The sequence below is a fragment of the Phoenix dactylifera genome, chromosome 8 (genome assembly GCF_009389715.1).
Source record: "Phoenix dactylifera cultivar Barhee BC4 chromosome 8, palm_55x_up_171113_PBpolish2nd_filt_p, whole genome shotgun sequence".
Taxonomy (NCBI): Eukaryota; Viridiplantae; Streptophyta; class Magnoliopsida; order Arecales; family Arecaceae; genus Phoenix; species Phoenix dactylifera.
The window spans coordinates 1,722,270-1,794,358 of NC_052399.1; the positions used below are offsets into that span (position 1 = coordinate 1,722,270).

At 39.3% G+C, this 72,089-nt stretch overlaps 1 protein-coding gene, 1 non-coding gene and 1 pseudogene across 2 annotated transcripts; 1 reads left to right on the plus strand and 2 right to left on the minus strand.

The window, feature by feature from the left end:
• Nucleotides 1–9,919: 9,919 nt before the first annotated feature.
• Nucleotides 9,920–10,028, plus strand: LOC120111803. Its single transcript, XR_005513199.1, has one exon. It is a non-coding gene; the product is annotated as a small nucleolar RNA R71 (small nucleolar RNA).
• Nucleotides 10,029–26,327: 16,299 nt separating this feature from the next.
• LOC120103896 (putative germin-like protein 2-1) lies at nt 26,328–27,352 on the minus strand. The gene is made up of 2 exons (XM_039128614.1): nt 27,160–27,352; nt 26,328–27,019 (listed from the first exon to the last, which is right to left on the minus strand). Exons 1-2 carry the CDS (start codon nt 27,269–27,271, stop codon nt 26,466–26,468), a joined length of 666 nt encoding a protein of 221 aa, XP_038984542.1. The 5' UTR covers nt 27,272–27,352; the 3' UTR covers nt 26,328–26,465.
• A 36,162-nt stretch (nt 27,353–63,514) lies between these two features.
• LOC120111503 lies at nt 63,515–69,285 on the minus strand (annotated as a pseudogene).
• Nucleotides 69,286–72,089: the final 2,804 nt, after the last annotated feature.

Sequence of the window (72,089 nt, forward strand, 5' to 3'; positions counted from 1 at the left end):
CTTTCCAAGTACACTAGGTCATGATTAACCCTTGCGATAGTTGTCGTATTTGTACCATCATATAATCAAGTAATCATATTCTAGATCCAAATTTGAACTAAGCCAATTCTAGTTTTCCTTGACAATTCCATTATACAAGTTAATATTTATTCTAAGCTTTGATAATTAAAAGATTCTAGATTAACTTACTTAGGAGCTTACTCAATCATCCCGAATCTTTTCTTTTAGGCTAAACTTATTTGGGCCTCTCATGAAATCCCACTTGCATTTCTCATATGGTGAGACAAAATCCATAATCAACTCATGGCCTTGATTTATAAATATTTAATTCATAAGAATCTAATAATCTAGTTCAAAGATTTACAAAAAATTTCCACCAAGATATAAGCTCTATGATTTTACATTGAGATCAACTCCTCAAATAAGTAAAATATTTTTATTTTCAGTACTGCAAACATTTGGGGATCTTGTAAATCTACTAGACTTAGAGAATCTACTAATAACACAATGATATCCATATCGATCAAAATCAAAAAAACTATACTTTCCAATGATCTTTTTTTTTATATTTTTTTTTTAACAAGGAAAAGCATCAAGAACTTTTCCAAATCAAACAAGTCCTATTTTCGACCAACCCAAAAACATTTTAATCCACCAATATTCTCAAGATTTACTAATTGACTTTCCATCAAAATATCAATCTTAATTGTTTCAAGTCTCAAGTAGAGCCAAATAAGAACTCTTAAGTCTCATCCCCAAGTATATTTTCCTTCTATATACGAGCTCCATGCATGATCCACATACAGATTTCAATGAATATTTTCTAGTCCGAGCTTTAAACATTTTTTTTTATAGATGAATCTTAATTTGCCACCAAAATAATTAACTTCAACTAGAAGCAATATCCACAGTTCCTGATATCAAGTTAAACTTCCAAAATAATTACATTGCACGATAATATCTCATGATTAATATTCCTTCACTTAATTTAGTCAAAATCTAATTAATCATAACTTGAAATACAAATTGCTCTACCAAGAAAACTATCAGAATAACTTATTCACACTTTGGTTACAACCATAATTAGGTTGCATTCTAATTTTAGCATTTCAAAATTCTGATAAAATAATATAAATTTATCAATAGCAAAAGCAAATAAATATCTTCGTCTAATGGCCTAATGTCCACCCATCTCTCAAACTTTCCGACGAATCCTAAAGATCCTAAACTTAAGCTCCGTCTGACTATTTCAAACACAATCCCTAGGAATCTGAAACCTGAGCTCTGATACCACCAAATCTGTCACGCCCCGAGCCCGAGGCGCGGCAGGCGCCGCACGCCCGTACGGTGGGTACAGGCGTGCAAGGCATCGGATCATATCAAAGCAGATACAAATATTCAAAACTGACATAATTATTTAAATTGTTCAAAAGCGGTTTTACAAAATTTCAAATAACAAATGCTTACGTAAGTCAAATACTTTCATCAATCTAACTAAAGGACTAATAACTGGAGGAATCGTCGGAAAATCTAACGCACTCCCCAATCCCGTGCGATCAAGCCTCTGGATCTGAAAAATGAAGAAAACAGAATAATGAGCTACACTAGCCCAGTAAGCAACAAAATACCCCAGAGTGGGGTCAGAGCATATCAGATCAAAATACAGAATAATATCTGGAATAAATCATAAATAACATCGTTTTGTTGTTTTCAAAACTTATTATCATTTTTCCAAAAACTCTTATACCAGAATCTCAACATAATAGGCTACGGCCACGTAACCCAGTGGCATGGGTTGCACAGAGTGCCAGAAACCACTATTGTTAGTCACCGGTGGAAACGGTGTCCAGAAACCACTATTCTAATCACCGGTGGCGCGGTGTCGAAACCGGTTCCTCACAGATTACAAGTCGACAGGTCCAACGTATAATCCCCATTGGCGGGGCCAGAACAGAACAGAACAGATCATAGCCATGCTGAGAATGCATAAATATAAAAATAGATTTCATAAACTGTACAGGCATGTTTCACGGAATTCAGAGCATATAATAAAATTTTCAAATAAAATTTAATATGCCAGACCCATTTTACTAAACACAAAACATATTTCAAAATTTAATCCAGTAATAAATTACTTTACCAAATAATTTGGAGAAATGCACTTTGAAGCATTAAGTTACTTACCTCTTCTCGCTTAACCCTTACTTCAGATAGGCGGATCAGGTTCACCTGTTTAAATTTAATTAATTCTTTGTTAATTTCAGAGCTAAGCAGAACTAAAAAAAAAAATAATACTATTGTACATGGCCCAACAGGGCCCAGAGTTGGCCCATAATGGGCATGGCCCGATAGGGCCCATATCGGACACGGCCCAATGGGCCCGCATAGACCCGACCAAATAGGGCCCCCAAAGTTGGTCTCTAATGGATTATTTATGTAATAATCTTTCTTATAGGGACCAAACATAAATTATAGAATACCCTTTTGTGAAATAATATACTGTCAAGGGCTTATCTGTAAAATTCCATTTATCGGCCAAATGGATTCGGATTTCGGGTTCTGGGTTTCAAGTTTCGGGTTTCGGGTTTCGGATTTTGGGTCTGAACTGGATTTTGGATTTCGGGTCTGAACTGGGTTTCGGGTTTTGGGTTTCGGATTTTGGATTCGGGTTCGGGTTCCGGGTTCGGGTTCGGATTTCGGGTTCGGGTTTAGAGTTGAACTGGGTTTCGGGTTCGGATTTCGGGTCTGAACTGGGTTTCGGGTTCGGGTTTCGGATATGAACTGGGTTTCGGGTTTTCTTTTTTTTTTTTTTTGTTTCGGGTTTCAAGTTTGAACCGGGTCCAAGTTGGGCCCACGGTGAACAGGGCCCAACGGCCCATCATACTGCTCACGGCCCACATGCAGTGGGCCTTCTTCTTCACCGAGCTCCCCATGAACAGGGGAGATGGGAGAACGGGAGAGGAAGAAGAAGGGGCCGGCTGGGGGGGGGTCAGCCAAGGCGGCCCGGGGGCTGTTGCCCGGCCGACGGCCGGCCGACTGCAGTGGCGGCCGGCAGCTTCTGCGACAACGGGCATCGAGGGAAAACCGAGTGATCTCGGTTTGGGGCCAAAACAAAGGGAGAACACAAGGATGTTTAGCAACGGAATAAAGAGAAAAAGAAGGGGCTTACCTGCGGTCGACGGAGGCGGCAGATCCCGGCCGCAGGTGGCTCGATCCGGCGGCTAGCAGCGGCGACGGTGGCGTTCGAAACCGAGATAATGGATCTCGGAACAGGGGATGGCCGCGATGGGGATCCGGACGGCGCTCGGTCGGGAAGAGGACGCCGGTCACTCGGGAGGCAAGAACAAAGGAAGAAGAGGGAGGAGAGGGAGGAGAGGGAGAGGAGGAGACGGAGGAGAGGGAGGAGGAAAGGGGGGTTTTATAACCCCATTTCAATAGCTCTCCGCCGCGAAAATCGCGGCGGTGGGGCAAAATCAACGGCCGCTCGTGCGGCCGTGGGGTGGCCGCGGAATGACCACGGGGCTGCCGCGTAACGCCCGCGGCGCCCCGCCCTCGCTGCGCCCGAAGAAGCCGGAGGGGATCGCGTCTGCGATCCCCTGCTCTGGCTCCTTCCAAAAAAAGGAAAACGGGGCTGAAGTCGGCTGGGGCTGCCGACTTCAGCCCGTATCTCACATAAATAATAACATGAGAGTACAAAAAGTGTTGGTCAATTCTTTGACTTTTTATTAAAGCTAAAGATATAAAACTAAGATATGTACCCACTTTCGTAGGGCATCACGATTACACTTAGCACGTGCAACAAGCCGTTAAACTCTTAGGTTACCCTAGTGGACGAGTGTTGTCTCGTGAGGATTTTCAGAGATATTACCCACAAACATCATGAATGATATGACATGAGGTCCTCAATTCTAAGCTAATACCCATGTAATTAATATATATTTTCAAGCATGGCAACTATCAAAGCAAGGGGAAATATGAAAGTGTAGTGTGCGTAAAATAGTATGACTTTCTCAGAGTACTAATACCTCCACCACAATATGGTACCGCTTGAATTTTAGGTGTACTACTCAAGTTCACAAGTGTTTACTACAGTTTATTAGAACCTGATCCATCAAATTTTCGGAATATCTCATGTTGTCTAAAATTGTCAAAAATGGTTCGCATAAAAAGAAGGAGCTATCAATCCCAACTAAATATCCAAAGTACACAAAGGTTCAATACAATGGAGTCAAACCAGCCATTACCATATGTCACTAGGTTCAGCCCGACCAACCCTATTCATGCTTATTTTTATTTTTGAACACATATGATGATTACAATAGGCCAACCCCCTTAGGCTCTAGCAAGGTCCATGTAGCGAGTTTTTGACCAATGACTCCTGATCCAGTTGGCTCAAGGCATTAGGTGAAACACCCCTCGGGCTTAATTACTCGAACCAGACTACGCCACGAGGTTAGACTTGTCATCTCCTCATTTTTTTTATTTTTTTTATTTTATTTTTATATATATATTTTTTTTTGCAAAATAGAGAAAGTAAACTGAACCATATAATGTGACTGTATCGTGACTATAGGTCAACCAAGGTCGGAACATAAGACACTTAGATGATCTAGCCGGGGTATTCAACCTCTATCTTTATGTGAAAACCAAATCATGAACCTTATAGTACGGACAAGGATACTCGTACTTCTTTACAGATATGGCTTAATAAAAATGCATTAAACAAATATGAAATCCTGAGACCTTTCTATAATCATTAAGTACATGTGCGGGGATCTAATAATAGATCTCTGATCAGTCATAGTATGCATGTGTTCCTTGCCTTAATAGTTGCACAAACTTAATATGAAAATACATGTGCATTGGTAATAAATCAAATGCAGAAACATTTTTGTTTTTGTTTTCTTTTTTTTTTGCAAAATACTTTCCTCCCCCCAACTTAAACATTGCATTGTCCTCAATGTAATAGATACAAGAAATATTTATATGAGAGACAGTAGAGAAAATAATATTGGAGAGAAGAAAAATACCTTGAGCTGTTGATATCCAGAAAATAAGACCTACAAAACTAGAAAAAATATAATTCTAACTAATATACACATACCTTTGCCTTCATATTCAGTCATAAGAAGGCTCCCCCAAGGAAAAGGAGTCCTCTTCATCTGCAAAATTCTTAAGAAAGTGTTTTAACCTATGTCCATTTACCTTAAAAATTTTACCATCTCGTGAATTCTCAATCTCAACCGCTCCATGTGGAAAAATAGTTTTTATAATATAAGGACCTGTCCATCTCGATCGCAACTTACCAGGAAACAGATGTAAGCGGGAATCATATAAAAGAACTTTTTGCAAAGGTTCAAAAGATTTTTTTAAAATTGATTTATCATGTAAGATTTTCATTCATTCTTTGCAAATTTTAGCATTGTCATAAGCATCTCTGCGAATCTCATTAAGCTCATTCAATTGCAATTTTCTAGTTAGACCGGCATCTTGTAAATCAAAATTTAATTTTCTAATTGCCCAATACGATTTATATTCTATTTCTACAGGCAGATGACACGCTTTTCCGTAGACTAGCCGGTAGGAAGACATGCCAAGAATGGTTTTGTATGCAGTCCGATAGGCCCATAATGCATCTGATAGTTTCAAGGACCAATCTTTTCTTGATGGATTTACCGTTTTTTCTAAAATACGCTTGATCTCCCTATTGGCTAATTCTACTTGGCCACTAGTTTGCGGGTGATATGGGGTAGCAACTCTGTGGGTGACACCATACTTTTTCAATAAGGTCTCGAAAGGCTTATTACAAAAGTGTTTTCCACCGTCACTAATTATAACCTTAGGCATCCCAAATCGTGAAAAAAATATTTTCTTTTAAAAACTTCAGGACAGGTTTGTGATCATTGGTCCTACAAGCAACAGCTTCTACCCATTTGGACATATACTCGACACCGACTAAAATGTACTCATATCTAAAAGACGGTGGGAATGGGCCCATAAAATCGATGCCCCAACAATCGAAAATTTCGATAATAGTAATGGATTGAAGAGGCATCATTTGCCTACGAGTTAGACTTCCAATACATTGACATGGATCACATGTCCTGCAGAACTCGTGGGCATCTTTGAACATAGTAGGCCAATAGAAACCACATTTCAAGACCTTTGCGGCGGTTTTCTTAGAAGCAAAGTGTCCACCACAAGCATCAATATGGCAGAAAGAGAGTACGTTTTGTATATCATGATCCGACATGCATCGTCTAAAGATTTGATCGTTGCAATATTTAAATAAATAGAATTCGTCATAGTAATAATTCTTTACTTCGCGCAAGAAAATTTTTCTATCTGTCGACCCCCAATGTTCTGGCATCTGGCTTGTAACAAGAAAATTTACAATATCTGCATACCATGGCATACTAGAAAGTGCAAACAACTGCTCTTCAGGGAATGAGTCCTTGATGGAAAATTGTGGCACTGAATCATGAAAAACTAGCCTTGATAAATGGTCCGCAACCACATTCTCTACTTCCTTTTTATCTTTAATAGTGATGTCAAATTCTTGGAGTAGAAGTATCCATCGTATTAAGCGTGGTTTGGCCTCTTTCTTATCCAACAAATATTTTAGTGTCGCATGGTCCGTGAAGATAACAATAGGAGCACCAAGGATATAAGAGCGAAATTTATCTAAGGCAAATACTACTGCAAGCAATTTCTTCTCGGTGGTAGTGTAATTCATTTGAGCATCGTTTAAGGTTTTGCTTGCATAGTAAATGACATATGGCTTATTATCCATGCGTTGTCCTAGGACAGCTCCTATCGCATAGTCGCTAGCGTCGCACATAATCTCAAAAGGTAATGACCAATCAGGTGGTCGCACGATGGGTGCAGTGCTAAGCATAGACTTCAACTTTTCGAATGCCTCTTGACAGGTTTCAGTCCAATTGAACGGTGTATCAAGGGATAGGAGGTTACATAATGGTCGAGCTATGACACTAAAGTCCTTGATGAATCTCCTATAAAATCCGACGTGACCCAAAAATGATCGAACATCTCTAACCGTCTTGGGTGCAGGTAGCTTAGCAATTAAATCGATCTTAGCTCTATCTACTTCCATGCCCTTCGATGAAATAATATGTCCTAGGACAATTCCCTTTGGTACCATGAAGTGGCATTTCTCCCAATTCAATATCAAATTCTTTCTATACATCGAACTAAGACTGCTTGTAAATGTGACAAGCAATCATCAAATGAGTCACCAAAAATGGAGAAGTCATCCATGAACACTTCCAAAAACTTCTCGTTCATGTCTTCAAAGATGCTGAGCATGCATCTTTGGAATGTTGCAGGTGCATTACACAACCCGAATGGCATTCGTCGAAAAGCAAATGTGCCAAAAGGACAAGTGAAGGTAGTCTTCTCTTGATCTTCTGGTGAAATATCAATTTGATAATATCCCGAATAGCCATCGAGAAAACAATAGAAATCATGCCCTGCAACTCTCTCCAACACTTGGTCTAGGAAGGGTAGAGGAAAGTGATCCTTTCGTGTGACCAAATTCAGCTTTCGATAGTCAACACACATGCGCCAACTCGTTGGAACACGAGTTGGAACTAGTTCACCTTGTTCATTTTCTACCACCGTCAAACCCGACTTCTTAGGAATGACTTGAGTAGGGCTTACCCACTTGCTGTCAGAAATTGGGTAAATAATACCTACGTCAAGCAACTTGAGGATTTCTGCCTTAACCACATCTCTCATCATAGGATTCAACCTTCGTTGCATTTGCCTTGTAGTTTTGGCATTGTCCTCCAAATATATCTGGTGCATGCAAATTAAGGGGCTAATTCCCTTTAAGTCGGCAATAGACCACCCTAAGGCTCCTTTATGATTCTTTAGAATACCAACTAATTATCTTTCTTGGGTATGACCAAGTCTAGATGAGATGATTACAGAAAAAGTGTCTTCGGGTCCAAGAAAAGCATACTTAAGTTTCTTTGGTAAGGGTTTCAATTCGAGCTTGGGTGCTTGCTCATGGGATGGTACTATTTTCGCCTCTCGAGGCGACAACCTCTCAAATTCTTCTACTTTTGGTCTCCACCTATTGACCATCTTGATATCTAGATTATCCACAATAGGTGTGACTGACAAATCATCATCATCGGTTCCATTAGGACACCAATCAATTAAGCTATCATTGGATGGGTCGTTAATTGCTTTAGCTAACAAATATTCTTCTGCGATGGTTTCAACCCAATCAACCTCCTTACTCTCTTCGGGATCATTGGGTTGTTTGCACACATTAAAAATGTTCAGTTCTAAGGTCATGTTACCAAAAGAAAGCTTCATGACGCCATTCCTACAATTAATCAATGCATTAGAAGTTGCAAGGAATGGACGTCCTAAAATGACCGAAATCTGAGACTGTGAGTTCGAAGCCGGATGTGTGTCCAATACAATAAAATCGATAGAAAAGTAGAACTTGTCTACTTGGACTCATACATCCTCGATAATCTCCCTTGGAATTTTAACTGACCTGTCAGCTAATTGCAAAGTGACGGAGGTTGGCTTCAACTCACCTAAACCAAGTTGCTCATATACAGAATATGGCAACAAATTCACACTCGCCCCTAAATCTAACAATGCTCGCTCTATCCTAAAGTCACCTATGATGCATGAGATGGTTGGGCAACCTGGATCTTTATATTTAGGGAGAATGTTGTGCTGCAAAATAGCACTCACATTTTCAGTTAAAAATGCCTTCTTCTTAACATTTAATCGACGCTTAACAGTACACAAGTCCTTCAAAAATTTGGCATATGAGGGTACTTGTTTGATTGCATCAAGAAGAGGTATGTTGATCTTTACTTGCTTAAAAAGCTCAAGAATTTCAGAATTAGGTTCGAGCTTTTGCAACGGCTTTAACCGTTGTGGAAAAGGTGGAGGAAAAGGACATTCTACTTTCTCGGTAGAAGTTGGGACCTCAATTTTTTCTTTGTCCCTTTCATCGGCTTTGGGAGTATCAGAATTAGAAGTGACCTGCGGTCTCAATGGGACGGTCTGATCAATGACTTTTCCATTACGCAAAGTCATGATGCTCTTTGCATGTTCTGTATGCGAACTAGAAGGAGCCGCATTATTACTACCGTGCACTTGTGGGTTAGGTTGGGGTTGAGCTGGAAGCTTACCCTTCTCTTGGGTACTTAGGACGGTAGTCAACATTGACAATTGGTTCCTTATATCTTCAAAATTTCGAGTATTTTGAGCATTGATATTAGCTTGACCTTGTAGAAAAGTTTGTATGGATTGCAAGGTATCCTCGATATTTGGCTTCTGAGAGGGTGGTGATGCAAAAGTAGGATGTGCAGGTGGAGGAACTGAATGGTATGACTGTTGAGGATGATCATTTCTCCACCTAAAATTTGGATGATTCTTCCAACCAGGGTTATAGGTATTCGAGTATGGATCGTTATAAGGCTTTTGGTAGGAGTTCATAGCATTTGCTTGATCGTGCAAGACTTCTTTGAATGCCGGTATGGTGGGGCAATCTGTAGTGGTATGATCCGACATATCGCAGATACCACAACACTCGTTTCTAAGCTCTATAGTCTTGACAGGCTCAACCTTTCTAAGCTCAATTTCTTCTACTTTTCTAGTGAGGGCTGCCATTTTAGCATGAAGATCATCCTCAGTTTTGAGGTTGTAAAGGCCTCCTTGAACAGAGCTAGTAGGCTTAGGTAAAAACTTGGTGTTTCTATCCCCATTATCCCAAAGTTGGGCAGTCTCAGCAAGGGAATCCAAATATTCCCATGCCTTATCAGGGTGTTTTTCTAAAAATCTATCATTGCACATGGTCTCTACAAACTGTTTCAACTGTGGAGATAAACCTTCATAAAAGAAGTTAATGATTCTCCAAGTTTCGAATCCGTGATGAGGGCATGAGAGAAGAAGGTCTTTAAATCTTTCCCAACATTCATAAAATGTTTCATTATCTTTTTGTTGGAAATTGCTGATATGTCTTTTCAAAAAGTTGGTCCTTTGTGTGGGGAAGAACTTCTTTAAAAATTCTCTCTGCATATCTTGCCAAGTTCTTATTGATCTAGGTCGTAAAGAGTTTAGCCATATTTTGGCCTTATCCTTTAGAGAGAAAGAAAACAATGTCAACTTGAGGACATCCTCGGTGACGTTTGGCACTCTAAATGTAATGCTCAATTCTTCAAAATCCTTTAAATGAAGATACGGACTTTCGGACTCTAACCCATGAAACTTGGGCAGCAATTGGATTACCCCTGGTTTGATGTCAAAATATCCTACATTATCAGGAAAAATTATGCATGAAGGCTGACTAGTCCTAGTCGGTTGTAGGTATTGTCTTAGAGTCATAACATGGGGTTCTCGTTCTCGATTGTGGTGACTCCCCGCATCTTCATTTAAATCAGCCATCTCACAAGGTGTGAGATACTGCGAAGGAATTTCAGGGGTGTGTCCTAAGGGATGATCTAAAGTTGTACGACTTAATCGACCGGTGTCGTCCCTATTCTACTTTAGCATGCAAAATATTTTCTTCTCTTTTTTTTAAAAAAATAAATATAAGTACCAACTAAAGATATCCTAAAACGAAAATCTATTTACAATCAAACATGCAACAAAACATTACACCTCAATTTCTAATATTTTTCTTAAATTTCTAGACAGCTCCTAACTGGTTTGAAGAGGGCACCTAAGCCTCCAATCCGGTCTAATGAACCGAGTTGACCAGGTAAGCTCCCAGGTAAGTGGAGGGGTCACGATGCGTTCGCAAAGGTCCCACTTAAAACCCACTTGCTTCGAACAGATGAATTGTCTCCCTTATAGGGACAAAGCTTGCCTAGACATCAACTAAGCCACAGAGCGAAATTGGTGCAACTTTCGGTGGTCTTCGTCCTATTGAGCTCGAATGTCCTTAGGGGCCAACGTCTAGTTGATTTTAGTTAAGCTTAGGATATTTATGCACTGGGGTGATTTTTGGGCTAAGGACGAGTGATGAAATCCTGACCTTATCTTTTTAAATGGGTTCAGCCCTTAGAATATTTTATGCTGATGCCTTATACTATATGCAACAATCAAGAGATTTTTTTTTTAATGTTTTATGACATGACATTAAATTTCATTGAATAGGTGATCAAGCAAATTATTTATTTTTTTAAAAAATTATATGAGTTGAAGTTTGAAATTTGAATTCTGAAATTTGAAATTTGAAATTTGAAATTTTAGGTTTTTTTCTCTTTTTTTTATTTTTGAATAATCACCCTTGATCTTTTCTTAAAGTTTTTTTTTCTTAAATTTTCAATTAGCAACAAGGGTTAATGAGATATGATAACAATAAAATTCTGATTCTAAAAAAATTAAATGCAGAAAATTCAAAACAGAAAGCAGCAAGGTTTCATATTAAGCTAATGGTCTTAAAAGTCTCATAATATCAATCAGACCGTTTAGATTATTGAAACATATGTCTTGCACCAGCTGACCAAATTTGAGTCCAATCAGACAGCTAATTTCTATGATATCAGAGTTTGATGCAACTGTGCAGGAAATTAAAAATAGTAGTAAAGATTTAATCTAATTTTTTTTTTCAAAAGAAAAATACTAACTACTAAGGTAAAAATTAAATCTAAAATTATACTAATAACACAGCCATTCTCCGGCAACAGCGCCAAAAACTTGATGCAAAAATAAAATTGTTCTCCCAAGTGCAGGAGAATCGCACAAGTAATATAACTCCGGAGTCCGAGGTCGATTTCTCAGGGAACGATCTATAGATTATTAGCGTAATTTTTAGATGTAGTTTTCAGTTAATTTTCAAAAGTTAAAAGCAGAGGATTAATAGATAATTAAACAAAGTTCAAGAATATAGAGAAGGCTAGGGATCCGGAATCCTCCTTGACAATATTACTTCCAATAAATAAACTCGGCGATTCTTGATTAAAGATTAATATGATACAGTAGTTCTAATCATGGAGTATACAATCTGAAAACATGAATTTAACATCTAAGTATTTATCGTGCCGGTTACGTCTACGACAAATCAAACATCGAAACAATCCATGCATCAATATATATATAAACCATAAAAGATCTATCTAATAAATAAATATTCAAGAATTCAAAACATACCAATGGATATAAAATAATTAGAATAAACGTTTAGAGTATACTTGATGAAAGCAACATGACAAGGATTCATCCATCACCCTTTGCCAATGGAATTAGCAAACCATTACAAACATCAACATCCCTCCCTTTCTCACTCTCTATTTTTTTCTTCTTTTTATTTTCGGAAACAGGGCATCCCCTGTTTCCCTTTCTCTTTTTTTTTTTGTTTGAAACCACTGTCGCCCCCCCCCCCCCGACGCCTCTCTTCACGGAGGAGGACGCGGACATCCAGGGCGGTGATAGCGGCTGCTGCGGTGCTTCACAGGCGGAAGGAGAGGGATCTCGAACGTTGATCGCGGAAGATGGATTCGTTGCTGGGGAGCTGCAGAAGGAAGAAACGGGTGCTGCAGAGGCGGAGGGCGTCAATCCGTGGCTGGATTTTGGGCTGGAGGTTGGCACGCGGATGCGGTTGGATGCGGTTCACGGACGCGTGATGCTGGGAGGTGATCACAGGATGATCATGGAAGATTGCTCGCAGGGGAGAAGCTCGGACGCCGTGGATCTGAGACTCCGGACGATCGCTGATGCTTGGAAAATTATGGGCTCGGGCGGACGCCATGGAGGAGGCGGATGGCTGGGCGGTGATCACGGGCGTTGCATTGCTTGATCCGAAAGCTGGGATTACGGGGAAAGAAGATGATGTGGGGTGCTGCTCGCTGGTTCCGCAGGAGAATCAAGAGGAAGAGGATGCGGTGTTTTGGGTGTTTTGGGATGCAGACTGATGCGGAAGGATGGGCTTCGGATGTTTCTGGTGCATTCCATGTGGATGATCACCAAGTGTCGCTCTAATATGGTCAGGCCTGGCTGCTGCCCATAATTGTGAGTTTGATAAATGATGGGTTCGACTAGGATATGGCAAGATTGGGTGCGCACAGCTTGGGTTAAGCATCTTCCTGAACCAAATCTGTACCAAATGTGCATTTTATCTCTGATTTACGATAAGACTATGCGAAACACAAAATACAATTTAACTCGACGATATTATCATCATCTGTTAACAATAAGACTAATTTAAGGGGTATGTAGATCACATTTTTGTGCTCTCATCATTATTTACTAGATTTATTATTTGATATTGAAGGTTCCTTGTCTAGAGAATTCAATCTAATTGTCAGATGGTTTTTTATAATTACACATGTGACTCAAAGAGCTGATGTCGGTATATATTCTGCAATTAGAATTTTTATTTGTTCATTTTTTCCCTAATTTGTTTTATGGTTATCTTAGGGTTGGCTAGTCAGTATAGGATGTTATGGATTACGGAGATACAATGATTATATTATTGGTAATTTGATATCACTATAGAAAAAGATGAAACAAAATTGCAAGGAAAAATATAGTTAATTTTTAAATTTTAAAAATTTTCTATGTATATTCATAAATCTAATTAGTTTGGTGTGTATATATATATATATGTATACGCTAATAATCTTATACTTATGGGAAACGGGAAAAAAGAACTAAATTACAAAATAGCAAAATCATTTGTTGTTTCCTCTTCCTTTTATGAAATCTCTTTTGGGGGATGAGGGTTCTTTAATGCACACTCTTTCATTTAAAATATTAAAATGATCACAAAAGGGGAAAAAGGCGAAAAATGAAAATATAGGGAAGGAAAAAACATATGCAAAATGCCCTATTGGGAACTAGAGAGGATCGAAGGCAATCACCAGAAGACACTTGCCCAAGTGAGAGAACATTTGACGATGCTGAAAATAGTGAGGAAGTGGGGCCATAGAGCAAATAATATTACAGACAACACAACATTAGGAACAAAGATGCAATAGTGAAATAGAGCAACAAACAAAACAAAGTAGAGGACCGAAATTCCAGCCTCTACTACAACCAACAATGTCTAGTGACAGAACTTTAGTAACACTTAGCAAAATCCATCAATATAAATGTTCTCTAGTAATGATTTTAAGAATATCAAAATAGATATATAATTTCACAAAGTTTCATCGTGAGAGTTTGTTGACCCCCTAATGGATTTTGATGAATACAAAACACTAGAGTATAATTCCATTTATCTGAACAATTTACTTGAGGATTTCATGTGTTTAATTAAGAATATTGTTAAGAAATGTCTAGGCAAGTTTCTATAATTTTTATGAATTTATTGAAGAATTTTTGAGATGAAGAAAACAGATCAGGGACAGCCGAGACGTCTCCGGTTTGTTCCAGAGACGTCTCTGTCACAAACAGGAAGAACTGGCATGTTTGGAGACGTCCCCGGCACCTGGCGAGGCGTCTCGCAGGGTCGGAGTCGACTCTCTCAGAAGCGGAGTCGACTCTCTCAGTGGCAGCAGAAAGGCCGATTTCAAGAGATGCGCGCGAGCCGTCTCCACAGTACGCGGAGTCGTCCCCGCAAGTAAAAGCTGAGTTTTCGAGTCGTCCCCAGAGAGTGCGGAGTCGACTCTCTCAGGGTATTCCAGAGGATGTCTTTTTCGGTGATAAGGCAGCGGAGACGTCCCCTGAAAGAGCGGAGTCGACTCTCTCAGAGAATTCCAGAAGACTTGTTTTTCGGAGATATAACGGCGGAGTCGTCCCCAAGGCAGCGGAGTCGTCCCCATGCAAAAAGCGCAAACAAGCCGAGACGTCCCCGTAAAGTGCCAAGGCGACCCTCTCAGAAAAACAGAAAAATAAGGATTCAAACCGTTCATCATCGGAGTCGTCCCCGTAAAGCGCCGAGTCGACCCCAAACAACGTCAAAAGTAAAATCTTACAGTCGAGACGTCTCGCGTTGAAGCGGAGACGTCTCCGAAGCGCCTGGGACGCGACTGACAACTTTTTCAGCTTTGGTTTGAATTTCAAACTCCCTTAACTTTATCTCTAACGGCTATATTTGCTTTTTGGGCTATAAAAGGGAGCTCTTAAGTGCTTTCCAACAACTTCTCACAAACCCAACACAAGATCATTCAAGAGAGAAGAAAGAAAAAGAGGTTCAAGGGAGTTAGTGCATTCAAGTGAAGAAATCAAGTGCCTTCAAGCTTCCCAAGTGATTTCGTGCTCGACTACTCTCTTCCGCTAGGCATTCAAAGCTCACATTCAAGCCAACGCGATCCACATCGGAAGAACCACCATTTCCCACGCTTCCAACGGCTAAAAGGGTTCTTCCGGGTTCTATTATTTCTCACTGTTTTATTTGCTTCTTGAGAGCTTTTAAATCCTTGTAAAACTTTTTCAATATTGTGCTTGTTCCAGTCAAGGGACTTGGAACAAGGGAAAGGCGTCCCAAGCCTAGGTGAAATTGGGGGTTATAGGGTTCGTTGTTAGCCCGATGTAAAACAACGAGTTGGGTAGTGCACTCGCAAAACTACCGGACTGTAATCTTGGATTATAGTGGAAATTCCCAAAGGTGCTTTGGAGAGTGGATGTAGGAGCAGTGGAAGCTCCGAACCACTATAAAACCTTGTGTTTGCGATTGATTGTTCTCATACCTCTATCTTTACTTTAGTTCATACATTTGTGTGTTTTATTTTTAATTAGGCAAAAAGTTTTAAAATACCCAATTCACCCCCCTCTTGGGTGACCATCTCTGGGCAACAAGTGGTATCAGAGCGGGTGCTCTGTGTATTTCTTGAAAGACCTAACCGTCTTAGCCAAAGATCTAGACGGCAACACCCTTTAACAATGTTCCTGCTGAGGGGCAGGCAACCAATAGATCTCCACTCTTCAATGGGATAAATTATACCTGTTGGAAGACTAGAATGAGGATTTTTATTCAAGCACAAGATTATGCCTTATGGAGGGTCATAATCAAGGGACCACACGAACCATCTCACATGGTTAATGGCATTCAAGTTCCCAAACCTGAGGAGGATTGGGATGAGAATGACAGTAAGATGGTTCAACTCAATTCTAGAGCTATGAACTCATTATTCTGTGCTCTAGATGTAAATGAGTTCAATAGAGTCTCCACCTGTAGTTCCGCCAAGGAAATATGGGATAGGCTTGAAGTTACCCACGAGGGTACGAATCAAGTCAAAGAGTCTAAAGTGAACATTCTAGTTCACAAATATGAGTTGTTTAAGATGGAACCCAATGAAACCATCACATGCATGTTTACACGCTTCACCGATATAATTAATGGTCTAAAGAGTTTGGGTAAATCCTATACTAATCCGGAACTTGTGAGTAAAATTCTCAGGTCTTTGCCGAAAGCATGGGAAGCAAAGGTCACGGCGATCATAGAAGCCAAAGATCTCAACACTTTGGGACTAGAACAACTATTGGGCTCATTGATGACGCATGAGCTCACAATGAAGCAACATGAAGAAGAGTTGCCAAAGAAGAAGACAATTGCACTCAAGGCTACTTCGAGTGTGTGTGAAGAAGAAAGTAGTGAGAGTGAAGAAGAAAGCGAAGATGAGGACTTGGGTTTAATAGTAAGGAAGTTTAAGAAATTCATGAGAAGAAAGAAACCCTTCCCAAGAAAGAAATTTGGAGGGAGAAATGATTGGAAAAAAGAAAAGGAAAAAGAAAGAGACCCAATCATATGCTATGATTGCAAGAGACCGGGACACATTCGTTCCGAATGCCCTCAACAAAAGAAGCACTTTGGAAAGAAGAAGAAGAAGGCGTTGAAGGCAACATGGGACGATAGTGACACATCCTCCTCCGAGGAAAAGAAGGAAGAGACCGCAAATTTGTGCTTCATGGCATTTGAAAACGACGAGGTATGTCAAAGCTCAACTATAAATTTTACTTTAGAAGAATTATATGAAGCTTTTCAAGAACTTATGAGTGATTGTAGTATGTTAGGAGCAAAGAATAAAGAACTAAAGGCCTCCAATCAAAAACTAAAGGATGATATTAAAAAACTATTGATTGAGAAAGAGAGCGTTGAAAATGTTAACACCATTGACCTAGAAAATAAAAATTCAAAACTTAGCATTGAAAATGAAACGGCAAAAACACTAATTAAGGAATTGAATCTAAAAGTTAAATCTCTACTCAATAATAATACCTCACTTGCACAAAATGTTGAATCCCTTAAAAAGGATAAGGAAGAACTAGTTAAAGAAAATTTGGATCTTAAGAATGAGGTACATAAGTACAAACCAATTGTTGAAAAATTTACACAAAGCTCTGAAAAATTAAATCTTATTCTTTCAAATCAAAGAGCTGTTTTTAATAAAGCCGGATTAGGATATAAAACTAACAAGCAACAAAAGTATCTAAAGAATTTCTTTGTGAAAGCAAAAGATGTCAAAACTGAAAAACCTACATGCTTTCATTGTGGAAAAAGTGGACATAAAGCCTACTCTTGTATTCAAAGAAAGATCCAAACTAACAAGAGTACATTTGTAAAAGCTAAAAACATAACTAAAGTATGGGTGCCTAAGGGAACCAACTACACTAACCACGAAGGACCCAAGAAAACTTGGGTACCTAAGAGCTTCACATGATCATTTTGCAGGTATGCCTTGCAGCCGGGAATAAAAAGAGAATGTGGTATCTTGATAGTGGTTGCTCAAGGCATATGACCGGTGACAAGAGTCTCTTCATCACTTTAAAATCAAAAGAAGGAGTAGTCACATTTGGAGACAATGCTAAAGGTCAAATCATTGGTGTTGGTAAAATCTCCATATCACCCTCCTCATTTATTGACAATGTATTGTTAGTTAATGGACTCAAACATAATTTATTAAGTATAAGTCAATTTTGTAACAAGGGCTTTAAAGTGTCATTTGAATCTTCACTTTGCATAATTAATAGTCCAGTTGACAATGAGATCATACTTACAGGACATAGGCATGGAAATGTTTACATGGTAGATCTTGATGATCTCACCATGAAGGATGGCCAATGTCTTGTAGCCATGGATCCCAAAGTCAATGAGACTAGTTGGTTATGGCATTGTAGGTTAGGGCATGCTAGCATGGATTTAATCTCTAAATTGATTACAAAAGATCTAGTCAAAGGACTACTAAAAATAGATTTTGAAAAGAACAAAATTTGTGCTGCATGTCAATTAGGGAAACAAACGAGAAGCTCTTTCAAGTCTAAAAACATAGTCTCAACATCAAAACCCTTAGAACTAATTCACATGGATTTATTTGGACCCACTAGAACTGCTAGTCTAGGGGGTAAGAAATTTGGTCTTGTAATTGTTGATGATTTTTCACGTTTACATGGGTTTCATTTCTTGCACACAAAGATGAGTCCTTTTCCGCTTTTATCAAGTTTCATAATAGGGTTTCGAATGAACTCAATCTTAAACTAAAAGCAATTAGGAGTGATCATGGTACCGAGTTTGAAAATCAGTATTTTGAAAAATTTTGTGAAGAAAATGGTATCAATCACAATTTCTCGGCACCTAGGACACCCCAACAAAACGGGGTGGTAGAAAGGAAGAATCGCACACTAGCAGATATGGCTCGTACCATGTTGTGCGAATCGGATTTACCAAAGTACTTTTGGGCTGAAGCAATAAATACTTCATGTCATATTTTAAACCGTGCTTTAGTTAGATCCATCTTAAAGAAAACACCTTATGAGTTGATAAAAAGTAAGAAACCAAATATAAGCTATTTTCATATTTTCGGTTGTCGATGCTTTATTTTAAACAATGGAAAGGACAATCTAAGTAAATTTAGTGCTAAATCAGATGAGGGGATCTTCTTAGGTTATTCCTCATCTAGTAGAGCATACAGGGTCTTCAACAAGAGAACTCTCGTTGTTGAAGAATCCATTCATGTTGTTTTTGATGAAACTAATGGAGATTCTTCTAGAAAAGAAGAAGATGGTGATGCAGGTATACTTGAAGACCGAATGAAGGAATTCTCCATACAAGACAAACAACATGAGGATGAGATCAAAGAAGATACAATTCAGCAAGATGAAGAAGATCAACCTCCATCGAGAAATCAAGATCTTTCTAAGGAATGGAGGTATGCACCTGGTCATCCAAGGGATCTAATCCTTGGTGATCCTTCACAAGGAATAAGAACTAGATCCTCTTTAAGAAACACTAGTAATTATCTTGCATTCGTTTCACAAATCGAGCCTAAATCACTAGAAGAAGCTGAAAAAGATGATAATTGGATGAATGCTATGCAAGAGAAATTAAACCAATTTGAAAGAAATAAAGTTTGAACTCTAATGAAAAGACCTCCTAATATTTCAATTATAGGCACCAAATGGGTATATAGAAATAAACTAGATGAAGATAGAATAGTAATAAGAAACAAAGCTAGGCTAGTGGCCAAAGGATATAATCAGGAGGAAGGAATAGACTTTGATGAAACTTTTGCTCCTGTTGCTAGATTAGAGGCTATTAGACTACTTTTGGCATATGCATGCTTTATGGATTTCAAACTCTATCAAATGGATGTAAAAAGTGCCTTTTTAAATGGTTATATAATGGAGAAAGTTTATGTAGGACAACCTCCAGGTTTTGAGAACCACTTACATCCAGATTATGTTTTTAAATTGCATAAAGCATTATATGGACTTAAGCAAGCCCTAGGGCATGGTATGAAAGATTAAGTAATTTTCTAATTGAAAATAAATTTAAAAGAGGAAATGTGGACAAAACCCTCTTCATTAAAAGAAAAGGAAATGACTTATTGCTTGTGCAAATTTATGTGGATGATATAATTTTTGGTGCTACTAATGATTGTCTTTGTCAAGAGTTTGCCAAGCTTATGCAGGGAGAATTTGAAATGAGCATGATGGGTGAGCTCAACTTCTTCCTTGGGCTACAAATAAAACAATCAGAGGAAGGCATCTTCATCAGTCAGTCCAAATATATCAAGGAGATGTTGGAAAAATTCAAGATGAAGGATGCAAAGGAAATCAGCACACCCATGGGCTCAAGTTGCAAGCTTGACAAAGATGAAAAAGGTAAAAGTATAGACTGCAAATTGTACAGAGGTATGATAGGCTCTTTACTTTACCTTACTGCTAGTAGACCAGATATATTATTCAGTGTTTGTATGTGTGCTAGATACCAAGCATGTCCTAAGGAATCACACTTGCAAGCTGTTAAAAGAATTTTTAGATATCTAGTAGGGACATCTAATGTAGGCTTATGGTATTCTAAACAATCTGACATAAATTTAATTGCTTATTCCGATGCTGATTTTGCCGGGTGCAAACTCGACAGAAAAAGCACAAGTGGCACATGTCAATTCTTGGGTGCTAATTTGGTTTCTTGGTTTAGCAAGAAACAGAATTCAGTTGCCTTATCCACAGCTGAGGCTGAGTACATTGCAGCTAGAAGCTGTTGTGCCCAAGTTCTATGGATTAAGCAACAACTTGAAGACTTCGGTATCAAAATGGACAATATACCAATTAAATGTGATAATACAAGTGCAATTAATTTAACAAAAATCCTGTCCAACACTCAAAATCAAAACATATAGAGATTAGGCATCACTTTATTAGGGATCATGTGCTGAAAAATGATGTGATGATTGAGTATGTATGTACTGAAAATCAATTGGCCGATATCTTTACAAAGCCCCTTTGTAAAGATAGTTTCAACTTCTTAAGGAATGCATTGAGCTTGTATGATCCTAGCAATTAAATTGAACTTGCATTGCAATGCTTTGCTACTCAAACTAGTAATCCACCTCAAGGTCAACATAAGTGAAAGCATGAATCTATCTAAGTTAAATGACGAATTGTTCGACTTTCCGGAGGATGGTTACCCTCCCTTGGACTCTTCATGGAGATATTTTCAGAGCCTATTTCATAGGTATTCGAAATTTGGTCAAACATTCTTCATTTCAATGTTAATAATTCAAAAAATCATTATCAAACTTTTATAGGATGTATTATTAAGGGGGAGGATCACAAACAAACTCACTCTGTATTCACCAAAAGAAATCATGTTGATTAGTGTGATTGAGTAAAATAAATTGGGAAAAGATAGAAATTAGTCTGAAATTTTTCAGTGCCGGAGACGTCTCTGGCAAATCGCAGAGACGTCCCCCGGCGAGACGTCTCGCATCAGTTGCGGAGACGTCTCGGGGACCTAACGATGGTTTTTAAATAGGTGAAACAGCTCGAGCCGACCCGAGCTATTCTCTTCCATCCCCGACAAAAACAAAAACCCTAGCCTCTATTTGCTCTCCACCACAAACCCTAGCCTCCATTTGCTCTCCATCACAAACCCTAGCATCCATGGCACCTAAGAGGGCTAGACGAACCGGTGGGAGGCGTCCTATGGTAGCAACTGACGGTGAGGAACGGAGGGAAGAGCCATTCGCGCCGTCCCCTCCGGTTGCTCCGCCAACCACGACCATTTCCTGTGCGAATCGCACAGTAACCACCGGTAGGTACATAGATTTTCATTTTCTAGATAGTGAGGGGTTCTCTATTGGAGAGAAACTCCGTGCCCAAGGGTGGGAATACCTTTGTACCCTCAATACATCGACCTACCCCGGCCTAGTTAGAGAGATGTTTAGTAATATGGCCTTAGGGGACTTAGGGTACACTGCACATGTCCGGGGGACGTTGGTAGAGATTAATGAGGATGTCCTATCTAGCGTCTTGCAAATCCCTAAGGACGGTGAGGCTCCGACCTCACATCCCCAAAGGGAAATAGCCCTAAACTTGCTTTTAGGACGAGAGGACTGCGGGCCTCTTGATGTAGAGAACTCACAAGACCTAAATACCGAAATGAGACTACTTTTGAGTATTGTCAACCGGGTCTTGTTTCCAAAAACCGGTCGCTTCGATTTTGTTTCGGAGCGAGACCTAGTTATCATGCACCACATCCTACTAGGGATTCTCCTAAACCTCCCTAGACTTATGTTGAACTACATTGCTATATGTCATAGGTATTCTAGGTTTAGCATACCCTATGGGATGATCTTTACCCTAGTATTCAAACATTTTAAGGTTCACATTCCAGAAAATGAACCTGCAAAACCCTTGAGAAACACCGACTATTATAATGAGAGCACAATGCGTAGAATGGAGTTTCACAAGGTAGATGGGTCATGGGTTAAGGTACCAAAAAGAAAAGCTCAAACCTTAGACCCTGAGATCCCACATCAAGAGCCTGACCACCACTTTCCTCCACTCAGCCACATGGACTTCCCTGATATACCCTCCAGCTCAGCTGGACCTTCCACCTCTATGCCACCTCCTCCTACAGTCACTGGGCCCTTCTCCCTATCAGAAGAACAGATGCGCACTTTAGCATCTGTGATATGCCAGCAAATGAGGGAGGAAATGAGATCGATAATCTCTACTGAGTTGGCCCCCATCAGAGCCTCACATGAAGGGCTTCTACAAGAGTTGAAGGAAATCAGAACTCAGATAGAAGCTACAGCGCAAGAACTAGTTATTGTGAGTGCCACCCAAACCTTCAGATCAATTGAGCTACAAGACAGCTTGAGGAACATTTCAGATGGTCTTCAAGAGTTGACAAGCCCTGGAGACAATGTGGGCACCGTGGCTGCCCAACTTAGAGGAAGAATTGAAAGGGCAAGCATTGAATTTGAAGCACTAGTGGCAGCCTTCCATCAATCTCAAGGAGAGCAGTTCAAAACTCTACTGGACTCAATTAATGCATTTATAGATGCAGCTGCTAGGGCTTATGAGCAACGTCGCCGATGAGGGACATTTTGTAGACATCTAGAGTTCATCTGTTTTTGTAAAACCCTAGGCTCATTTTGAAACTTCTTTTGTATTAGGAATCAATACTTGTAATGATTTCCATTTTAACCTTGTAATGACTTCAAATGTTTACAATGAATGACATACAATTCCTTTTGAAACCTTATGTATGTAAATTTGGCACAACTTATCAATGCATATGAAACAGGGTGAGCACAACCTGAATATCAAAGGGGGAGTGAAATGAATTCTGAATTCATTAATAAAACAATAGACAGAGGGAGCATAACTTGAATATCCTTGAGTGGTTCATTGTAATATGCTGAATTCTCCTAGGAATTGTGCTTTAAGTACCTACGTATAATTTGTCCCCTTCATTGTTGATGACAAAAAGGGGGAGTAGATATATAGAACTTATATATGGAGTAGAACCTGAATATGGAATGCAAAATTTACACTCATACTTAAAGTTGAATTAGAAAAGATAAAATTGAAGAATATTGGCTTTAAGATAATTGCCCTTCTGGAAAAGAAAGGGGGAGTCAAAAAGAACTTAGCTTTCAATTATCTTTAGCATCAATATTTCATTTTAACTTGATTCAAATTCAGCTGATATGCTAAAATTGCTTAAGAGCTATTAAGATCAATCTTATGCATAAGGATAGAACTGAAAATTGACTATTTTGAATTATGCACACTGTATCTAGCTCTAATCAAAACATTATACTTGTACATTTGATCAAATACTGTGTATATGTTTAAATTTCGAATTTTGCATATACTCAGTGTTTTGTCATCATCAAAAAGGGGGAGATTGTTGACCCCCTAATGGATTTTGATGAATACAAAACACTAGAGTATAATTCCATTTATCTTAACAATTTACTTGAGGATTTCATGTGTTTAATTAAGAATATTGTTAAGAAATGTCTAGGCAAGTTTCCATAATTTTTATGAATTTATTGAAGAATTTTTGAGATGAAGAAAACAGATCAGGGACAGCCGAGACGTCTCCGGTTTGTTCCAGAGACGTCTCTGGCACAAACAGGAAGAACTGGCACGTTTGGAGACGTCCCCGGCACCTGGCGAGGCGTCTCGCAGGGTCGGAGTCGACTCTCTCAGAAGCGGAGTCGACTCTCTCAGTGGCGGCAGAAAGGCCGATTTCAAGAGATGCGCGCGAGCCGTCTCCACAGTACGCGGAGTCGTCCCCGCAAGTAAAAGCTGAGTTTCCGAGTCGTCCCCAGAGAGTGCGGAGTCGACTCTCTCAGGGTATTCCAGAGGATGTCTTTTTCGGTGATAAGGCAGCGGAGACGTCCCCTGAAAGAGCGGAGTCGACTCTCTCAGAGAATTCCAGAAGACTTGTTTTTTGGAGATATAACGGCGGAGTCGTCCCCAAGGCAGCGGAGTCGTCCCCATGCATAAAGCGCAAACAAGCCGAGACGTCCCCGTAAAGTGCCGAGGCGACCCTCTCAGAAAAACAGAAAAACAAGGATTAAAACTGTTCATCATCGGAGTCGTCCCCGTAAAGCGCCGAGTCGACCCCAAACAACGTCAAAAGTAAAATCTTACAGCCGAGACGTCTCGCGTTGAAGCGGAGACGTCTCCGAAGCGCCTGGGACGCGACTGACAACTTTTTCAGGTTTGGTTTGAATTTCAAACTCCCTTAACTTTATCTCTAACGGCTATATTTACTTTTTGGGCTATAAAAGGGAGCTCTTAAGTGCTTTCCAACAACTTCTCACAAACCCAACACAAGATCATTCAAGAGAGAAGAAAGAAAAAGAGGTTCAAGGGAGTTAGTGCATTCAAGTGAAGAAATCAAGTGCCTTCAAGCTTCCCAAGTGATTTCCTGCTCGACTAGTCTCTTCCGCTAGGCATTCAAAGCTCACATTCAAGCCAACGCAATCCACATCGGAAGAACCACCATTTTCCATGCTTCCAACGGCTAAAAGGGTTCTTCCGGGTTCTATTATTTCTCACTGTTTTATTTGCTTCTTGAGAGCTTTTAAATCCTTGTAAAACTTTTTCAATATTGTGCTTGTTCCAGTCAAGGGACTTGGAACAAGGGAAAGGCGTCCCAAGCCTAGGTGAAATTGGGGGTTATAGGGTTCGTTGTTAGCCCGGTGTAAAACAACGAGTTGGGTAGTGCACTCACAAAACTACCGGACTGTAATCTTGGATTATAGTGGAAATTCCCAAAGGTGCTTTGGGGAGTGGATGTAGGAGCAGTGGAAGCTCCAAACCACTATAAACCTTATGTTTGCGATTGATTGTTCTCATACCTCTATCTTTACTTTAGTTCATACATTTGTGTGTTTTATTTTTAATTAGGCAAAAAGTTTTAAAACACCCAATTCACCCCCCTCTTGGGTGACCATCTCTGGGCAACAGAGTTATTAAAAGTTATTATATAGCGAGGGTATCTTGTAACCACTATAAGAAATTGTATTCTATAGTAATAGTTTCAAATATTGTCATAAAAGGTCTATAATATTGTAATGTTTATAAATGAATATTTCAAAAATTTTATGTTACAATGGTACCTTATAAGTACAACAATTACTAGTGAAATAATACTTTATTGGTAATATATACAGTTTTATTATAAAACATAGGCTATTTATCGATAAGATAAATTATATCACCTATACATTATTGTATAACCAATAGTTTTCAATATTGATATTTATTTATGATTTATTTGTGTGACAAATTAGTATGGTTGTAAATTGATTTGGATTTTTTGCAACAACAACATCTCATTAGTAAGTATGTCTTTAAATATTTTTCAAAATAGATATTATATTAATCTAATAAATTTTTGAAGTAATATGGTTTCAGATCGACTATTATGTATTCTAGTTGTACTTAACAATTTTTGATGAGTTCATTAAGTTAGTTTCAACTTTATTAGGCCAGAACTATTTACCGAACAAGTAACATGATCAGCCAATTCAGGTAAATAATTGGAAGTTGTTTGGGCTCGGAAATATTGCAAATAATGCACCATAACCAGCCACTAGTCTAAGATATAATTATTAAAAACTTAAATGAAGATCGATTTAACCAAGATATTGGATCAATAATCCAATTTGATTTGTATTAAAAATATAGGTTTGCTACGCCTGTTGCCCCCCTTCTACTTTGTTCTTCCTCCAGCCAGGGATAGAGGAGAGATAGAGATAGGAATAGCTGTTTTCCTAATAGTCAAAATTAGAAGTAGCCTGAGTCCAGACAGAAGCTTAGAAGTAGGTGCTTCTCAAACCTGTGCGGAGGATGTCATACACCACTATTCTGTTTTTGCCAAACTTTTGAAGCCATGGCTGCTGAAAGACAATCCAGATCCAAATACTTTTCCTTTTTCAGTCCTCCATTCAGTAAAATCCATCTTTTCCTCTATGATGCCTATGGCTTAATTCATCCTATCCGCTCACAAACATAAAGTTGGTGGATAAAGGAATAAGCAATTTGTGATATCAAGTCCAACAAACATCTTGACCTAATGTTACAGCAAAAAGAAAAATAAAAACAGAAGCAAGAAGCACTTTCTCCTGCTGGGAAATAAATTGCCTTTATTGCTGTAGAATTGTCAACTCATTGTTTGCTTATTTGTGCTAAAGAATGCAAATGAATAAGTGTAACAATCAAAATAATACAAATGAATCAGCGGAGCAATCCTTGTAGCAAAGAAAGAGTTATCAGTTGTTGTTGTCCATCCAGAACTGAGCCTGCAGCCAGTCAATAGTCTTCTTGTCCACCTGAAAGGCCTTTGCAAGAACGTCACGAGAGATGGGTGGCTTCGACCCAAACACCGCATTGGCTACAGTGATCACACCAGGGTTTTGGCTGCTCAATGCGGCAATAGCAACAGCATTCTTCATCCCGTAGTTGAACTGGAAGTGAATTAGACCTTGGGGGAACACGAACACATCACCCTTGTTGATGACTTTGGCAAAGAGACGGTTGTCCGTGTTGGAAGTCACAAAACCCACATAGAGTGAGCCTTCCAACACCGTCAAAATCTCTGTCGCCCGAGGGTGGATGTGAGGTGGGTTCAGGCCATAAGGAGCAAAGTCTATGCGAGCCAATGAGATGCCAAGGGTGTTGAGCCCTGCAATTTTCTCCACATTAACTAGAGTCACATTCGATCCAAGTTTGTTTGCAGCGTCGCCAGGCCTGTCGAGGCCGGAGAAGAAGAAATCATCAGCTCTGACATCGTTTGGGTTCTTGCACACAAGACCGTTGACAAATACTGCACAATAAAAATTAACATAATTCACCAAGGTTGATAGAAAAACTTGAGAAGAACCTCGTTCGAAAGCCTACTTATAAGTTTGTGGATGAGTAAGAAATTTTGCTCAACTTGAAAAAAGGAAGAATATATATAATTACCATGGGACGTTTTGTCAGCAACACAGAAATCCTGGAGGGGACTAGGATCAGAAGCAATTGCGTGAGAAGAAACCAGCGCAAGGAAAGCAAGGAGGAGGATGCGTGAAGCCATGTCTGTTCGGTTAAGCAGGAGAGAGTGCAGGAGGAATGGAACTCGAGAGTCTAGATCGAAGCTCGATGCGCTGGGATGGCTTGGAGTAGATAGATATATATAGAGAGAGTGGAGGGATGAGGGACCCGGTTTATGCGATGGTTAGACCGTTGAAGTAGTCAGGAAGGGTGGTCGTGATTTGCTTTGTATTGTTTTATAAAGTAGTAATAAAATGGTTTCAGTTGTCCACCAATTCCAGTAGACCGTGGCCAAAGGCAACGTTCCCAAAGACGAAGTATAACTTGATAAAGTATAACTTGATCTATAACCATATTGATGGTAGGTGAGAAACAGCAGATGGAATAGATCAATATTCGCCGCCTTTGACGGTACAACGGTTCGGCCAGCTAAATAGATAATAAGGCTTGTTTCGTAGTCTAATCATGAACTAGTCCAGCCATTTTAATTATAATTTAACCAATTACTTATTTGTTTAATTTTATGCTAGTATGGACATATGTGATGAACATGAAAAAAGTTAATAAATTTAAAGATACGGTCATCAATTGTTTATTGAGACATTCCTCCTCCAACTTTATTTTGTTGCCATAGAAAATTGAACAGTTCAAAGAAAGATCCAAAGCTGGGAGCCTTCATGAAGATGTTCGGATACTTGGCCACAATGAGGTTTAGCAACTTCAAGATGACCTCTTCCTTCCGTCACAGAAAAGGTCATTGTAGTCATGGTGGCAGCGAAGAACTTGAATAGTTCTAAATGCAAATACAGGGAATTCTTCATCGAGGTTATCAGCATTGGTTGCGCTTATCATAACAACATTGTGAGTTTACTAAACTTATGTTCGGACGCATTCACTAGAATTCTCATATATGAGATTGTTGGGAAGAAGGAGTGATAGATAACAAATATGAATGGAAGACTTGTTTTATTTTCTGGAAACAGAGGAAAACAGAGGATATTTTTCAGCACACCAACTTCATAACAGATAATGCCTCTTTATAGGCTTACAACCAGCGGAAACACTAAACAACCAGATAAGAACCATAAACCAGAAAACTAAGAGATAAGTCCTGTCTAGAAACAAACTAGTAAAGAGATAAGTTTCGCCTAGAAACCAACTAACAAAGAGATAAGCCTTCCGAAAAATATGCTGTCAAAGTTTGAATCAGTCTTCAACACTCCCCCTTGATTCAAAATTGCCCATGCCAAGCTGTGATCTAAAGTACACATGCTTCTCACAAGGGAGTGACTTTGTGAATATATCTGCCACTTGCTCATTTGTGCTACAGAACTTTAAGGTCATCAAACCATTTGCAACTAGGTGCCGAATGAAATGGAACCGAATGTCAATATGCTTTGTTCTTCCATGGAATGCAGGATTTTTAGTCATTGAAATTGTTGATTTGTTGTCACAAAAGATTTCAGTTGCTTTTCTTGGTTTTTGATTAAGATCTGCAAGAAGTCTCCTTAGCCATACGGCTTGACATGCTGAAGAAGTTGCCGCCATATATTCTGCCCCTGAAGAAGATAATGCTGTTGTTGCTTGTTTTCTTGAACTCCAAGTGATAGCTCCTGATCCAAGACTAAAAATGCTTCCTGAAGTGCTTCTTCTATCATCACGTGACCCTGCCCAATCGCTATCAGTAAAGCCAAATAATCTGAAATTAGGAACATGAAAATACCAGATTCCATAATCCACAATGCCAGCAATATAACGCAAGATCCTTTTAGCTGCACCAAAATGTTGCTTTGTAGGACTATGCATAAACCTAGAAACCATACCAACAGAGAATGCTACATCAGGCCTAGTATGAGTTAAATAAATTAAACCACCAACCAGGCTCCTGAAGTTTCTTGCATCTGCCTTTTCTGTCCCGTCTTCAAGCTGCAACTTGTCATTTACATTCATGGGTGTAGCTGCCATCTTGCAATTCAGCATATTAAATTTCTTAAGAAGATCTGTTGCATACCTTCTTTGTGAAATAAATACTCCATCTTTCCTTGCTTCACCTCAAGGCCAAGAAAGTAATGCAACAAACCTAAATCTGACATTTCAAATTTTCTCATCATACTAGCTTTAAATTCAGCTATAAGAGAATTAGATGAGCCCAAATAGATTATATCATCAACATAAAGGCAGACTATAAGCAAATCAGTGTTACCTTGCTTCTTCAAATAAAGAGTAGGCTCATTCTCACTTCTATCAAACCCATTCTCTCGAAAGTAGGAATCAATTTTACTGTACCATGCTCGTGGAGCCTGTTTTAACCCATAAGAGTGCCTTTTTCAATTTGTACACCTTTTCTTCCTTACCATGAATAATGAAGCCTTCAGGTTGAGAAACATAAATTTCCTCTTCCAATTTACCATTCAAAAAGGCAGATTTAACGTCAAATTGATAAACATGCCAATGTAATTAGGCAACCAAGGCTAAGATAATTCTCACCGTTTCAAATCGAGCAACCGGAGAAAAATGTTTCTTCAAAATCAATACCTTGCTGCTGTGAGTACCCCTTTGCCACAAGTCTTGCTTTGTGCTTTTGTATCCTTCCATCAGCATCATACTTTGTCTTAAACACCCCATTTCAAACCGATAGCATTTCTTCCTTCAGGCAGGTCTACTAACTCCCAAGTTTCATTTTTCTCAATTGCCATAAGCTCTTCCTTCATTGCATTGCACCATTCCTTTTTCTTTGCTGCTTCTTCAAAAGTTGTAGGATCTGCAAGATACAAAGCAAATGTGCAAGTCTCATAGATTTCTTTCAAAGATCTATGTTTTTGTGGAAGTGTCCAATCTAATGATTCTACTGGAGGAGACGAATTGCTGATGCTGCAAGTCGAAGGAGATAAGACAGATAAATCTGTGGGGCTGCTAGTGCTTGAGGTTGACAAGGATGAAGCTGGATCTGCTGTTTCACTTGATGGACTCTCCACTTTTTTCTGAATTTGAGTTTCTTCATTGCTGCCATGCCAATTCCAGCTTGCATCTTCATTAAACACTACATTTCTGTTGATAATCACTTTGCCACTAATTGGGTTATATAATCGGTATGCTTTGGATTGTGAACAATAACCAATAAAAATGCATTTTTCTGATTTTTTATCTAGCTTATGATGGCTCTGCAAATTTACCAAAGCATAGGCAATACAACCAAAAATTCTTAAGTGACTTACAAAAGGCTTTGTACCTCTCCAAGCTTCATATGGCGTTTGGTTTAGACCAGCCTTTGTTGGTAAAATATTCAAAAGATAAACTGTTGTAGCAACTGCTTCTGCCCAAAACTGATTTGGAAGCTCCTTGGCTTTTAGTAAGCTCCTTGCCATTTCAACAACAGTGCGATTCTTGCGCTCAGCAACTCCGTTTTGCTCCGGCGTGTAGGGTGCCTGTCAACTCCCTGCGAATGCCATGTTCTTCACAAAAATGGTTAAATTCATTAGACAAAAAACTCACAGCCCCTATCTGTGCGAAGAGTCTTATGCTAGTATCATTTTGCTTCTCAACCAAGGCCTTAAACTTTTGAAATTCTCAAAAGTTTCTGACTTGTACTTCAAAAAATACACCCAACTCATACGACTGCAATCATCAGTAAAAAACAAAAATATCGACTCCTACCAAATGATTCGGTGTTCATAGGCCCACACAAATCAGCATGTATTAATTCAGGCAACTAAGAAGCCCTCCAAGATTTTCCAACTGGAAATGATTTTCTTGTTTGTTTACCATAAATGCATTCTTCACATAAATCCAAAGAATCAATTTTGGGCAAGTCCAAAGAACCATACCTTTCTGACTCAATAATTTCATGCCTTTTTAAGTTCAAATGCCCATACCGTAGATGCCATAATTTTGATTCAGCTTTTTGACCAGCAGCAAAGAGCATAATTCTCCACATTTGAAACTTCAAGCGGAAACATGTTATTTTTTGTCATGCAAACATTTACCAATACCTGCCCTGAATTTTTTTCTTTAATAACACATGACTCATCATCAAACAATATTGAATATCCACTAGCCATTAGTTGCCCAACACTTAACAAATTATGTGCCAAACCAGGAACAAAATGAACATTATAAAGTAATTTTACTTTACCATGGCTAGTCTTGACTGCAATAGTTCCTTTTCTTCAACTTGAATTTGTTTATCATCGCCAAGCCTTACTGTCTTCTTTTGAGTTTCATCAAGCTCCTTGAACATTGACTTCATGCCACACATATGAATTGGAGCAATCGCTGTCCACAAACCAAACATCATTTGAAACCTCCATCGGCATCAACATGGGCCATGAACAACCTGGTTTCTGCTTCATTTTCTTCTGCATAGTTCACTTGCTTCTCTCGTATGCCAGCAATCTGCTTGTACATGTCCGAATTTCTTTGCAATGATAGCATTGAACACCATTTTTATAGCTTCTCTGCTCATTGGAAAACTGCCTAGTTTCAGCTTGCCGATCGAACCGTCCTCTGCCTCTGCTTCTGCCACGGCCTCTGCCTCGAAAGCCACCTCTACCACATCCTCTTCCTGCTGAATTTTCATGCTTATCTTTTTGAGTAGATGATTCAACCTTTCACCTGGAATGCTTTCTCCTCAGACTTTTCAGTTGGCCTATTCAACCTTTGTTCATTGAGCTTGCAAAGAACCCATTAGTTCATCAAATGAAAAAAACAGACAAGTCTTTAGAATTCCTCTATTACAGCAATAACATGATCAAACTTGGAGTATAAGCTTCTTAAGACTTTTTCTACAATAGTTTGATCAGAAATCTTCTCACCATATGCTTGCATTTGGCTAACTAAAGCAGAGGCTCGAGACAGAAACTCTTGTATGGATTCATTATTTTTCATAAGCAAAGTTTCAAAGCTTTGACGAATGGATTGAAGTTTTACAGCAATTACCTTCGATGAGCCTTGAAACTTCCTTTGCAATATCATCCATGCTTCCCTTGAAGTAGTTACTGCTGGCAATTTCTGGAAAAAGATTGTCTCATGCACAGCTTGCTGAATGAAAGAACAATGCTTTTGAGTCCTTCTTTTTGGCTTCTCTCCAATTGATATCCTCTGAGCTGCCAGTCATTTGCTCTAGATCCCCTTCTATGTAACCATACTCAATCAAATCCCATAAGTCTTGAGACATAAATAAGGTTTTCATTTTAATGCTCCCAAAACTCATAACAATCACCTTTGAAAATAGGAAGGGAAGGTTGAGAAATAGACATGAGATTACCATTTGCTGCCATGTTTGCCTTCTCAGGATTTTTATCAAACAACTGGTGTGCAGGAAATGCTTACCCTCTTTGCACCTGAGATAAGCTTAAATCTGATTTGTAGAGATCTCCATTCACTTGCAATGTTTCGCCCAAGTATGATCGAAACCAAGCTCTGATACCACAAATTGTTGGGGAAGAAGGAGTGATAGATAACAAATATGAATGGAAGACTTGTTTTTTTTTCTGGAAAACAGAGGAAAACAGAGGATATTTTTCAGCACACCAACTTCATAACAGATAATGCCTCTTTATAGGCTTACAACCAGCGGAAACACTAAACAACCAGATAAGAACCATAAACTAGAAAACTAAGAGATAACTCCTATCTAGAAACAAACTAGCAAAGAGATAAGTTTCCACTAGAAACCAACTAACAAAGAGATAAGCCTTCCGAAAAACATGCTGTCAAAGTTTGGAATCAGTCTTCAACAGAGATCATAGTTAATGGATCACTTGAAAAATTCATTTATATTAAGCAACAAATTATTCTAGATCTTGAATGGGTGAAACAATTGGCGATTGAAATTGGTAATGCACGAGGCTTAGACTATCTCTACCATGGCTGCAATATCCAAAAATATCTTATTTTCGGCCAGCTAAAATAGTGTCGCTCGGCTGACAGAATCATATCAATGGCCAAATCTTGAGGGACTGTAGGCTACATTTATTGCCCTTGAGGTCTTCTCAAGGAATTTTAGAGGCATCTCTAGAAAATCCATGTTTATAGTTATGGGATGATAGTGCTTGAAATGGTTGGGGGAAGAAAAAATTTTGAAGTTCAAGTAGACAACATCTGTGAGATATCCACTTCTCACATTGGATTTACAAGCATCTCAACTTGGATGAAAATTTGAGAACTTTCACGGCCATGACCCAAGTGGAAGAAGAGATTGCCAAAGGGATAATTCTAGTAGTTTTATGGTGCATTAAGACTAAGCTAATAAATAGACTCTCGATGGGTAAGGTTCCAGATATGTTAGAAGGAAGGATTATAGACTTGCAAATTCCCCCCATGCCAGTTTTATTTTCCCCTCAAGATGAGGAAGCATTTCTAGACAAATCATTCTCATGAAATAGTATCGATTGTCACTTGTTATAATGGACTCAAGATATTTGATCGTATAATAGGTAGTTACCCATAGTGCTGCAGGCATCTCTTAATTTCCTATTTAGATAAAATTTAGAGCTGTGGTTCTAAAGGCTTAATAAATCTTTCAACCTTCAATGGATTATATTTACTTTCAATTTAGCAATCATGCAACCTAAATGATCAGACGACCCAGGATCCGCCACGTGGCGGGCCATAAGATGGCCTCAACAAATCTCTCTGAATTGCCCCACTAAATCTGATCATTATGGAGAGCGCTCCGGAGCTCGAAATACTGATGGTTGACCTCTCGCATTCGCCAGACGAGATGCTTCAGAGAAGGCACATTAATGGCCGCTTCTCACGTTTCACCAGATGGATGCTTCGGGGGACGGAAAATAATGATGAAACCTCCAGAAAGGAACGCCCATGTGAACACCGAAAAATTTCCACGGCGGATTCTACTCAAGAAAACTGGAAGCTCGAACCTCCTAATTCCGACGTCGAGCTCTCGGCCAAATTGATGGAGCTTACGTCAGCTCGACTTCGAGACTCCGCCGAAGGCTCCACCAACTTCAGACATTCGCCGACTCCCCCGACCAAGTTAGGGGTGCCTCCAGTATTCGCCGACCCGCCCCAACTAAGCTCGGGCGCCTACCTCAGCAGTACGCTCCAACTTTCGAGCTCGGAGCGCTCCATCGAGCATGCCTCGAAATCCAAAAGCCGAGCTACTCACAGCACCTGTCAAGCCGACCTCGTCAAACGGCGCGACCTTTAACGAGCTCGGCCTCGCCAACGATCGCACACATGTGCGCACCTACGTCCATCTGCGTGGCCGTACTTTGCAACACTACCGTGTCACATCTCCATATCCGGCCTTCAACAATCAGACGGCACTTGACCACTCCAGCCATACCCTGCCGTGACTGTCAACACCCTACCGTTCTCAAGAATGGATAGTACTACACGCCACCAGCCAATATAAGCTGCGCGCCACCCGGCTCAGAGCACGCCCTCTCATGATGAGGGCTGACATTGCCTCTGCCACCTGGGCCACTCCACCAAGACTATAAATAGCTCGGTCAGATAACTTGTAAAGGACTTTTGGGCTGGACCAAATCTACTCTACTCTAACTTGATCGTCGAAGGGCCCTCACCGGAAATACTGATGAAACTTTGTGCAGGTCCACAGCCGTCGCACAGGAGGTGGCTCCCGTCTTCTCCTTCCAATCACCGGCGGCTCCCTCGACTCCACCGGCGTGGTCCCCAGGCAAAATTGGAACCACAACAGTCATAACTCCGGGATTAGTTGGATTGACTTGCTTCTAAACTACTAGATTGTCGGTCATCTTTTTTTCGGACTCTTAGTCATCTATGCCTTCAAATGATGATACTTTCAGCCTTCAGCTAGTACAGACCAGTTTTCAACCCTTGATCTCCTTACCCTGTTCCTTTTATAAGTCAAGATGGTTCTCTTCCTTCAGTTGATGAAAGTTTGTAATACCTACTCTATCGTGGTTTTTCTGAAGTTGTATATCTCCACCTTTGTTACTCCTCCCTCTTAGGTGTAGCAGCAGGAGCATCATATTATATTCTCCTTTTTCAATTCCTTAATAAAGGTAGGGTGGTTATTACCTCTCTTATCATCAAAAAAAAAAAAAAGTAAAAAGAGAGACTTTCTAGTAAACTAGAATCTTTCACTACAAATTAAAACAGATTTTTCCTGTCTAATTTGTTGATGGCTGGCCCATAAAAAAAAATGGCAAAATACTTTTCTAATAGCTTTATCTAATTTATTCGTATTATAAATAGATAAAAGGTTAAATTAGATGATGTTATGTGATACTGGGACATCAAAATTGTCACGCCCTGAACCCAGCACCCGGATCCGGTATGCGACCGGCCGCATGAGCCCTAGAGCAGTGCCTAAAGATCATGCAAGGCCTATGATTAACAAAAATTCAATAAATTCACAAGAAATTGATACAAATAGATAAATCCGACATGTCCAAATAAAAAAATTAGTTCAATTACAAGATCTTCAAAGTTCATCAACATCAAAGAAGATAAACAAACACTAACTAATACTCAGTACTGCACTCTGCGCCTTCCATCCAATCTATGCATCTGCAACTCTGGTAAAAGAAAAGAAGAAGAAGGGGGAGCTTACAGCCAGTAAGAATCCTTCACATCATACCAACACAATAATAAATAATTTAGAAACCATGATAAACCAATGCACATATCATAAAATCATATACCAGCTATCGAAAGCTCCGATAATCGTAGTAATATGCAAGTCAAAATGTAATAAAAATCCAGCATTAAGTGTGATACATCGTACGATACCAAAACTTCATAAATGTTTCAATGCTTTCTTTCCAATCTCATTAACTGATCCGGATCAATTAATCTTTCCACCTGGGCCTACATCCTGGTCACATTTCCGGCCCGTGACGGGGCAATCGATAGTATCACATTTCCGGCCTGAGGGCAATCGAAGGTCACATTTCCAGCCTGTGACGGGGCAATGATAGATCACATTTTCAGCCTGTGATGGGCAATTAATACAACGAGTAAGCCAAAGTCCTACTCATTTAACAATTCACATACACACATCAATTCTTTCCACTTATACCAGCCTAGACAACCAAGACACGTTTTCGGCCGTGACAGGGCAATCAATATACATGATTAGTCCACCACCATACCATAGTCCAATTATTTAAGTGTAAATTAGCTCAGGATTATCCGAAATAAATCCATTACAACAATATAACCAAATAGATTAATGCCATCATATCAAAGAACCCCCTTAATTCCAAATACAGGATTATGCGCATACATGCATGCACCATAGTACCAATCATAAGCCAACACGATCAAATAATTAATATAAAACTATTTCGCTTGTCGGATCATAGCATATCAAACATAAATGTAAAAATTAATCATGCAGGATTGGCGTACAAGGATCTACAACTTGTGAAAAACTCAAACCCCTCACGGCGATCTATGAATCGGATGCACAGGACTCCGCTCAGCGTCTCTCCAATAAATTGTTCCACAAAACCAAGTCAATATTAAAAAATATCCAAGATATGTCCTCAAAACTAGCATTAGGACTACCAAGGTCCTCAAAAATAATGACCTCTCCAAATCCAGTTAGAGAGAAGGGACAAACAATAAGAGAGAGACTAAGAGAGAGAGGATAAAATAACAGGGAAGAGAAGCGTTGGTCTCTCTCTCTCTCCCCTCTCTCTTCCTTCACAATGGGAAGGGGGAGAGTGCGGCACAGCGGTCATGCGGCGACTCCCATGGTCGTGGCCCATGCGTGCCAGCGTCACCACGTGGCACGCCGGCGAATGGAAAGGAAGGCCGAACAGAGACCGGCTTTCCCCATCAGTCCGGCGGCTTGCCGGCTGGATCCAAAGTGACGGTGGCCCAAAGACAAAGGAGAAGGAGGAGAAAGGCCTACATTGTCTCCAGAACTCCTTCGGCAGTGACGGCAAACAACCAAGCTCCACTGATCCCCCCTTTTCCTTTTTTTTTGAACGGCACTCGTTATGCACAGAAAGAAAAGGGACAAGATGGAGAGTGGTTCAATTAGGTAAGATTAATCCCCCTTTCCTCTCTTTTTTTGATGGATCGGCTAGAAGAAACAGGGAGGGAAGACTCTGTCGGGAATCTCCTCCCGTTCATGTGTGTCGGCCATCCCAGCCCCCCAAAAGATGTGGCCTTACATTCTCCCTCCTAAAAAAAATTTCGTCCTCGAATTATACACCTGAGGTTTCGAATAACTGCAAATACTTGACACTCATCTCTTCTCGAGCTTCAAGTAGCTTCTGTTTCCGTATGATTGTTCATTGTACTTCATAAAAGGAATGGTTCGATGTCATAAACCTGATCTTTTCTGTCCATCAATTCGTGGGGAACCATAGATCAAATCCTGAAGATGTAGGCTCAATAACTACCAATGCCGGGTCTGCAATGTATTTCTTCAACATTGACACATAAAACATTGTGCAGACTAGATAAAGTCGTGGTAAAGCCCAGTCGATACCAATCTCCAACCTTGCCCAAATCTCAAACGGACCAACATACAGAGCTCAATTTACCACGAACCCTAAATCCATCACCCTTTAGTGTTGACACTCTCAAGAACAAATGATTCCCAAAAATTTCAATTCTCTCCTTCTATTATCAACATAACGCTTTTGACGATCTGAGCTGTATGAATCGTTCTCTGATCACTTGCAACTTATCTGGCCGTTGCACTATCTCTAGGCCTAAATTTTTTCTTACCCACATCATCCCAACAAAGGAGATTCATGTTAAAAATAAGCTAGACCAACCAAGGAACACAACCGTTAATGCTAAATTTAAGATCCAAGTTTCTTCCAAAAGTTATCAACAAAGAAGACCCACTGGTGAAAATATACATAGCTACCTCTATGTCATCCCTAGACAACATAGCTACCTAGATCATCTATAGAATCAACAACATTCTCCTCTATTAGAAAGTAACTCAAGTGTTCCATCATAATACCTTTTAGATCAAATATAATGTCTTAACCTGTTTCAAAATAACTCAAACCACCACACTTCCGCTGCGCACTCTGATTTAATTCATTAAATACTCTAAAGCTCTAAATGATTATGACCGAAATATCACTTTGCACTAGGATAAGAAAAATCCAAATTTTAGAACTTTAATTGGGCAAACCCAGATCTCTCTGTCCTCAATTTATGTATAGTATACACCAAACTAACACTCAAGCCATTAATCAAGTTTAAGGTCACTACAAGATCTTCACAACTGTTTTAGAATCCAAAATATCTAGGTTTAATTTAAAATAAGTTAACCTTGGATTTCCTCAGCAATTTGATTAGACAATCTACGTTGATCTTCTTTCCAAAAAGATTTACTTCAAATTCAATGGGTTAGAAGTCATTGAGCCAAACACTATGATTAGAATTAACTCTATCGATCTCCAGATCTTTTTTTTTCACCAAGATTCTTAACATACATCAGCAATGCTATATATGATAATTCATATAAGCATCTCATGTCCGAGGTCTCTACTCAATATGACATTTATTAGTGGCTTGACCAACAATGACAAAAAAAATCCCTACTCAAATCTTAAACCTAGGCGTGAGTTTTACATTAACACATCAAATAGTCTTCTACAATTACAAGTAAAAATCCAGTAGCCCAATCCAAATGTGAGAATTCAAATAATTAGAATTCCCCGTCAATATGCATACTCTATGGCCTCAAAATAATCAAATAAATTAATAGAAAATAGACCATTTGTAATATCCAATATGCTAATACCAGATATAATCCACATACAATATGCAACTTCGAAGAACATTCCTTTCAATATTATGAAAACTTCTTAGCTCACTCTAATACTATAAAAGCTACGTACAAACCCACTCTAAATTAGCAGCAAAACCAAAAGTGCTATCGCATCTACACCCATATCAACTTTGAACTTCCAAATCATTGACACAACATCTAAATATGGTACAACCGATATGCCATGGTTAACCTTCATACACTTACGTTAGATCTAACCTCTCTTATCATGATCAGAGATAATTTATCCAGTCCTTCCGTACTCGTCGAATATCAAACCCAATACTTATATTTTATCACAATGTCTAGTGATCTTAAGCAAGGCCATGCACAACAATGGAGATTAGATAATCTAGCATCCACTGCCTAAAAAACTTGGCCGATTTTTGCTAGCCTTCAAAGTCCAAGGGAACTCTAGGAGGATGTTTGGGATAGGAAAATGCTCGTGCCCTAAGCAAGGCCAGGGTCTACACTTTTCCCCTTTCCCCTAAATGGAGGGGCCTCAACAATCTAGTTCTAATGCCCACCAACCAAAAGCCAAATGGAGGCTATTGGTCGGAGGACTGAGGATCTAGATTCCCATTCTAAGCTTGCATCGAGGCCTCTTCTTGGAGTAACTTATGCCAAATCGATAGACATGGGAGTGAACACAAATGACTTTTGGGTCTTACCATTTTGTCCATCCACACAATGTTCTTTTCAGCCTACAAGATTGCAACCCTCCATCAATCAAGAGCAAGTATAAGTATGGCCATAGTTAAAGGCTCTTGAGTTGAATATGAGTTGTTTTGAATCAGATTTATAATTGTGTATATGAATTTTGAAAGAAATGGATCTTAATGGATTTGTTTTTTGAAATGAAATTGCTATGTCTTTACACTGATTTGTGATAATTTTGTTTTACTATTGTCACATACGTTTTTACATAAATTTTCAAGTTAAGGTATTCATTACTTATCGAGCTGTCTAGCTCATTATAGATTTTTTTTATATTTTTAAAGATTTGAACAATTAGCTTGACTCCGGAATTTATCATGGAGAGCGACTAGAGATAAGATTTTGACAAATCTTTATTTACACTAGATTTTATTTTGATTTGATGTAAAATTTTGGAATATTATTTATTGTAAGACTTTTAATTTTGTCATTTAAATTAGAATTTGAATGTTAATTATTTAAATGTATTCTGCTGGTTTATATGATATCAATTGAGATACCTTGCATGCTTGTGGAGAGAGTTTTTTATGAGTATGCGGTGGCTGCTGCGATCCCTGACTCACAATCTTAGATCGGGGCGCGACAAGTTTCTTCACAACCATTGCAAAGTTCAAAAGTTCATGATCCTTGAATGAGGTTTGAACAGTCAGAGAAGAGCTTCACAACTTTCCTATCCACCTAATTGCTGAACATTGTAGAGGAAGAATCTAGAGCTCCATTCCAACCAACATGACCATAAAATAGCTACTACAAGCATGAGAATAATGCATCGCAGGATGGAAGAGAATTTCCACTTGCACCAAGTGAAGCAGATATCGACTAGATTTGGAGGAACAACTAGATTGCTCTATAAATTAGTTGTTCAAGAAAAACAATTAGAAACTATAGTTAGATTGGTAATTCATTCAATGAACTCCAAGTGCCTAATTAGCCGTTCTTAGTTGATATGATTTCCTTTAGAAGGAAAATTATGATTTGAGAGATTGAATTGATTGAAGCCTCCTCCCATGCCTTGATGCCTCCACCTCCTTCTCTACCTCGATGGCTTCTTTCGATGCCGATAAGGATAGGGGATGGCCGGCGGCCAACACTAGCCTACTTTCAAGTACCTTAATTGCATCTCTTTTCTCTCTCTCTTTCTTCACATTGCCGTCGGAGCATAGTCGATAGCTTGTGGGTGTAGCAGCAATACCCATTCCTTGTCTAACTTCGATCAATATCTACTGGTCACCTTCCAGCCACGTGCATACACCGTGGTCCTAGATTTCTAGCCAGATAAGGATGGATGGATCGAAGTAGATATGAAGGTCATGAAGAGGATGGAGAGTCTTTGAGATTGGTGAAGTTGGCGAAGGTGTTGACTTTGGTGCAACAGAGCAATGGGATTGGGTTTTGACATAGTTGATCAAGTTGGATCAGGCAACACAAATAGGGAAATCTTTGGCCTTTAACTTTTTCTTTATTTGCCTTTCATAATTACATATTATTTACTAGATTTATTATTTGATATTGAAGGTTCCTTGTCTAGAGAATTCAATCTAATTGTCAGATGGTTTTTTATAATTACACATGTGACTCAAAGAGCTGATGTCGTATATATTCTGCAAATAGAATTTTTATTTGTTCATTTTTTCCTAGTTTGTTTTATGGTTATCTTAGGGTTGGCTAGTCAGTATAGGAATGTTATGGATTTATGGAGATACAATGATTATATATTGTAATTTGATATTACTATAGAAAAAGATGAAACAAAATTGCAAGGAAAAATATAGTTAATTTTTAAATTTTAACAATTTTCTATGTATATTCATAAATCTAATTAGTTTGGTTGTGTGTATATATATATGTATACACTAATAATCTTATACTTATGGGAAACGGGAAAAAAGAACTAAATTGCAAAATAGCAAATCATTTGTTGTTTCCTCTTCCTTTTATGAAATCTCTTTTGGGGGATGAGGTTCTTTAATGCACACTCTTTCATTTAAAATATTAAAATGATCACACAAGGGGGAAAAGGTGAAAAATGAAAATATAGGGAAGGAAAAAACATATGGAAAATGCCCTATTGGGAACTAGAGAGGATCGAAGCCAACCACCAGAAGACACTTGCCCAAGTGAAGAGAACATTTGACAATGCTGAAAATAGTGGAGGAAGTGGGGCCATAGAGCAAATAATATTACAGACAACACAACATTAGGAACAAATATGCAATAGTGAAATAGAGCAACAAACAAAACAAAGTAGAGGATCGAAATTCCAGCCTCTACTACAACCAACAATGTCTAGTGATAGAACTTTAGTAACACTTAGCAAAATCCATCAATATAAATGTTCTCTAGTAATGATTTTAAGAAATATCAAAACAGATATATAATTTCACAAAGTTTCATCGTGAGAGTTATTAAAAGTTATTATATAGTGAGGGTATCTTATAACACTATAAGAAATTGTATTCTATAGTAATAGTTTCAAATATTATCATAAAGGTCTATAATATTGTAATATTTATAAATGAATGTTTCAAAAAATTTATGTTACAATCACTACCAGAAAACATGCGTATAGTGACGGAAAACTAGTGACAGACCGTTATCAGTCACTATTTGTGACGGATTAGTGACCAACAGAAATTTGGTCACTATTGGTGTAAACTTAGTAACAGATTAGTGACAGACCGGTCACAGAATACGCGGGTAGGATGGGCGCCAAAACTTAGTGACCACCATAGTGACGGGGTATCTGTTACACAACTGGTAACCAAATTGCAACCAGACAGTGACAAACTCAGCCGTCACAAAAATCGTAACCCAAGTGTTTATAAATTTTTAAAAGATTATTTTTGGCAGTGACGGGTTATTGACAAAAATTTCCGTCACCAAATTTAATTTTTAATTCCAAAAATATTAAAAATATTATTTTTGAGTAATTATAAATTAAAAAAAAAGGTAAAAAGAGGGAAAATCCAAAATGAACTAAATGTGCCCGCCGCCTTGCCCAAATCTCTTTGATAGCCCAAATCCCAATCGCTCTCCCAAAACGATATGGCATTCCTAGCAGATTCGTCTAAGCATACAAGCATGCCAATAGTATCTAGAATCGAAAAGAAGAGAGGTGAAAGGTTGGCAGCGTAAGCCTTGATGTAAGAATTTTTACTACCATAATATTATCTACTCAAAGGAGGATGAGCTAGAACTATGATTCTACTCTAAGAATTATGAATAAATTAAGATAACTAAAGTAAAAAAATAAAAATAAATATATAAATAAAGATAAAAATAAAATAAAGTTTACTGTAGATGTTTTTATTGGTCAAAATATTTCTTCTCAGAGTTACATTCTCCATCCAATGATCCAATCTGTAGCGTAGACCCGTACAATAAATAAAGTACATTCTCCACCTCCCACCTCAAAACCCTAACCCTATCACCCTAATATCCTCTTAAATCCATGTCCTCTCGGAACCAGAACAGGCCCCTCCCACCCCACTCCAAGCCCCTCAAATGTAAGGTTTGCCCTCTACTATCGTTCTCCTAGGGGTAGGGTTTTGGCTTAGACTATCTCTACCATGGCTGCAATATCCAAAAATATCTTATTTTCGGCCAGCTAAAATAGTGTTGCTCGGCTGACAGAATCATATCAATGGCCAAATCTTGAGGGACTGTAGGCTACATTTTTTGCCCTTGAGGTCTTCTCAAGGAATTTTAGAGGCATCTCTAGCAAATCCATTGTTTATAGTTATGGGATGATAGTGCTTGAAATGGTTGGGGGAAGAAAAAATTTTGAAGTTCAAGTAGACAACATCCGTGAGATATCCACTTCTCACATTGGATTTACAAGCATCTCAACTTGGATGAAAATTTGAGAACTTTCACGGCCATGACCCAAGTGGAAGAAGAGATTGCCAAAGGGATAATTCTAGTAGTTTTTATGGTGCATTAAGACTAAGCTAATAAATAGACTCTCGATGGGTAAGGTTCCAGATATGTTAGAAGGAAGGATTATAGACTTGCAAATTCCCCCCATGCCAGTTTTATTTTCCCCTCAAGATGAGGGAAGCATTTCTAGACAAATCATTCTCATGAAATAGTATCGATTGTCACTTGTTATAATGGACTCAAGATATTTGATCGTATAATAGGTATGTTACCCATAGTGCTGCAGGCATCTCTTAATTTCCTATGTTAGATAAAAATTTAGAGCTGTGGTTCTAAAGGCTTAATAAATCTTTCAACCTTCAATGGATTTATATTTTACTTTCAATTTAGCAATCATGCAACCTAAATGATCAGACGACCCAGGATCCGCCACGTGGCGGGCCATAAGATGGCCTCAACAAATCTCTCTGAATCGCCCCACTAAATGCTGATCATTATGGAGAGCGCTCCGGAGCTCGAAATACTGATGGTTGACCTCTCGCATTTCGCCAGACGAGATGCTTCAGAGAAGGGCGCATTAATGGCCGGCTTCTCACGTTTCGCCAGATGGAGTGCTTTGGGGGACGGAAAATTAATGATTGAAACCTCCAGAAAGGAACGCCCATGTGGAACACCGAAAAATTTCCACGGCGGATTCTACTCAAGAAAATCTGGAAGCTCGAACCTCCTAATTCCGACGTCGAGCTCTCGGCCAAATTGATGGAGCTTACGTCAGCTCGACTTCGAGACTCCGCCGAAGGCTCCACCAACTTCAGACATTCGCCGACTCTCCCGACCAAGTTCGGGGTGCCTCCAGTATTTGCCGATCCGCCCCAACTAAGCTCGAGGCGCCTACCTCAGCAGTACGCCCCAACTTTCGAGCTCGGAGCGCTCCATCGAGCATGCCTCGAAATCCGAAAAGTCGAGCTACTCACAGCACCTGTCAAGCTGACCTCGTCAAACGCATGATGCGACCTTTAACGAGCTCGGCCTCGCCAACGACCGCACACATGTGCGCACCTACGTCCATCTGCGTGGCCGTACTTTGCAACACTACCGTGTCACATCTCCATATCCGGCCTTCAACAATCAGACGGCACCTTGACCACTCCAGCCATACCCTGCCGTGACTGTCAACACCCTACCGTTCTCAAGAATGGATAGTACTACATGCCACCAGCCAATATATGAAAGAGTAGATGCCCTATAAGCCAATCATTTGATGGGTTTCTCTTTGTAATCCTCCAAATCATGTACTTTGACACTCGATATATATCAATAAAGGCATTGTGTTTCATCATTTGCTGCTTATCTATTTTATTATTGGATGATGAACCCCATAAATTAGGACATTGGTTTTAAGGGTTATGATGAGATCATACCAGTGAGACCTAAAATCCTAAAATCCTAATTTAGAATATTCTCAGTCAAATTGGTATATTGAGTCGGGGATCAATATTACCGGAAAGACTCGCACATCTTATGTATGCTCAATGTAGAGGGTGATTGATCTCACAATCACTTGTGTGAGACACTAATACAAAGATGTGGGTGCTCATTAGAGGAATGAGTTCACTGAAATGACCAGCCATGAGAACATCTTATGGATTCTTACTTAATTATCAAAAGATGGTTCTTATAGTGGGAGTTGTGCAAGTGATCCTTAGACCTGAGATCACCATGGTACCTTGTGCACTTGAAGCTATGTTTTGGTTTACCCTCATTCACGACATTGCGTTGTGTACGGGATATTCTGGATATGGTGGATTTTGTACGAAGGTTGTGAGTAGGTCAACAAGGAATCAGTCACTTCTAGTAAGAGAAGGTAACATCCTACTTACTCTAATCTTATGATGATTCAAGAAGCCTTTGATCAAAGCAAAATGAATATTAGAAAGAGTTTCTAATGTTTCATTGTTTGAATTATCATATAAAAGATTGAGAGAGACATGAATAAGTGATTGAGTTTGATATTGATCCATACTCGAGCACTTATTCAGGATGTAGTATGACTGAGGGATTGAATTGCACAGTAACTTTCCACTGAAGGGTATGTTTAGATTTGTCCAATACATTCCTCATCTTCCGGGTAGACATGATACGTTGCTAGACGTCAATCATGTCTTGTGGGTTGATCGGATCAAAGAGTTTGATTAGATCAAAGCATCAGAAAGGTTCTGATTGCTAAGTCAGGTTTAGCACTAAATTGAACCTAAATTGGATTAGAGGTATTCTAATCAGGTTAGGTCAACTTGCACCTGCACCTACTGCTGGCTAAGATAAGGAACCCAATGGGTCACACACAAGGGAATTGATCAAGGGTCTAATTGGATTAGATCATGTTTGCAAGATGAACATGCTAGCACGTGTTGCAAACCCTAGCTCCTGATTCAAATTAAATTCGAATATGATTCTTAGCTTTGGTTGATCTAATATGATTAGATCATGACCTAATATGGGTTAGCCAAGAGTTGAAACCCATTTGGCTTTAATTAGATCTGATTTGATTAGGTTTAATATTTTCTTTAAGTTGGTTAAACCCAATTGGATTGGGTTTGATAGGGCCTTCACTTCTGGACCACTGGATGGCTCTCTGGATGAAAGATCTGGACCGTTGCTCAGCACCTGAATCTGGACCACTGGATGGCTCTCTAGATGAAAGATCTGGACCGTTGCTCAGCGCCTGAATCTGGACCATCGGTGATGGCATCTTACTTCTGGACCATTGGATGGCACCCTGGATGATGATGTCTTGATCTAGACCATTAGATGGCACCTAGATCTGGACCATTGGCTTTGGTTCACTGCATTTGGGCCCTTGGATCATCAGGATTTAAGAGAGAGATGTGAGAAAGAAGTTGATAGACCCTTCTCCTTAGCACCCCATCATGATGGGATGCATCTCTTGGCACATGCCTCATCATGATGAGGTGTGTGGATGGGATGCATCCCTTTATGATGCATCCCTCCATCTCTTATAAATAAGGAGGTGCCTTGGGGTTCTAAAGATCATCCAAGAAAAAGCCTTTTCTTCTCTCTCCCTTATCCCTTCTTTCTTACAAGTCTCTCTCTTTTGTCCTAACCCAAGACAAGAGGGTCTTCTTTAGGACAAAAAGGCTAGTGAATGTTTTAGAGGTAGAAAGGAAGAAGGAAGTGAAGGAAAATCAGCCAATTAAATCCTTTGGAAGGATTGAACAATTAGAATCAAGTTTTGGTGGAGCTAGAGTCTTGAACCCATTCCTGTGTGGATCAACATCGGAGGGTGAACATTTGGGCACCTTAGGACATCTTCAGATATATTGGATATAGCGTGATAGGTATTCTTCTATACCAAGATTATATTTTCTACATTATTTGGTTATACTATTAAGGCGATCTTGGCTTATTAGGGTTTCATATAATGGGTTTTATAAGAAAATTTTATAATCCCGTATCTTCCGCTGCGCCCTAGGGCACTGAGAAACCCTAACAGTGGTATCAGAGCCACCCTTAATCAGTTTAACCAAATGATAATACATGCTATTATCTTGATGCTATGAGATAGCTAGGTTGTTTGTATGTATGATTAGTTTATGCTATGAGATAGTGTTATATTCATGTTGTAGCACAGTATAATTGCTAGTACTAAATTATAGAATGTGCAATGAGACCAATATAGTAGTATGAAAACTTTGGGCTGACCCATTCTGGAACAATCGACTCAGTTGGTGTCTAGAAAGGAAGCCACAGGTGGTTACTTAATTAGGACCTCACTCTCTGAGTGAGGGGTGCCTCCCACCTGCTTTCCTGGCCAATTATTTGATTGTCCTTTATGGTTGAGCTTAATGTTAGTAAGATACTACTATTTGAAAGCCCTCACTAAATTCATAATTAAGTCGTAGTGTTAATTGCTTTAAGCTGAGCCATTCTGAATCAATTGACTAAGTTGGTGTCTAGGAAAGAGGCTACAGGTGGTTATTTAATTAGGACCTTACTAAGTAAGGAGAGCCTCCCATCTGCTTACCTGGCCAACTATTTGATTGACCTCAATGGAAAAGCTAATTGCTGATATAACACTATAAAGGTCCTTCCTTCATGCTTAGATATTATTATGTCAATATCTACGCTAGCTTGTTGTGATTCCCACAAGGCTAGTATTAGGGATTGATATTGTAATATCTTGGTGCATATGATGCATATGGCATATTTTAATATGTTGCCTTGTTGTGATTCCCACAAGGGCAGTATTATTCAAATATGACTGTATAAAAATGAAGGGTTTGACTTAACTAGACACAATAGTTTGTTGTGATTCCCACAAGACTATATGTGTGCTAGAGGACAGAATAAAGTTGGAAATTGCATGGGATGCAATTGGAAAGAGTTTCCTACCTTTGAACTTATAAGGGCTTGTTGTGATTCCCACAAGGTCTTTTATAAGAAATTTGGATCTCAACCCCACTAAGAAAATTAGTATTTTCTCGTTCATCATACTTGAGGGTTATGATATTCGACAAAAATAGTGGGAGTAACAATTAGATAAAAGTCCTTGTCTGATTGAATACATGTCATCATGATTGGTCTGCTTATATTAGTGTTCTTTGTAATTATAGATTAATTCTGCAAAAATGGCATCTTCACTCTCACTTAGAGGTATCTTAGATACAAACAAATTGACTGGTCCCAACTATGTGGATTGGTTGAGAAATTTAAAGATTGTTCTCACACAAGAAAAACTTTCCTACATTCTTGAAACCCCTGACCTAGGGTCAGCAGGGGAAGATGCAACTGAGGAGGAATTGGCCACATATCGTATGTGGAAAAATGATAGTTTGACTGTCAAATGTATCATGCTTGCTTCTATGAATAATGAATTGCAGAGGCAGCATGATAGCATGGATACTCACTCCATACTCCTTAACTTAAAGGAGTTATATGGTGAGCAGAGCAGAACTGCTAGATATGAGATATCTAAACAGTTGTTCCGTGCTAGAATGATCGAGGGATCATCTGTGCAAGACCACTGTTTAAAGGTTATAGACTTAATCACTCGATTAAGTCAACTTGGTTTTGCTATGGACAGTGAGCTCAGTCAGAATTTGATCCTGCAATCACTACCCGACTCATTCTCGCAGTTTGTCGTGAATTATCACATGAACAAACTGAATTCCTCCCTGCCTGAGCTTCTAAATATGCTGAAAACAGCAGAGTCTCACATCAAGAAGGACAAGGGTCCGATCCTTCTTGTTGGTGAGAGCTCAAAGAAGAAGTCGGGCAACAAGGGTTCAAAGAAAAAACTAAACCCTAAGAGTCGCATCAAAAAGAAGAAGGGAAAGAAAATCTCTGGACCCGGTACCTGTTTCCACTGTGGCAAGACGGGGCATTGGAAAAGGAACTGCAAGAGCTTTCTTGCAAGTGTGAAGCCTGATGCAAGTGTTGCATCAAAAGGTATGTTTTTATTACATGCCAATATGACATTAAGTTCTTCTGATTCTAATGCATGGATATTGGATACCGGTTGTGGTTCTCACATATGCAAATCTTTGCATGGACTGCAGAAAATTAGAAGACTGAAGAAAGGTGACTTCGAGCTATATGGCGCTGGAGGAGAATCCATCCAGGCTGAAGCTGTTGGCACCTACATACTGGAGCTACCCTCCGGAAAGTTCTTGAAGCTAGAAGACTGTTATTTTATGCCAAAAATCATTAGAAATGTAATTTCAATTCCTTTGTTGCTTAAGAAAGGATTCGAAATAAATGGAAAGAGCAATGGTTGCTCTATTTCTTTATCTAATGAGTATTATTGTCATGGCACTATGGAAAATGGTCTTTTAGTATTATGTCTTAATAATGTTATGTTTCATATTGGCAAAGATAATAAAAGAAAAAGAGAAAATATTAATAATACCCTCCTCTGGCATTACCGATTAGGTCATATTAGTGAGACAAGGTTACATAAGTTGTATAAAGATAAATTCTTTGACCCTTATGATTTTAAATCATTAGGAACTTGTGAATCTTGTCTTATGGGTAAAATGACCAAATCTCCATTCTCGGGACATGGAGAAAGGGCAAGTGAGTTGTTAGAACTCGTACACACTGATGTGTGCGGTCCTATGTCAACTCAAGCTAGAGATGGATACTCTTACTTCATCACATTTACTGATGACTTATCAAGGTTCGGTTTTGTGTATCTAATGAAACATAAATCCGAAGCCTTTGATAAATTTAAAGAGTATCAAAGTATGGTCGAAAAACAAACTGGAAAGTGTATTAAAATCCTTCGATCTGATCGAGGAGGAGAATACCTTTCTAGTGAATTTTTATACTATCTTAAATTAAAGGGTATACTCTCTGAATGGACACCTCCATATACGCCACAATTAAATGGTGTAGCTGAAAGAAGGAATCATACCTTATTAGATATGGTACGGTCCATGATGTGCTTCACAAATCTTCCAATTTCCTTCTGGGGACATGCCCTAGAAACTGCTGCATTAGTATTAAATAGAGTACCATCTAGTCTGTATCTAGCACTCCATATGAGATATGGAAAGGAAAGAAACCTAATCTTAAGTATCTTAAGATATGGGGTTGTCATGCTTATGTCAAAAGAAATTTTGAACATAAGCTAAGTGCTAGATCGGACAAATGTATATTTGTAGGTTATCCTAAAGATAGTTTATGATATATCTTCTATAATCCTACCGAACAAAAGGTATTTGTTGCTAGGCATGCCATTTTCTTGGAAAAAGAGTTTTTTTTAGAAAAGGGCAAGGATAGAAGAATTGAACTTGATGAAGTTCAAGACCTACAAGGTGAGACACATAATAATCCTCAACCAGATGTACCCATGGAAGAGGTACAGCCACTACACACTACTCCTTTTCGAAGGTCAGAAAGAGTGCGAAATGCACCTGAGAGGTATAGATTTATTATTGAGAATGATGAAGCCCACATCATTGATAACGATGACCCTCTGGCCTATTCGGAAGCTGTCAAGAGTAGGGACTCTGACAAATGGTTGGACGCCATGAAATCCGAGATAGATTCTATGTATACAAACCAAGTGTGGACTTTGGTTGATGCACCTGAGGGAGTGATTCCAATAGGGTGCAAATGGGTATACAAGAAGAAGATAGGAGCTGATGGCCAAGTAGAAACCTATAAGGCCAGGCTAGTGGCAAAAGGTTTCAGGCAAAAACAAGGCATTGATTATGATGAAACTTTTTCGCCAGTAGCTATGCTCAAATCTATTCGGATTATGCTTGCTATAGCTGCATACTATGATTATGAGATCTGGCAGATGGATGTCAAAACCGCCTTCCTTAATGGTCACCTTGAGGAAGAGGTCTATATGACACAGCTAGAGGAATTTGTCTCAAGAGGGAGAGCAAATCAAGTATGTAGGCTTAAGAAATCCATTTATGGATTAAAGCAGGCATCTAGAAGTTGGAACATCCATTTTGACATGATAGTCAAAGAGTTTGGCTTCATTAAAAATATAGATGAACCTTGTGTGTACAAGAAGACTAGTGGGAGTGCTATTGTCTTCTTGATATTATATGTGGACGATATATTGGTCATTGGAAATGATGTTCCAATGATGCAATCGGTCAAGACTTGGCTATCAAAGAAATTTTCCATGAAAGACTTGGGTGAAGCATCCTATATACTTGGTATAAGGATCTATAGAGATAGATCTAAAAGGATGCTAGGTTTGTCCCAGTCTAGGTACATAGATAATGTGCTGAAGAGGTTCAGCATGGATGGAAGTAAGAAAGGTTTCTTACCCATAGGACATGGCATACAACTCTCTAGGAAGATGTCTCCTAAGACATCTGAAGAGAGGAATAGAATGAGTTCTATTCCCTATGCTTCAGCAGTAGGGTCGATCATGTATGCTATGTTATGTACCAGGCCTGATGTAGCTTATGCCTTAGGTATGGTAAGTAAATTTCAGGCAGATCCCGGGGAGGATCATTGGAAAATTGTGAAAAGCATTCTCAAATACTTGAGAAGGACTAGAGATGTTTTTCTGATTTATGAAGGATCAGAATTGAAACTAGAAGGCTATTCAGATTCTAGCTTTCAATCTGATCCAGATGATAGCAAGTCAATCTCTGGATATATTTTCACTTTGAATGGTGGAGCTGTGAGTTGGAAAAGTTCCAAACAGCAAACTGTAGCTGACTCAACTACTGAGGCAGAATACATAGCTGTTAGTGAAGCTGCTAAGGAAGCAGTCTGGATGAAGAAGTTCATCACAGAGCTGGGTGTAGTTCCTGAGATTGCCGGACCAGTCCCAGTTTATTGCGATAACACTGGAGCAGTTGCACAGGCTAAGGAACCAAGGTCTCATCATAGATCCAAGCACATTTTGAGACGCTTCCACCTTGTTCGAGAGATAATCGAAAGACAAGACGTCAAGATTGAACGAGTAGACACAAAGAACAATATAGCAGACCCATTTACTAAAGCTCTACCACAGCAGCAATTCAATCGTCACCTCGATTGTATGGGGTTAAAATATAAGGGCGATTGGCTTTAGTGCAAGTGGGAGATTGAAAGAGTAGATGCCCTATAAGCCAATCATTTGATGGGTTTCTCTTTGTAATCCTCCAAATCATGTACTTTGACACTCGATATATATCAATAAAGGCATTGTGTTTCATCATTTGCTGCTTATCTATTTTATTATTGGATGATGAACCCCATAAATTAGGACATTGGTTTTAAGGGTTATGATGAGATCATACCAGTGAGACCTAAAATCCTAAAATCCTAATTTAGAATATTCCCAGTCAAATTAGTATATTGAGTCGGGGATCAATATTACCGGAAAGACTGGCACATCTTATGTATGCTCAATGTAGAGGGTGATTGATCTCACAATCACTTGTGTGAGACACTAATACAAAGATGTGGGTGCTCATTAGAGGAATGAGTTCACTGAAATGACCAGCCATGAGAACATCTTATGGATTCTTACTTAATTATCAAAAGATGGTTCTCATAGTGGGAGTTGTGCAAGTGATCCTTAGACCTGAGATCACCATGGTACCTTGTGCACTTGAAGCTATGTTTTGGTTTACCCTCATTCACGACATTGCGTTGTGTACGGGATATTCTGGATATGGTGGATTTTGTACGAAAGTTGTGAGTAGGTCAACAAGGAATCAGTCACTTCTAGTAAGAGAAGGTAACATCCTTCTTACTCTAATCTTATGATGATTCAAGAAGCCTTTGATCAAAGCAAAATGAATATTAGAAAGAGTTTCTAATGTTTCATTATTTGAATTATCATATAAAAGATTGAGAGAGACATGAATAAGTGATTGAGTTTGATATTGATCCATACTCGAGCACTTATTCAGGATGTAGTATGACTGAGGGATTGAATTGCACAGTAACTTTCCACTGAAGGGTATGTTTGGATTTGTCCAATACATTCCTCATCTTTCGGGTAGACATGATACGTTGCTAGACGTCAATCATGTCTTGTGGGTTGATCGGATCAAAGAGTTTGATTAGATCAAAGCATCAGAAAGGTTCTGATTGCTAAGTCAGGTTTAGCACTAAATTGAACCTAAATTGGATTAGAGGTATTCTAATCAGGTTAGGTCAACTTGCACCTGCACCTACTGCTGGCTAAGATAAGGAACCCAATGGGTCACACACAAGGGAATTGATCAAGGGTCTAATTGGATTAGATCATGTTTGCAAGATGAACATGCTAGCACGTGTTGCAAACCCTAGCTCCTGATTCAAATTAAATTCGAATATGATTCTTAGATTTGGTTGATCTAATATGATTAGATCATGACCTAATATGGGTTAGCCAAGAGTTGAAACCCATTTGGCTTTAATTAGACCTGATTTGATTAGGTTTAATGTTTTCTTTAAGTTGGTTAAACCCAATTGGATTGGGTTTGATAGGGCCTTCACTTCTGGACCACTGGATGGCTCTCTGGATGAAAGATCTGGACCGTTGCTCAGCGCCTGAATCTGGACCACTGGATGGCTCTCTGGATGAAAGATCTGGACCGTTGCTCAGCGCCTGAATCTGGACCATCGGTGATGGCATCTTACTTCTGGACCATTGGATGGCACCCTGGATGATGATGTCTTGATCTAGACCATTAGATGGCACCTAGATCTGGACCATTGGCTTTGGTTCACTGCATTTGGGCCCTTGGATCATCAGGATTTAAGAGGGAGATGTGAGAAAGAAGTTGATAGACCCTTCTCCTTAGCACCCCATCATGATGGGATGCATCTCTTGGCACATGCCTCATCATGATGAGGTGTGTGGATGGGATGCATCCCTTTATGATGCATCCCTCCATCTCTTATAAATAAGGAGGTGCCTTGGGGTTCTAAAGATCATCCAAGAAAAAGCCTTTCCTTCTCTCTCCCTTATCCCTTCTTTCTTACAAGTCTCTCTCTTTTGTCCTAACCCAAGACAAGAGGGTCTTCTTTAGGACAAAAAGGCTAGTGAATGTTTTAGAGGTAGAAAGGAAGAAGGAAGTGAAGGAAAATAAGCCAATTAAATCCTTTGGAAGGATTGAACAATTAGAATCAAGTTTTGGTGGAGCTAGAGTCTTGAACCCATTCCTGTGTGGATCAACATCGGAGGGTGAACATTTGGGCACCTTAGGACATCTTCAGATATATTGGATATAGCCTGATAGGTATTCTTCTATACCAAGATTATATTTTCTACATTATTTGGTTATACTATTAAGGCGATCTTGGCTTATTAGGATTTCATATAATGGGTTTTATAAGAAAATTTTATAATCCCGTATCTTCCGCTGCGCCCTAGGGCACTGGAAAACCCTAACAATATAAGCTGCGCGCCACCCGGCTCAGAGCCACGCCCTTTCATGATGAGGGCTGACATTGCCTCTGCCACCTGGGCCACTCCACCAAAACTATAAATAGCTCGGTCAGGTAACTTGTAAAGGACTTTTGGGCTGGACCAAATCTACTCTACTCTAACTTGATCGTCGAAGGGCCCTCACCGAAAATACTGATGAAACTTTGTGCAGGTCCGCAGCCGTCGCACAGGAGGTGGCTCCCGTCTTCTCCTTCCAATCACCGGCGGCTCCCTCGACTCCACCGGCGTGGTCTCCCTCAGGCAAAATTGAAACCACAACAGTCATAACTCCGGGATTAGTTGGATTGACTTGCTTCTAAACTACTAGATTGTCGGTCATCTTTGTTTTCGGACTCTTAGTCATCTATGCCTTCAAATGATGATACTTTCAGCCTTCAGCTAGTACAGACCAGTTTTCAACCCTTGATCTCTTTACCCTGTTCCTTTTATAAGTCAAGATGGTTCTCTTCCTTCAGTTGATGAAAGTTTGTAATACCTACTCTATCTTGGTTTTTCTGAAGTTGTATATCTCCACTCTTTGTTACTCCTCCCTCTTAGGTGTAGCAGCAGGAGCATCATCTATTATATCTCCTTTTTCAATTCCTTAATAAAGGTAGGGTGGTTATTACCTCTCTTATCATCAAAAAAAAAAAAGTAAAAAGAGAGACTTTCTAGTAAACTAGAATCTTTCACTACAAATTAAAACAGAGTTTTTCCTGTCTAATTTGTTGATGGCTGGCCCATAAAAAAAAATGGCAAAATACTTTTCTAATAGCTTTATCTAATTTATTCGTATTATAAAATAGATAAAAGGTTAAATTAGATGATGTTATGTGATAACTGGGACATCAAAATTGTCACGCCCTGAACCCAGCACCCGGATCCGGTATGCGACCGGCCGCATGAGCCCTAGAGCAGTGCCCTAAAGATCATGCAAGGCCTATGATTAACAAAAATTCCAATAAATTCACAAGAAATTGATAATTCAAATAGATAAATCCGACATGTCCAAATAAAAAAATTAGTTCAATTACAAGATCTTCAAATGTTCATCAACATCAAAGAAGGATAAACAAACTAACTAACTAATGACTCTAGTACTTGCACTCTGCGCCCATTCCATCCAAATCTATGCATCCTGCAACTCTGGTAAAGAAAAAGAAGAAGAAGGGAGTGAGCTTTACAGCCCAGTAAGAATCCCTTCACATCCATACCAACACAATAATAATATTAATTTAGAAACCATGATAAACCAATGCACATATCATAAAATCATATACCAGCTATCGAAAGCTCGAATAATCAGTATGAATATGCAAGTCAAATGTCAATAAAAATCCAGCCACTTAAGTGTGATACATCATACGATATCTCAAAATCTTCAATTAATGTTTTCAATACTTTTTCTTTCCATTCTCTATTAACTTGATCCGGATCAATTATATTTCCAACTTTGGGCTACATCCTGGTCACATTTCCGGCCCGTGACGGGGCAATCGATAGTATCACATTTTCGGCCTGTGATGGGGCAATCGATAGTATCACATTTCCAGCCTGTGATGGGGCAATCAATACTAACGAGATAAGCCCAAAGTTCCTACTCATTTAACCAATTCACATACACACATCAATTCCTTTTTCCATCTTATATCCAGCCTAGACTAACCAAGATCACGTTTCCGGCCCGTGACAGGGCAATTAATATAACATGATTAGTCCATCCACCATATCCATTAGTCCAATTATTTAAGTGTAAATTATGCTCAGGATTGTATCCGTCATAATATCAATTACAATAAATATAACCAAAATACGATTTAATGCCATCATATCATAGGAACCCCATTTATATTTCCAAATATGCAGGTGTAGGTTATGCGCATACATGCATGCACCATAGTACCAATCATAAGCCAACACGATCAAAATATAATTTAATATAAAACTATTTCTGCTTTGTCTGGATCATAGCATATCAAACATATATGATGTAAAAATATTTATATCATGCAGGATTGGCGTACAAGGATTCTTACACTTTGTTGAAAAACTCAAACACCCTCACGGCGATCTATGAATCGGAATGCACAGGACTCCGCTCAGCGTCCTCTCGTCCAATAAATTGTTTCCCTACAAAACCAAGTCAATATTAAAAATTACCCAAGATATCTGACAATCCAAAATCCCTATTTGATCCTCTAAAGTGTCCTCTAAAATCTAGCATCTTAGGACTACCCAAGGTCCTCAAAAATAATGACCTCTCCAAATCCAAGTTTAGAGAGAGGGAACATAACAATAAGAGAGAGACTAGAGAGAGAGGATAAAATAACAGGGAAGAGAGAGCGTTGGTTCTCTCTCTCTCTCTCCCCCTCTCTTCCTTCCTTCTTCACAATGGGAAGGGGGAGAGTGCTCGGCAGCAACGGTTATAGCCGGCGACTCCCCATGGTCGTTGGCCCATGGCGGTGCCGGCGGTGCACCACGCTTGGCGACGGCCGGCCGGAATGGAAGAGGAGAAGGCCGAACAGAGACTCGGCTTTCCCCATCAGTCCGGCGGCTTGCCGGCTGGATTCCAAAGCGACGGTGGCCCAAAGACAAAGGAGAAGGAGGAGAAGGACCCTACATTGTCTCCAGTGAACTCCTTCGGCAGGTCGACGGCAAACAATCCAAGCTTCTCACTGATCCCCCCCTTTTTTTTTCCTTTTTTTTTTTTGAACGGCACTCGGTTGATGCCCTAGGATGAGGAGAAAGGGATCTTTTATAGATGGAGAGTGGTTCAATTTAGGTAAGATTTAATCCCCCTTTTTCCTCTCTTTTTTTTTGATGGATTCGGCTAGAAGAAACAGGGGAGGGAAGACTCTGTTCGGGAATCTCCCTCCCGTTTCATGTGTGTCGGGCCATCCCAGCCCCCCAAAAAATGTGGGCCCTTACATTCTCCCCTCCTAAAAAAAAATTTCGTCCTCGAAATTTATACACCTGAGGTTTCGAATAACTGCAGATACTTGACACTCATCTCTTCTTCGAGCTTCCAAGTAGCTTCTGTTTCCGTATGATTGTTTCATTGTACCTTCATAAAAGGAATGGTTCGATGTCATAGCACCTGATCTTTTCTGTCCATAATTCGTGTTGGGAACTCCTCATAGGTCAAATCCTCATGAAGATGTAATGGCTCATATGCTACCACATTGCTCGGGTCTGCGATGTATTTCTTCAACATTGACACATAAAATACATTGTGCAGACTAGATAAAGTCGGTGGTAAAGCCAGTCGATATGCCACATCTCCAACCTTGTCCAAAATCTCAAACGGACCAACATACTTAGAGCTCAATTTACCACGAACCCTAAATCTCATCACTCCTTTAGTGGGTGACACTCTCAAGAAAACATGATTTCCCAATTTAAAATTTCAATTCTCTCCTTCTATTATCAACATAACTCTTTTGACGACTCTGAGCTGTATGAAGTCGTTCTCTGATCACTTGCACCTTATCTATGGTCCGTTGCACTATCTCTAGGCCTAATAATTTTTTCTTACCCACATCATCCCAACAAATAGGAGATTCATGTTAAAATATTCTAAGTCTAAGACCAACCAAGGAATCATCAACCGTTAACGCTAAATTTAAGATGCCCAAGTTTCTTCCAAAAGTTATCAACAAAAGAAGAACCCACTGGTGAAAATTACATAGCTACCTCTATGTCATCCATAGAATCAACATAGCTACCTCTAGATCATCCATAGAATCAACAACATTCTCCTCTATTAGAAAGTAACTCAAGTGTTCCATCATAATACCTTTTAGATCAAATATTAATGTCCTTAACCTGTTTCAAAATAACTCAAACCACCACACTTCCGCTGCGCACTCTGATTTAATTCATTAAATACTCTAAAGCCTCTAAATGATTTATGACCGAAATATCACTTTGCACTAGGAGTAAGAAAAATCCAAATTTTAGAACTTTAATTGGGCAGAACCTCCAGATCTCTCTGTCCTCAATTTATGTATAGTATACTAACCATAACTAACACTCAAGCCATTAATCAAGTTTAAGGTCACTACATGATCTTCACAACTGTTTTAGAATCCAAAATATCTAGGTTTAATTTAAAATAAGTTAACCTTGGATTTCCTCAGCAATTTGATTAGACAATCTACGTTGATCTTCTTTTCAAAAAGATTTACTTCAAATTCAATGGGTTAGAAGTCATTGAGCCAATACACTATGATTAGGAATTAACTCTATCGATCTCCAGATCTTTTTTTTTTCACCAAGATTCTTAACATACATCAGCAATGCTATATATGATAATTCATATAAGCATCTCATGTCCGAGGTCTCTACTCAATATGACATTTATTAGTGGCTTGACCAACAATGACAAAAAAAATCCCTACTCAAATCTTAAACCTAGGCGTGAGTTTTACATTAACACATCAAATAGTCTTCTACAATTACAAGTAAAATCCAGTAGCCCAATCCAAATGTGAGAATTCAAATAATTAGAATTCCCCCGTCAATATGCATACTCTATGGCCTCAAAATAATCAAATAAATTAATAGAAAATAGACCTATTTGTAATATCCAATATGCTAATACCAGATATAATCCACATACATATGCAACTTCGAAGAACATTCCTTTCAATATTATAAAAACTTCTTAGCTCACTCTAATACTATAAAAGGTCTACGTACAAATCCCACTCTAATAATTAGCAACAAAACCAAAAGTGCTATCGCATCTACACCCATATCAACTTTGAACTTCCAAATCATTGACACAACATCTAAATATGGTACAACCGATATGCCATGGTTAACCTTCATACACTTACGTTAGATCTAACCTCTCTTATCATGATCAGAGATAATTTATCCAGTCCTTCCGTACTCGTCGAATATCAAACCCAATACTTATATTTTATCACAATGTCTAGTGATCTTAAGCAAGGCCATGCACCAACAATGGAGATTAGATAATCCAGCATCCACTGCCTAAAAAACTTGGCCGATTTTGCTAGCCTTCAAAGTCCAAGGGGAACTCTAGGGAGGATGTTTGGGATAGGAAAATGCTCGTGCCCTAAGCAAGGCCAGGGTCTACAACTTTTCCCCTTTCCCCTAAATGGAGGGGCCTCAACAATCTAGTTCTAATGCCCACCAACCAAAAGCCAAATGGAGGCTATTGGTCGGAGGACTGAGGATCTAGATTCCCATTCTAAGCTTGCATCGAGGCCTCTTTCTTGGAGTAACTTATGCCAACATCGATAGACATGGGAGTGAACACAAATGACTTTTGGGTCTTACCATTTTGTCCATCCATCACAATGTTCTCCAGCCTACAAGATTGCAACCCTCCATCAATCAAGAGCAAGTATAAGTATGGCCGTAGTTAAAGGCTCTTGAGTTGAATATGAGTTGTTTCGAATCAGATTTATAATTGTGTATATGAATTTTGAAAGAAATGGATCTTAATGGATTTGGTTTTTGAAATGGAATTGCTTATGTCTTTACACTGATTTGTGATAATTTTTGTTTTACTATTGTCACATACATTTTTACGTAAATTTTCAAGTTAAGGTATTCATTACTTATCGAGCTGTCTAGCTCATTATAGATTTTTTTATATTTTTAAAGATTTGAACAATTAGCTTGACTCCGGAATTTATCATGGGAGAGCGACTAGAGATAAGATTTTGACAATCTTTATTTACACTAGATTTTATTTTTGATTTGATGTAAAATTTTGGAATATTATTTATTGTAAGACTTTTAATTTTGTCATTTAAATTAGAATTTGAATGTTAATTATTTAAATGTATTCTGCTGGTTGTATATGATATCAATTGAGATACCTTGCATGCTTGTGGAGAGAGTTTTTTATGAGTATGCGGCGGCTGCTGCGATCCCTGACTCACAATCTTAGATCGGGGGCGTGACAAGTTTCTTCACAACCATTGCAAAGTTCAAAAGTTCATGATCCTTGAATGAGGTTGAACAGTCAGAGAAGAGCTTCACAACTTTCCTATCCACCTAATTGCTGAACATTGTAGAGGAAGAATCTAGAGCTCCATTCCAACCAACATGACCATAAAATAGCTACTACAAGCATGAGAATAATGCATCGCAGGATGGAAGAGAATTTTCACTTGCACCAAGTGAAGCAGATATCGACTAGATTTGGAGGAACAACTAGATTGCTCTATAAATTATGTTGTTCAAGAAAAACAATTAGAAACTATAGTTAGATTGGTAATTCATTCAATGAACTCCAAGTGCCTAATTAGCCGGTTCTTAGTTGATATGAATTTCCTTTAGAAGGAAAATTATGATTTGAGAGATTGAATTGATTGAAGCCTCCTCCCATGCCCTTGATGCCTATCCACCTCCTTCTCTACCTCGATGGCTTCTTTCGATGCCGATAAGGATAGGGGATGGCCGGCGGCCAACACTAGCCTACTTTCAAGTACCTTAATTGCATCTCTTTTCTCTCTCTCTTTCTTCACATTGCCCGTCGGAGCATAATCGATAGATTGTGGGTGTAGCAGCAATACCCATTCCTTGTCTAACTTCGATCATATCTACTGGTCACCTTCCAGCCACGTGCATACACCGTGGTCCTAGATTTCTAGCCAGATAAGGATGGTTGGATCGAAGTAGACATGAAGGTCATGAAGAGGATGGAGAGTCTTTGAGATTGGTGAAGTTGGCGAAGGTGTTGACTTTGGTGCAGCAGAGCAATGGGATTGGAGTTTTGACATAGTTGATCAAGTTGGATCAGGAAACACCAAATAGGGAAAATCTTTGGCGCTTTAACTTTTTTCTTTATTTGCCTTTCATAATTACATATTATTTACTAGATTTATTATTTGATATTGAAGGTTCCTTGTCTAGAGAATTCAATCTAATTGTCAGATGGTTTTTTATAATTACACATGTGACTCAAAGAGCTGATGTCGTATATATTCTGCAAATAGAATTTTTATTTGTTCATTTTTTTCCTAATTTGTTTTATGGTTATCTTAGGGTTGGCTAGTCAGTATAGGATGTTATGGATTATGGAGATACAATGATTATATTATTGGTAATTTGATATTACTATAGAAAAAGATGAAACAAAATTGCAAGGAAAAATATAGCTAATTTTTAAATTTTAAAAATTTTCTATGTATATTCATAAATCTAATTAGTTTGGTGTGTGTGTGTATATATATATATATATGTATACACTAATAATCTTATACTTATGGGAAACGGGAAAAAACAACTAAATTACAAATTAGCAAAATCATTTGTTGTTTCCTCTTCCTTTTATGAAATCTCTTTTGGGGGATGAGGGTTCTTTAATGCACACTCTTTCATTTAAAATATTAAAATGATCACAAAAGGGGAAAAAGGCGAAAAATGAAAATATAGGGAAGGAAAAAACATATGGAAAATGCCCTATTGGGAACTAGAGAGGATCGAAGGCAATCACTAGAAGACACTTGCCCAAGTGAGAGAACATTTGACGATGCTGAAAATAGTGAGGAAGTGGGGCCATAGAGCAAATAATATTACAGACAACACAACATTAGGAACAAAGATGCAATAGTGAAATAGAGCAACAAACAAAACAAAGTAGAGGACCGAAATTCCAGCCTCTACTACAACCAACAATGTCTAGTGATAGAACTTTAGTAACACTTAGCAAAATCCATCAATATAAACGTTCTCTAGTAATGATTTTAAGAAATATCAAAACAGATATATAATTTCACAAAGTTTCATCGTGAGAGTTATTAAAAGTTATTATATAGCGAGGGTATCTTATAACCACTATAAGAAATTGTATTCTATAGTAATAGTTTCAAATATTATCATAAAAGGTCTATAATATTGTAATATTTATAAATGAATGTTTCAAAAAATTTATGTTACAAATGGTACCTTATAAGTACAATAATTACTAGTGAAATAAAACTTTATTGGTAATATATACAGTTTTATTATAGAACAAAGGCTATTTATCGATAAGATAAATTATATCACCTATACATTATTGTATAACCAATAGTTTTCAATATTGATATTTATTTATGATTTATTTGTGTGACAAATTAGTATGGTTGTAAATTGATTTGGATTTTTTGCAACAACAACATCTCATTAGTAAGTATGTCTTTAAATATTTTTCAAAATAGATATTATATTAATCTAATAAATTTTTGAAGTAATATGGTTTCAAATCGACAATTATGTATTCTAGTTGTACTTAACAATTTTTGATGAGTTCATTAAGTTATTTTCAACTTTATTAGGCCAGAACTATTTACCGAACAAGTCACATGATCAGCCAATTCAGGTAAATAATTGGAAGTTGTTTGGGTTCGGAAATATTGCAAATAATGCACCATAACCAGCCACTAGTCTAAGATATAATTATTAAAAACTTAAATGGAGATCGATTTAACCAAGATATTGGATCAATAATCCAATTTGATTTGTATTAAAAATATAGGTTTGCTACGCCTGTTGCCTCCCTTCAACTTTGTTCTTTCTGCAGCCAGGGATAGAGGAGAGATAGAGATAGGAATAGCTGTTTTCCTAATAGTCAAAATTAGATGTAGCCTGAGTCCTGAAAGAAGCTTAGAAGTAGGTGCTTCTCAAACCGGTGCGGAGGATGTCATACACCACTATTCTGTTTTTGCCAAACTTTTGAAGCCATGGCTGCTGAAAGACAATCCAGATCCAAATACTTTTCCTTTTTCAGTCCTCCATTCAGTAAAATCCATCTTTTCCTCTATGATGCCTATGGCTTAATTCATCCTATCCGCTCACAAACATAAAGTTGGTGGATAAAGGAATAAGCAATTTGTGATATCAAGTCCAACAAACATCTTGACCTAATGTTACAGCAAAAAGAAAAATAAAAACAGAAGCAAGAAGCACTTTCTCCTACTGGGAAATAAATTGCCTTTATTGCTGTAGAATTGTCAACTCATTGTTTGCTTATTTGTGCTAAAGAATGCACATGAATAAGTGTAACAATCAAAATAATACAAATGAATCAGCGGAGCAATCCTTGTAGCAAAGAAAGAGTTATCAGTTGTTGTTGTCCATCCAGAACTGAGCCTGCAGCCAGTCAATAGTCTTCTTGTCCACCTGAAAGGCCTTTGCAAGAACGTCACGAGAGATGGGTGGCTTCGACCCAAACACCGCATTGGCTACAGTGATCACACCAGGGTTTTGGCTGCTCAATGCGGCAATAGCAACAGCATTCTTCATCCCGTAGTTGAACTGGAAGTGAATTAGACCTTGGGGGAACACGAACACATCACCCTTGTTGATGACTTTGGCAAAGAGACGGTTGTCCGTGTTGGAAGTCACAAAACCCACATAGAGTGAGCCTTCCAACACCGTTAAAATCTCTTGTCGCCCGAGGGTGGATGTTCTTAAGATGATCATTTCACTGCTGCTTCATCAGCTAAACTGATCCTGCTCCACAGTCACTTGAACTCGGTTCCAGAGTATTCACTGTAACTGCCTGTTCTTCTCCCAGGTTCCAGAGTATTCACTGTAACTGTTTTTGGTTATTCCCACAACGGATCACTAGATCTGACTGTGTATAAAATGGGTTGTAAGAGACTCAGCTGCTGTGGGATAGGGAGTAGGAATTATGTGCCATTTACTGTGGCAATGTATCAGCCACTGTTCATCCTTATATACTAACTCATCATCTTCTCCATTGTCATTCTCCTGTATCTCTTCATGGTATCAGAGCGGAAGGTTCTGACGCCTTTCTCCTTAGAAGTAGTTCTTCCTCCACTAGACAACGATCAAATGGAGTCTCCTGGATCTGAACAAGTCACCAGGTCAGCCGAATCATCAGGATCTTTGGATGATCCCTTAACTTCTCCCAGGTTGAAATTTTTGATTTCAAAAATACAAAATCTAGTCTCCACCCAGCTCCAATCCGATAACTATCTCACCTGGAGGTCTCAAGTCACTCGTATTTTCAGAGCGAGTGGCTTCTTTGGTTTTTTAGATGGCACTTCCACCTGTGTTCCATCTTCCGTTGCCGATAAGAACAGAAGCTATGAGCTCTGGTTGCTGACAGACCAGTTCTTAGCTTCAGCCATTAACTCCACCATTTCTCCTTCCATCTTACCATATGTGATCAATCTAGATCACTGTTTTCAGATCTGGACTACCTTAGAATGTCGATTAAATTCGGCTACAAGGAGTCATGTAATGCAGCTCAAAAATGAATTGCACAACATAAGGAAACTAGATCTTCCAATGCAACAGTTTCTCCATGAAGTTCGGCAAAAAGTTGATGCTCTATCCGCTGCTGGTTCCACAATTGACACCGAAGATGTCATTCTACACATTCTTAATGGCCTACCACCCTCATATGATGCCTTTGCTACATCAATTCGCACTCGATCTGCCTCTCTCACACTGGATGAGCTCTATGCTCTGCTTTGCAGCGAGGAACTCATTATCTTATCCAGAGAAAAGCAACAGTCCTCTGCTGATTCCCTTGCACTTTCAGCCATTAGGGGACGAGGTCGAGGTAGATCCTTCTTCTCACCCAGAGGACGTGGTCGAGCAAGGAGTACCCACTCCAACAACAAGTGGGACAGCAACTGGAATTCTCCTGGACTGCGGAAGGATTCCCGAGCTCTCATTGACTGCCAAATCTGTGGCAAAAGAGGACACACTGCAATTCATTGTTGGTTCCGAATGGATCCAACCTACAATTCCTCTCCTCCTAGACAGCTAAATCAGCAGGCGCTTCTTTCTACACCGTCTTCTTCCTCTGTCTCCCGTGACTGGGTTATCGACAGTGGTGCTACATCACATATTACTTCCGAACCACTATCACTCTCAGATGCATCTTCATATCAGGGTTCAGATAGGATTACCGTGGGCAATGGCTCCTCAATTCCTGTTATACATTCCGGGACTGGTATTCTCTGCACCCCAGCTCACAATTTTAAACTCTCTGAACTGCTGCATGCTCCAAATATCTCTCACAATCTGCTGTCAGTCTACAAGTTAGCTGTTGATAATCACTGCACCCTTCACTTTAATTCTGATGGTTGTGTGATCAAGGACAAAGCAACCGGCAAGATCTTGTTCCAGGGACGCTGCACTGAGGGGCTTTACAGGATTCCTTTCTCCTTCCTTCCGCCTCCCACTTCCTCTTCTCGCTCCACTGCCTTAGTATCTGCAAAGGTCTCGCCTTCGCCTTGGCATCTCCGTCTTGGTCATCCAGCTTCATCCACCTTGCTGCAAATTCTCAAGGACAATTCCATTGCTTCCTCCTCGGTCAGCACTACCTCCTGTCAATTATGCATCATGGCCAAGGGACACAAACTTCCTTTCTCCACCAGCAATTCCATCTCCCGGTGTCCTCTTGATCTTATACACTCTGATGTCTGGGGACCTTCTCCTATGAACTCCTCCACTGGTTTACGTTACTATGTTGTGTTCATGGATGACTTTTCAAAATTCATCTGGGTGTATCCATTGGCCTTGAAATCCGATGTATTTTCTAAGTTTGTTGAGTTCAAAAATTTAGTTGAAAATCAATTTTCCTCCACTATCAAAGTATTTCGTTCTGATGGTGGTGGGGAATTCGTTAATTCTCGCTTTCATCGTCTGTTTGCTGCGTCTGGCATCATTCATCAACGCTCCTCTCCCTATACTCCGGAACAAAATGGGTGTGCTGAACGCAAACATCGCCAGCTTCTAGAAATGATTCGGAGTCTTCTTTTTCACTCTTCTCTTCCTCCTCAATTCTGGGTTGAGGCACTCTTAACGGCTACTTACTTAATCAATCGTCTCCCAACTCCACGTCTTCAACACCAGTCTCCTTTTCAAATTCTGTATCACCGCCCTCCGGATTATGGCTTTCTTCGCGTATTTGGTTGCCAATGCTTTCCTTGGGTACGTCCTCAGCATCCATCCAAGTTTTCACCTCGGTCTCTACCTTGTGTCTTCATTGGCTACTCCCCTAACCATAAAGGGTATCGCTGTTATGATCCATCCAATGGCCGGGTCTACATCTCCCGCCATGTTCGCTTCAATGAGTCTTTCTTCCCTTTTGCTCATTCTGTTCAATCTCCCATCTCATCCACCCCTCTACTTCCCACGCCCTTACTTGTTCCTCCCTCTCAGCTTCCTACTTTGTCACCGTCCTCCCCGTTCAAGACTATCCCTACTCATTCATCCACTTCTACTTCATCTTCAACCTTCACTGCACCTCTATCTTCCTTCTCTTCTCCTCAATCTACACACCCTTCCTGTTCCTCTGTATTTTCTCCTCCTGTCAGGCATCCTATGGTTACAAGATCCAAGACGGGGTCACTTCGCCCGAAGCAAATTTTCTCTCTTCTTAGTCTGGATGCCGGTGATCAGGAACCAACTTGCTTCTCCGTGGCGAACACTGATCCTAACTGGCGAGCGGCAATGTCTTCAGAATTCAATGCTTTGGTTGATCAGCAGACTTGGACTCTTGTTCCTCGCTCTCCTGATCAAAACATTCTCGGCTGTCGCTGGACTTATAAGATCAAGCGGCACTCCGATGGCTCCCTAGCCAGGTACAAGGCTCGCTTAGTTGCTCAGGGATTCAAACAGGAGTATGGACTGGATTATCATGAAACTTTCAGTCCTGTGGCGAAATTTCCCACCATCCGGATGCTTGTTCTTCTTGCCTTACACTCGGGCTGGTCCATCAAACAGCTTGATGTGTCCAATGCCTTTCTTCATGGGCATCTCGATGAACTAGTTTTTATGGAACAACCAAGGGGCTTCACGGATCCAGAGCATCCCACTCATGTCTGTCAGCTCAACAAATCCATCTATGGTCTGAAACAAGCCCCACGGCAGTGGTTTGCTACCTTTTCTGGGTTTCTCCTCAAACATCACTTTCGTTCCAGCTCGGCAGATCCCTCTCTTTTCCTCTATCAGCAGGCCTCCACAATTATTTACATACTAATATATGTTGATGACATTCTCCTTACTGGGAACGATTCTGCTGCCATCACTACTCTTCTTCATCAGCTTCATTCCCACTTCAAAATGAAGGATTTGGGTCAGCTTTCTTATTTTCTGGGTATTCGCTTCTTCTTTGATGCCGACGGTGTGCGACTTAGTCAATCCCAGTATGCTCAGAAGCTCTTACAGCAGGCTGGCATGGCGACCTGCAAATCTCTGGCTTCTCCTCTTCCGGTCAAGAAGTCCTCTTCTATTGATCTCTCTGCTCCCTTTTCAGATGCTGAGCTTTACCGAAGTCTGGCTGGTTCTTTACAATATCTGACAATCACTCGGCCCGATCTTTCCTTTGCTGTGAACTTTGTCTGTCAGTTTATGCATCACCCACTTCAATTGCATTTTCAATACCTTAAACGCATCCTCCGTTATGTTCAAGGGACCATTGATTACTGTTTACATTATCAACGAAGCTCTCTGCACCTCACAGCTTACTGTGACTCCGATTGGGCTGGCGATGCACAGGATCGGCGTTCCACCTCTGGGTTTCGTATCTTCCTTGGCTGCAATCTTCTTTCTTGGTGTGCCAAGAAGCAGCCCACTGTTGCCCGATCCTCGACGGAGGCTGAGTACAGAGCTATGGCCGTTACCACTCAGGAACTGATATGGCTTCGGTGACTTCTTCAAGAACTTGGTGTCTCCATCTCTGATTCTACGGTTCTTCACTCTGACAGTATCTCAGCCATGGCTCTTGCGGCCAATCCTATCTTTCATGCTCGCACTAAACACATTGAGGTGGATTATCATTTCATTCGGGAGAAACTTCAATCCAAAGAGATTAGTCTATCTCATATCTCTACTCAAGATCAACCAGCAGATATCTTTACCAAATCTCTTTCTACGGCACGTCATTGCTTCATCTGTTCCAAGCTGAGAGTTGCACCCCACTCTCCGCTTGAGGGGGGATCTTAAGATGATCATTTCACTGCTGCTTCATCAGCTAAACTGATCCTGCTCCACAGTCACTTGAACTCGGTTCCAGAGTATTCACTGTAACTGCCTGTTCTTCTCCCAGGTTCCAGAGTATTCACTGTAACTGTTTTTGGTTATTCCCACAACGGATCACTAGATCTGACTGTGTATAAAATGGGTTGTAAGAGACTCAGCTGCTGTGGGATAGGGAGTAGGAATTATGTGCCAGTTACTGTGGCAATGTATCAGCCACTGTTCATCCTTATATACTAACTCATCATCTTCTCCATTGTCATTCTCCTGTATCTCTTCAGATGTGAGGTGGGTTCAGGCCATAAGGAGCAAAGTCTATGCGAGCCAATGAGATGCCAAGGGTGTTGAGCCCTGCAATTTTCTCCACATTAACTAAAGTCACATTCGATCCAAGTTTGTTTGCAGCGTCGCCAGGCCTGTCGAGGCCGGAGAAGAAGAAATCATCAGCTCTGACATCGTTTGGGTTCTTGCACACAAGACCGTTGACAAATACTGCACAATAAAAATTAACATAATTCACCAAGGTTGATAGAAAAACTTGAGAAGAACCTCGTTCGAAAGCCTACTTATAAGTTTGTGGATGAGTAAGAAATTTTGCTCAACTTGAAAAAAGGAAGAATATATATAATTACCATGGGACGTTTTGTCAGCAACACAGAAGTCCTGGAGGGGACTAAGGATCAGAAGCAATTGCGTGAGAAGAAACCAGCGCAAGGAAAGCAAGGAGGAGGATGCGTGAAGCCATGTCTGTTCGGTTAAGCAGGAGAGAGTGCAGGAGGAATGGAACTCGAGAGTCTAGATCGAAGCTCGATGCGCTGGGATGGCTTGGAGTAGATAGATATATATAGAGAGAGAGGAGGGATGAGGGACCCGGTTTATGCGATGGTTAGACCGTTGAAGTAGTCAGGAAGGGTGGTCGTGATTTGCTTTGTATTGTTTTATAAAGTAGTAATAAAATGGTTTCAGTTGTCCACCAATTCCAGTAGACCGTGGCCAAAGGCAACGTTCCCAAAGACGAAGTATAACTTGGTAAAGTATAACTTGATCTATAACCATATTGATGGTAGGTGAGAAACAGCAGATGGAATAGATCAATATTCGCCGCCTTTGACGGTACAACGGTTCGGCCAGCTAAATAGATAATAAGGCTTGTTTCGTAGTCTAATCATGAACTAGTCCAGCCATTTTAATTATAATTTAACCAATTACTTATTTGTTTAATTTTATGCTAGTATGGACATATGTGATGAACATGAAAAAAGTTAATAAATTTAAAGATACGGTCATCAATTGTTTATTGAGACATTCCTCCTCCAACTTTATTTTTGTTGCCATAGAAAATTGAACAGTTCAAAGAAAGATCCAAAGCTGGGAGCCTTCATGAAGATGTTCGGATACTTGGCCACAATGAGATTTAGCAACTTCAAGATGACCTCTTCCTTCCGTCACAGAAAAGGTCAATGTAGTTATGGTGGCAGCGAAGAACTTGAATAGTTCTAAATGCAAATACAGGGAATTCTTCATCGAGGTTATCAGCATTGGTTGCGCTTATCATAACAACATTGTGAGTTTACTAAACTTGTGTTCGGACGCATTCACTAGAATTCTCATATATGAGATTGTTGGGAAGAAGGAGTGATAGATAACAAATATGAATGGAAGACTTGTTTTATTTTCTGGAAACAGAGGAAAACAGAGGATATTTTTCAGCACACCAACTTCATAACAGATAATGCCTCTTTATAGGCTTACAACCAGCGGAAACACTAAACAACCAGATAAGAACCATAAACCAGAAAACTAAGAGATAAGTCCTGTCTAGAAACAAACTAGTAAAGAGATAAGTTTCGCCTAGAAACCAACTAACAAAGAGATAAGCCTTCCGAAAAATATGCTGTCAAAGTTTGAATCAGTCTTCAACACTCCCCCTTGATTCAAAATTGCCCATGCCAAGCTGTGATCTAAAGTACACATGCTTCTCACAAGGGAGTGACTTTGTGAATATATCTGCCACTTGCTCATTTGTGCTACAGAACTTTAGGGTCATCAAACCATTTGCAACTAGGTGCCGAATGAAATGGAACCGAATGTCAATATGCTTTGTTCTTCCATGGAATGCAGGATTTTTAGTCATTGAAATTGTTGATTTGTTGTCACAAAAGATTTCAGTTGCTTCTCTTGGTTTTTGATTAAGATCTGCAAGAAGTCTCCTTAGCCATACGGCTTGACATGCTGAAGAAGTTGCCGCCATATATTCTGCCCCTGAAGAAGATAATGCTGTTGTTGCTTGTTTTCTTGAACTCCAAGTGATAGCTCCTGATCCAAGACTAAAAATGCTTCCTGAAGTGCTTCTTCTATCATCACGTGACCCTGCCTAATCGCTATCAGTAAAGCCAAATAATCTGAAATTAGGAACATGAAAATACCAGATTCCATAATCCACAGTGCCAGCAATATAACGCAAGATCCTTTTAGCTGCACCAAAATGTTGCTTTGTGGGACTATGCATAAACCTAGAAACCATACCAACAGAGAATGCTACATCAGGCCTAGTATGAGTTAAATAAATTAAACCACCAACCAGGCTCCTGAAGTTTCTTGCATCTGCCTTTTCTATCCCGTCTTCAAGCTGCAACTTGTCATTTACATTCATGGGTGTAGCTGCCATCTTGCAATTCAGCATATTAAATTTCTTAAGAAGATCTGTTGCATACCTTCTTTGTGAAATAAATACTCCATCTTTTCCTTGCTTCACCTCAAGGCCAAGAAAGTAATGCAACAAACCTAAATCTGACATTTCAAATTTTCTCATCATACTAGCTTTAAATTCAGCTATAAGAGAATTAGATGAGCCCAAATAGATTATATCATCAACATAAAGGCAGACTATAAGCAAATCAGTGTTACCTTGCTTATTCAAATAAAGAGTAGGCTCATTCTCACTTCTATCAAACCCATTCTCTCGAAAGTAGGAATCAATTTTACTGTACCATGCTCGTGGAGCCTGTTTTAACCCATAGAGTGCTTTTTTCAATTTGTACACCTTTTCTTCCTTACCATGAATAATGAAGCCTTCAGGTTGAGAAACATAAATTTCCTCTTCCAATTTACCATTCAAAAAGGCAAATTTAACGTCAAATTGATAAACATGCCAATGTAATTAGGCAGCCAAGGCTAAGATAATTCTCACCGTTTCAAATCGAGCAACCGGAGAAAATGTTTCTTCAAAATCAATACCTTGCTGCTGTGAGTACCCCTTTGCCACAAGTCTTGCTTTGTGCTTTTGTATCCTTCCATCAGCATCATACTTTGTCTTAAACACCCATTTCAAACCGATAGCATTTCTTCCTTCAGGCAGGTCTACTAACTCCCAAGTTTCATTTTTCTCAGTTGCCATAAGCTCTTCCTTCATTGCATTGCACCATTCCTTTTTCTTTGCTGCTTCTTCAAAAGTTGTAGGATCTGCAAGATACAAAGCAAATGTGCAAGTCTCATAGATTTCTTTCAAAGATCTATGTTTTTGTGGAAGTGTCCAATCTAATGATTCTACTGGAGGAGACGAATTGCTGATGCTGCAAGTCGAAGGAAATAAGATAGATAAATCTGTGGGGCTGC

Bases quoted from the DNA above. Each gene is read 5' to 3' on its own strand.
- LOC120103896 (XM_039128614.1), bottom strand. From the start codon at position 27,271: ATGGCTTCACGCATCCTCCTCCTTGCTTTCCTTGCGCTGGTTTCTTCT. The intron at 27,020-27,159 runs GTAATTATATAT...TTTATTGTGCAG, and splicing joins TGCTGACAAAACGTCCCATG to TATTTGTCAACGGTCTTGTG.